This window comes from Liolophura sinensis, chromosome 9 (assembly GCF_032854445.1).
Source record: "Liolophura sinensis isolate JHLJ2023 chromosome 9, CUHK_Ljap_v2, whole genome shotgun sequence".
Classification (NCBI taxonomy): Eukaryota; Metazoa; Mollusca; class Polyplacophora; order Chitonida; family Chitonidae; genus Liolophura; species Liolophura sinensis.
Genome location: NC_088303.1, coordinates 25,296,299 through 25,368,387, shown reverse-complemented (window position 1 = coordinate 25,368,387; position 72,089 = coordinate 25,296,299). Strand labels below are relative to the sequence as shown.

At 40.1% G+C, this 72,089-nt stretch overlaps 4 protein-coding genes across 4 annotated transcripts; 2 read left to right on the top strand and 2 right to left on the bottom strand.

Annotated features, from left to right (window-relative positions):
* Positions 1-19,997: 19,997 nt before the first annotated feature.
* On the bottom strand, positions 19,998-31,303 carry LOC135475336 (uncharacterized). Its single transcript, XM_064755192.1, has 9 exons — positions 31,058-31,303; positions 29,646-29,790; positions 29,110-29,200; positions 28,229-28,404; positions 24,653-24,775; positions 23,419-23,583; positions 22,193-22,306; positions 21,499-21,579; positions 19,998-20,269 (listed from the first exon to the last, which is right to left on the bottom strand). Exons 2-9 carry the CDS (start codon positions 29,757-29,759, stop codon positions 20,033-20,035), a joined length of 1,101 nt encoding a protein of 366 aa, XP_064611262.1. The 5' UTR covers positions 29,760-29,790; positions 31,058-31,303; the 3' UTR covers positions 19,998-20,032.
* Positions 31,304-33,720: 2,417 nt separating this feature from the next.
* LOC135475733 (uncharacterized) lies at positions 33,721-34,761 on the top strand. The gene has a single exon (XM_064755668.1). The coding sequence runs from the start codon at positions 33,721-33,723 to the stop codon at positions 34,759-34,761; it is 1,041 nt and encodes a 346-aa protein (XP_064611738.1).
* An 8,691-nt stretch (positions 34,762-43,452) lies between these two features.
* Positions 43,453-55,504, bottom strand: LOC135474805 (eukaryotic translation initiation factor 5A-1-like). The gene is made up of 5 exons (XM_064754404.1): positions 55,464-55,504; positions 52,679-52,870; positions 48,823-48,927; positions 48,104-48,235; positions 43,453-46,379 (listed from the first exon to the last, which is right to left on the bottom strand). The coding sequence occupies exons 2-5, from the start codon at positions 52,838-52,840 to the stop codon at positions 46,314-46,316; spliced, it is 465 nt and encodes a 154-aa protein (XP_064610474.1). The 5' UTR covers positions 52,841-52,870; positions 55,464-55,504; the 3' UTR covers positions 43,453-46,313.
* Positions 55,505-60,803: 5,299 nt separating this feature from the next.
* Positions 60,804-69,870, top strand: LOC135475020 (Y-box factor homolog). Its single transcript, XM_064754751.1, has 7 exons — positions 60,804-60,961; positions 61,219-61,282; positions 66,384-66,417; positions 66,575-66,664; positions 67,147-67,290; positions 67,601-67,972; positions 69,063-69,870. The coding sequence occupies exons 1-7, from the start codon at positions 60,901-60,903 to the stop codon at positions 69,183-69,185; spliced, it is 888 nt and encodes a 295-aa protein (XP_064610821.1). The 5' UTR covers positions 60,804-60,900; the 3' UTR covers positions 69,186-69,870.
* The last annotated feature ends 2,219 nt before the right edge of the window (positions 69,871-72,089 follow it).

Below are 72,089 nucleotides of genomic sequence, written 5' to 3'. Positions count from 1 at the left end.
AACCGGGACAATGAAAAAGGGAAACCGAAAGAGCCATGGGGAAATAATTACTCCTAACTACGCCAGGTGCCTGACTAGCTACTTAATAAAATGAACATGTAGTTTTGGTCTCGCTGAGTTGGTTAGCGCAGCGTTATGACCCAGTAGCCTCTCACCAATGCGGTCAGTGTGAGTTCAAGTCCAGCTCATGCTGGCTTCCTCTCCGGCCGAAAGTGGGAAGGTCTGTCAGCAACCTGCTGACGGTCATGGGCTTCCCCCGAGCTGTAAATCTGTAAAAGATAGTTGCAGCGTTGTATCAATAATATTTCCAAACATGCAAGTTAAAACGGTGTTCTGCATTTCTGGTATAAGAGGGCACTTAACACTGATCAAGGGCTTTAATGCCCTTACGAACCCATGAAAGTAGTCCTAGAAGCAGAGTCTACGTTGCTTATATCTGAGAGTAATTATCACTTGGACCTCACATTCTCTTGGTGAGAGCTCAACGAAGAGAAACTCGAGATATAACCTAGTACTTGTTGAGATGGTGACATATTTTTTTTTCATTCGTCTTATATCCACCTCTGGAGAGGACTAAATTGGAACATTAGGCCGCCAGTGACTGTCTAATCAGGTTAAATTGTTAAATCGCGCTTTGGCATGCTGAACGCTTGCGTGTTTGTGTTTTTATGTCCTCGAACCAGAATACGAACCGTGGCTTCGTCTGGCTTTATTCGGGTTTTTTCAAAATTTATTCCTTATATGTTTAGTCTATTTTTATAATTTTGCCATTGGACAAATTTAACTGTTATTGCCAGTTGTGTTACCTTAGTTCGTTATGCATGAATATTCAGTATTCTTGTTTACATTTCCCACCCACGTCTAGATCTGACTCAAATATTTGAAATGAACGGGGGACGGACAAAAGCCCATGGACAAATCTCCCGGCGGACAAAACTACCGCCGGACATAAGCCTCTCGATTGATTGCATATGGTAAGCGACATAAGTTGTATGCTTGTTTGAGAAAACTTGAAACATTCTCCCTGTAGCTGCGTTTCAGATCGCAATACAACATTGCAATCAATAGAGCCTCTTCTTAATTGTTCAATCTCCATGTATTCTAACCGTTTTCACGACATTGGAAAGAGCTATACATCTCTCAGCGGTATACGGATAGCTCGATCTGCATCCCAAGCTAATCTGCAAAAAAGAAGAAGTCTGCAAGGATGGTAAACAATTGCAGCTTATACATACATACATACATACGTTAAGATCAGTGATTCGTTTTATATATCAAATACATCCATGTAGGGTATATGCAATAGAGAAAAATACACAGTAGCCTACAAAAATAAATTACGATTTTTATTCTTTTCAAGAATATTCAAAAATAATATTTTTCTTGTGAACTATAATATGGTTTGATCTAAATTTCTAAGTAATCAAAATTTTTAAATACATCTGTCATAGCGAACACATAAGATTGCATTAGAAACCTGTAAACCGACCCAAAATGTATACTTTACGGCAGCTGCGAGGTGATACTGTATAAGCTAATAAGTATAAGCTATAACCTGTATGCCATCCTGAACCATTAGTGTTAGAATAAACTTATATTTGCTCATAGAAAAGAATTCGATAGTAATATTAGAGGCATCAGAAACAGTCATTTCTGGCAATATGGTTTTGAAAACGTTCGTGTTCACCTTTGTGACAGGCTGAAATAAGCTTTGATGACAAATTTTTAGAAAGGAACACAAAACAAAGGAAACAAAGGCACACTATATGAATTCCTGTCAACAAATGTTTAACATCCTGTTTGTTGGAATGTCGGATATGTTTTGTCGGTTAATTGAAACGATGGGGCTTTTGTCGGCAGGGTTTTTTGTCCGCCGGGGATTTTGTCCACAGGGCTTTTATCCGCAGGGCTTCTGTCCGACTTCTGTCCAACCAATACTGATCTAGATGAGTGAATTAACCCAGAACCGTTTATGTGTGTAAGAACAGGTGCAGTAGCACCTACTCGTCCCTAATTGTCATCGTCTTTTATATCGATAAAGTTATAGTTATATAGTTCTGTTCTCCCTGACTTATCAGCTCTTTCCTTCATTCAAATTTGCAATTGTTGGATTCGCTTTCTGGTAGAAGTTGGACAAAAAATATTGGAAATAAACGTGTATGTATCTGCCCACAGAAATAAACAGAAATAAAAGAGAGGTAAAGATGTCGGTACGTTAATATGAAGGATTATATTGATGTCAGTCAGTGTGTGTATGAGTGTGTCAGTGAGTGTGTGTATGAGTGTGTCAGGGAGTGTATGAGTGAGTGGGTCAGGGAGTGTGTCAGTGAGTGTGTCAGTGATTGTGTCAGCGAGTGTGTCAGTGAGTGTGTCAGGGGGTGTATGTATGAGTGTGTCAGTGAGTGTATCAGTGAGTGTGTCAGTGAGTGTGTGTCAGTGAGTTTGTCAGGGAGTGGGTCAGGGAGTGTGTCAGTGTTAGTGAGTGTGTCTGGGAATGTGTCAGTGTGTCAGGGAGTGTGTGTATGAATGTGTGTATGAGTGTGTCAGGGAGTGCGTCAGTGAGGGCTCCCATCATGTATCTGTAACTATACTGAGTTGTTAAATTTATTATCCGTAAGCATATTTACCCTTAAGTGGAGGCATGACATTTCAATGCGCCACTGGTTTTAATTGCTATACGCAGGGGATATCTTGACAAGAACAAGTCGTACTGACGAAATGCCGTGTCATGCACAATAACTTAGCCAAGAGCTTTATTCTGAATGAGGGCGTTATTCCAGGCGGTGTACTTTGTCATGATCGATATCGTCTTAAACATATTCCGACTAACAGTGTTGACTTTTCCGATTTTAGGCAAACATCTTGTGCAATCGATTCCATAAACGAATTATTTGACAATTACGATGTCAGTCGATATCTAAATGTTTTTGGCTCAAAATACATGTTTTTCTTACAGATTTATCCAATGTTCTTCTAAAGGCTATTAAACTAGTAAAAAATCGAAGCCGGTTCCTTTTTTTCGTGCTTTATACTGTGCGTGTATCGCTGGAAGGTGAATCAGTCCCTCTTTGATCATAAAGCCAACAGGCGCTTAGCACAGACTTAACTTCACATCTGATTGCTGCGCTAAATCTGCCGCCAACCGTCGGCATATATATATTGCTGGGGTTGAAATGAGAAGATGGGAGATAATTTGTTCCGAATCAAGGTTAACGCTACTGCAAGAGTTCTCCCCCTTGTTCCAAACTTTAGCCGTTTAGAATAACGGCTGCTTCATGATATACTGGCTCTTTATAAAGTCGTTGTTGTTCATTTTAGCCCTTTAAATGTGTAAGAGTTATGCAGATTTAATAAACAAATTTCTTTCAGTATTGGTATGATGGTTAAAAGGTTGACTGGCTGTGACAATACCAGACCATTGGTCAACAAGGTCACATGTTCCATTCCAGCTGTCGCACTTTCAGACGCGAGATGATGTATTTATTTCATTGGTGTTTTACTCAAGAAAACTCAAGAATATTTCACTTATACTACGGTGACCAGGAGGAAACCGGACACAGCCCAAGGGAAACCCACGACCATCCGCAGGTTGCGGGAAAACCTTTCCACATAGGACCGGAGAGGAAGCCACCATGAGCTTGACTGGCCGAAATTTAAAGTCAGGAGGTTTGTCGGGTAGCGTGCGGAGGTAGGTAAGGGCACTTTCAGCCTAACATCAAGCTGACCGTCTCATGTAGGAGAAAAGTTCCAAAGAGCACGGCGTGAAACATAATCCAATCAATTAATCTTTGAATTTATTTATTTGTTTATTTATTTGATTGGTGTTTTATGCCGTACTCAAGAATATTTCACTTATACAAAGGCGGCCAGCATTATGGTGGGTGGAAACCGGGCAGAGCCCGAAGGGGGTGGGGGGGAACCCACGAACATCCGCAGGTTGCTGACAGACCATATAATTAGCAGCCACCCGTAACATGCCTTTGATTTACTACTTAGATTGTCTGTATCAGTCAAAAAGAAAATAGCTACATTCGGAAATCTTGCCTTTACCTACGAAGTGTGGGGCTATTACTGACTGATATGACAGAAGAATGCAGAGGACGTGTAAGAGGTAGTGAGACGCGGTTCAAGGAAGTCAGATATATATAATAGATATAAGAACGGATCGTTATCCCAAATCTAATCTACACTCGAACCTTTTAAAGGCAATCTGCCCAGCGAAAGTTTAACTATTTAGCCCACTAGCCCTGAGATAACGAGGCTGTTTTGGATTTAAGTCAGACTTGGTCTTAACAAGTGGTATTATCCATGAAGGTCTAAGACAACTCTCAGTATTCAAATCAAAACGTTTAAAGTGAGTTACAATCTAGCGCAATAAACTGTTTTGAATATAAGACTAAGTTGACTTAAATCTGAAACTGCTTCGTGATCCTGGGGCCTGAGAACTAACGAATGACTGACTGAATAATTGATTTATTTGTTGGTTGAGGGAACCTCCGTGGCTCAGTTGGTTAGCGCCCAAGCGCAGCGTAATGACCCAGGAGCCTCTCACCAACGCTGTCGCTGTGAGTTCAAGTCCAGCTCATGCTGGCTTCCTCTCCGGCCGCACGTTGGAAGGTCTTTCGGTAACCTGCGGATGGCAGTGAGTTTTCCCGAGCCCGGTTTCCTCCCACCATAATGCTGGCCGCCCTCGTATAAGTGAAATGTTCTTGAGTACGGCGTAAAACACCAATCAAATAAATAAATATATATTTGTTGGTTGATTCATCGATTGATTACTTCGTTGGTTCATTGTTGCATAACGTCATGCTCAAGAAAGTTTCACCTAGACCATGGTAGTCAGTCAGTTTCATAGGTGGGAGTAAATAAACAACAGGCCCTTTTCGGGTCACGGGCGAACTTTCCACGTGTGACGTCCACGCCATACATATTGCCAAAAGAGAAGTGGTCATCAGCGAAAGTACAACTGGGTGGATTTAATGCAGATCACTTACTTCACATGCGCAACAAACTCGCTCGAACCATATATCTTGGTATGAAATCAGGTTAAGTTCTATTGTGACATGGATATGGTTATTATACGCGTTTGAAGCCACGTTTCAGTGGCTTTATGTCAGAAAGATTATAAGACACTGTCTAGAGTGTGGTTGTGATTGTTCTGGTCTCATAAAACTGATGATCTTCATGACATTATGGTGTCATGGCATCACATAAAACCGGGTGATCATCGTGACATTATTGTTTCACGGCATCACATAAAACCAGGTGATCATCGAGCCATTATGGTGACACGGCATCACATAAAACCTGGTGATCATCGTGACATTATGGTGTCATGGCATCACATAAAACCGGGTGATCATCGTGACATTATGGTGTCATGGCATCACATAAAACCTGGTGATCATCGTGACATTATGGTGTCATGGCATCACATAAAACCGGGTGATCATCGTGACATTATTGTTTCATGGCATCACATAAAACCTGGTGATCATCATGACATTATTGTTTCATGGCATCACATAAAACCGGGTGATCATCGTGACATTATTGTTTCACGGCATCACATAAAACCAGGTGATCATCGAGCCATTATGGTGACACGGCATCACATAAAACCTGGTGATCATCGTGACATTATAGTGTCATGGCATCACATACAACCTGGTGATCATCGTGACATTATTGTTCACGGCATCACATAAAACCAGGTGATCATCGAGCCATTATTGTGACACGACCTCACATAAAACCAGGTGATCATCGAGCCATTATGGTGACACGACCTCACATAAAACCAGGTGATCATCGAGCCATTATGGTGACACAACCTCACATAAAACCTGGTGATCATCGTGACATTATGGTGCCATGGCATCACATAAATCAAGCGTCCATCATGACAATATGGTGCTATCACTATCACATATACCTAGTGATCGTCGTGACATCAAGGTGTCATGGCATCACATAAGCCTGGTGACTATAATAACATTATGGCGTCATGACATCATATAAACCTGGAGACCGCCATGGCATTATAGCATCATGATATCACATAGTTATTTATTTATTTGATTGGTGTTTTACGTCGTACTCAAGAATATTTCACTTAGACGACGGCAGCCAGCATTATGGTGGGAGGAAAACAGCCGGAGAGGAAGCCAATATGAGCTGGACTTGAACTCACAGCGACAGCACTGGGGTTCCCGGGTCATTACGCTGCGCTAGCGCGCAGACCAACTGGGCCACGGAGGCCCCTGATATCACATAAACCTGGTGACCATTGTAACATTATACCGTCATGATATCACATAAACATGGTGGCCATCATGACATTATGGCGTCATAACATCACATAAACCTGGTGACCATCATGACATTATGGCGTCATGTCATCACATAAACCTGGTGACCATCATGACATTAAGGTATCATGGTATCACATAAACCTGGGGTCCGTCATGACATTATGGCGTCATGAAATCCCACAGACCTAGTAACCAGCATACCATCTTAATCGTGACCTCATATAAACCTGGTGACCGTCATGGCATTAAAACACTATCAAAATTAATCTAGCACACCATCCAAAGTCGATGTTTCATACATCTTTTTAGTGCTGAATGAAAAAATGATTGGCCTAATCTAACGATATTGGTCTATAACATGTTTAATTAGGGCTGAGGGACTCGGTGGACGAAGTTGATTTGCATGCCAGTGCGGCGCAATGACCCAGGAAATTCTCACCAGTGTGGTCGCTGAGTCCCGGCCGCACGTAGGAGGGCCTCCAGCAACCTGCGGATGGTGGTGGGCTTCCCCGGGTTCTGCCCGCTTTCGTCCCGCCATAATGCAGGCCGCCGTCATATAAGTGATATATTTTTGAGTACGGCTCAGTGGTCCTCGTGACTTAAATTAACCGTATATTACTGCCAGCTTTCCCATTCCATCCCACGTAGGCCTACCCTTTCAACTCTATACCCTATATGGGCGAAAGTGCTTCTGTGAGTCTCAACAACAAAAAGCTTTTTAAGATAAAGCTGTTGCGCCAGGGGTTTATTTAGAGAGTACGTGGAATCTTAAATAATGAATGCCATTTTGGTCACAAGAGCCGTTCCTACAATTCACCCCAGTGGATTGTCATCACGGAGTGCTCTCTAGATTCCATCGCTCTGTGGAATCCGCTATAACATGCCCATTAATCAGGACTAGAGCTTGTTACAGACTGTCCATACTACACACTTTGTTCCAGTCTAATCCAAACACAGCCCATATCCCTAGGATTACAGGAAACACTTGAATTGAAGTGCTCGTGTTCTTTGAATGCATAAAGATAGGCCTTCTATTATCAGTTGTCCCTCGCTTCCGGATTAAATTCGTTACCGTAACACACGGAAAACAAAAAGCTTGGATCCAAGGTGTCTAAGAAAGGTAGTGTCGACGACACGAAATGTGCCCTTGACATTGATTTTGTTTTTCAGACAAACCATTCAAAGTGACATAGATGTATAGGCCTACAATGGATATACCCGGCTCCCTCCCACCATAATATTGTCCGACATCGTATATAGGTAAATATTTTTGACTGCGGCGTAAAACAGGAATCAAATAAATAAATATATACATACATTTGGCATATATACATACACTAGACCTAGATGCAGACAAAAAATAATAGCCATATGAAAGTATGTAACAGATACATGTACATGTAGGTACAGTGAACACATGTACACACACTACAAGGACGTGTCCGTGAAATGGACCTGTACATTATAATCAAGACGTACAGCACGGAGAGCATAGACTTGGCAAGTGGCGACATGTAACCGGTGAAATACGGCCTCTTGTCAATTTACCGACTTACGGTCTTATTCAAACTGTGCATGTAAATGCATAAATATATAGCAACAACCCCCACCCCGTCCCGAGCACCGTAGGTTAAGCAAAATTATATGTAAAAACAATGTAAGATGTGTACACCAGATATAGGAACCTGGAGAAGGGAGGGGGTATTCACTAGTCATCAGGCACCTGGCGAAGGACGATGGTATCCACTGGTTACCAGGCACCTGGCGAAGGTCGATAGTATCCACTGGTCACCAGGCACCTGGTGAAAGGTGATGGTATCCACTGGTCACCTGGCGAAGGGCGATAGTATCCACTGGTCACCAGACACCTGGCGAAGGGTGATGGTATCCACTGGTCACCAGGCACCTGGCGAAGGGTGATGGTATCCACTGGTCACCAGACACCTGGCGAAGAGCGATGGTATCCACTGGTCACCAGGTACCTGGCGAAGGGTGATGGTATCCACTGGTCACCATGCACCTGGGGGAGGGCGGTGGTGTCCACTGGTCACAGGGTACCTAGCGAAGGGTGATGGTATCCGCTGGTCAGCAGGCGAAGGGCGATGGTGTCCACTGGTCACCAGGAACCTGGCGAAGGGCGATGGTGTCCATTGGTTACCAGGTACCTAGCGAAGGTGATGGTATCCACTGGTCATTCCTTGTTCCCTCACCCATAAATAGGGAATGAGTGAATGTGGGGCCTTGAAAATGTCTTGTCAGTTTTGATCTATTTAGCACAAGGTTTACTACTGGTATATTATAGTGTCAAAATATGACAAACATAAACAATTTGATATTTGCCTATGCAGTCATAAATTGGCTCTCTTTAATTTGCTGTTTAATTTAGTTTCATGCGTTGGGGTTTTATATTATAAACTACATTTGTTTTGGTTTTTGTATTGTTTAATCAAGAGGTGAAAGTTGGTTTATGTCATTTTCGATTCCCAGCCTATTTTTATAATCAGGATATTCAAACCTCCAGTCCGACAACGCAGGCAGGGGCTTCAGTTGACCGACAAACGTTCGTTATCACAATGGAAACTATGTTTTTGGCTGAACACATGGAATTTTTGGATGACGTTTAGAAATTGTTCTTGTATAGATATTATAATTAGCAACTGACCGCTGTATAGGTGAATAGCTTGAGTGATGGGGCCATTGTTTTCACAAGACAAAAAGAGGGAAATAACCTAGTCAACAGAAGTCGGCTGCAGGATACGAGTATATAAACGTCCCTTCTCGTCACCGACGCTGTCCAATGAAAAGCGGAGTGTTTTGTCTGATGTGAGATAATCAAGAATATTTCACTTATATGACCGCGGCCAGCATTATGGTGGGAGGAAACCCTAGAGGTACCCACCACCATTCGCAGGTTGCTGGAAGACTTTCCCACGTACGACCAAAGAGGCGGCTGGTCTTGAACTCACAGCGCCGCTAAGTTTAATATCAACACTGTAACTAACTATGTGTGATAATTCAGATTGGTATGGTCATGTTACTGTATGACAATAAGGTACACTTTTCACCAATATGATAATGCTCTTAAGTGTGCTCTTCGTTCCCTATTGCGAACGAACGTGGGAAGGTCTACCAGCAACCTGCGGATTGTTTCCCCAGGGCTCTGCCCGGTTCTTCTCACCATAATGCCGGCCGGCCTCGTATAAGTGTAATATATCTTTGAGTACGGCGTAAAACACCAATCAAGTAACCAAATACAGCAGATGTGTTCGTGAATGCGAATGGTTAACACTACACGGATAGGTTAGACGCTCAAGCCATATATATATAATTAACATGGAAAAGCCTCGTGTGATTGCAACCACAAATTTATCAGTTTTGCTTAATACAACACTACGGTGTTGAAATAATCAGCGATCAAACGGACAAATTGTAAACAATTCTCCTCGCTGCTGGTGTTGAGGTTAGTGCTGATTTGCATAGCTGTTTACGTATGCCACACCGATTATTGGAAACATCAGTGAGACTTAAATAATGAAAGAAATATAGTTCAACTACAGTTTCCCTCTCCCCCATTCAATCCACGTATAGGTATGATGCTGCTCAGTATCGATGGTCCCATATTAGCACAATGGTAACCATTAATTGACTGACGCTACGGCCTAGCCGCACTGGTGAGCTAAGTCTATAACGCGATCCTACTCACACGCTAGACGAGGTGGTTACTTTAACACATTAATAAGCCGCCAGCGAAGATTACAGATTACAATCCTTAGCATGCAAGCGACAGGAGGTGGGCGGACCACCATCAAGCGCCGGAACAATCTGATTGGTTGAAAATAAATAGAGAAACGATGCCTAGTGGGAGAGAGAAATACTGGAATGCCAGCTGAATGATCCCTGAAAGTGTTACTCCAGAACAAGTAGAGTATCCCTCAGTTATTGTCTGAGTAAGAACACAGCAGTTAATACCAACTCCAAGCTGCTGGATTGCCAAAAGGAACAGCGCCTGGCTTGATAATTTGTTTGATTCACCTCTTCGGCTTAACTGCGGAAGTTGCTTAAAAACGGTAAGTTTTTAGTACAATGTTTGTTTTCGATTGTCATTAATTCATACCTAAAATGTCTTATTTAATAGTCCTGTATAGGTAGAAAGAAAGTAGGCATATTATTTCAAAATAATTAGAACACTCATATTCTTTACACGGCACAAGAAGTAAAAAGTTCAAAAATAAAGTTTGTGGAATATATGACCAGCCACATGACGATGAAAAATTAACTTCAAAATAACTGTTTACATATAATATCGTGTTGCAGAAATATCGTTCCTTTAATCGAATAGAACTAAGACATATGTCACTACGAACTGTTCATTTTGAGATAAGATTCAGTTAAGACCATTAGGAAACATTCCGTTCACTTAAGTTTTTTTTTTTTTTTTTTTTGATTGGTGTTTTACGCCGTACTCAAGAATATTTCACTTATACGACGGCGGCCAGCATTATGGTGGGTGGAAACCGGGCAGAACCCGGGGTAAACCCACGACCATCCGCAGGTGCTGGCAGACCTTCCCACGTACGGCCGGAGAGGAAGGCAGCATGGGCTGGTCTTGAACTCACAGCGACCCTTTCACTTAAGAATTTGTGTGTCTATTGATATAGCTAAGATTCGAGGGTTTATGCCTCAGCTCTTGAATAGTACCATTGGTCAGTGTGTTAATTGATATATATATATTATATATATAATATATATATATATATATATATATATATATATATATATATATATATATATATATATATATAATATATATATATATATATATATTGTTTAACTGTCGGGACATCAAGGTTATAAAATCTGTTGCAACGTCATCCAAAGTTGAGGCATCTATTGAGCATGCATAAACACGTCGATAGCTTCAAGCATGCATGTTGGTCATGGTTCTAGATTATCTTCATGTGTCGATCTTCATTATACAGATAGCGCTTCAAGTGTAATCGGATTTATCGTAATGACGAGAGCTGTTCAAATCACGTCTTTATGCGGTATCCCAACGGAACTTTTCACTTGCTTCACATGAAACAAGGCTTAATGTAATTAGGGCGTTTAGAATTAAAACTGAGTAGTTCACGACGAGTGGATGCAAAAAGCCTGGCACACAGGGTACCGACTGACGTATCAGTTCATCAACCGTTGACGGGAGGAATGAGCAAAACCCTGAGAGACAACCTACAGACCTGCTGGAAGTCGACATGATTGATCAGTATCAAAAAGTTGTGGAGAGGAGTAGTGTGCCTACACAATCTGTGAAGTGCAGTAGTGCGCCTGTACAAACCTGTGAAGTGCCTCAGAACGCCTACATAGGTTTTGAAGTGCCACTGTACCCCTGTACAAGGCATAGAAATATAGCAGTACGCCTGAACGACCTGTGATGTGCAACAGGACGCCTACTCAAGCTGTAAAGTGTCATTGCCGAAATGGATAGGTTTCCGTCTCGGTTAAGCCTTCTCGTGTGCCTGAGGTTCTCAGTTATGGGTGACTGACCTACCGGAGGTCCTCACTTGTAACAATGGTTGGCGTTCCTTAATGCGTTAATTAAGTAACAGCGGTAGCCAGTTGGAACAAAATCCACACAACTTTACCTTTGTCTTGAAATATCGCTACTCAAATTGGAACCGTTGTACTCACATGCTTTTCTCTACGTGCTAGATGATAAATGTAAACCATTCACACCGGTATGGATGCATAACCATGATCGGCCATTTCGTGAGATTGCCGATAGCGACCGATAATGACCGATCCACTCTCTTTAATGAGGCCTGCATATTTAGATCAGCATGTAAATACAGTCTCTCTCACAGGACAGATAATGGACTTGAGTGATACTGAAACCCGAATTAGAGGGATGTGGTGTAAGTTGAAGAGCTCCAGGGGAGCACGGACAATTGAAATTTATTATTCGAGATTAGATTTAGATACGTTGTACGAGGGTCTAATAAAAGTAAGGACTTTGTCAAAAGGCTAAGATTGTGGATAGTCAATATTTAAAGAAAGTGAAAAAGCTGTCGTCACACATATGATTCGTATAGGCATATAGGGCATCACTTCCAGTACAAATGTCATTTTCTCAATGGAATAGACAAAAAATATGCATCTTTCGTGAATACGGACAGCTAGCGAAACGATTCTAATGTATTTTAAAAAGTGTTTTTAGAATTGTACAGCTTTGGCCAACCTTTAAAACCATTCTTTGCGCAAGACAGACTAAATGACGTCAACTGAGTTTTCATGTCAGATATATACACCAGATAACTCAATCGCCCGCAAGTTGTGACAGTTTAAAAAGAGAAAGAACTAGACAGTCAGTGTAAGTCACGTCATTTCATATCAGAAGGATTTAATTCTGAGGCTCTTGATTTGCTAGCCTTTATATAGCTATCGACCATCTAACCGTGTGTATTTAGTGTTCTGCCTGGGCGTGCACGTGGGTATGGGCGTCACATGTCCATGAAATTTAAGCACCAGCATAGTTTTTCAAAAAGTTATTTTATTGGCATTCTTTGGGTTATATTGTAACCAAGATTTCTTGTTATGTTTGCGAATGTTTGCTTTTAGCTAAAAGTTTATAATTATATAGCCCCAAGATAAAACGGCAGCAACTTTCCAGTACGTCATATTGTAGTTCCAGAAGAGATTGTTATCGCATGTGTTTGAATGATACACAAAATTGTTTAATACTGATGTGTTTTATTTTTTCTTTTGTTTTAGCTTTGCTTTTTTTTATCCTCGGCAGGCGCCAATAAGCGTTTATTGTCATTTATATAAAATACGAATGAGTTTGCTTCTTGCAAATGGTGTATACAGGATTTAACTGCCCTTACATCACCAGTCCACCCTCGTCTAAGTTTTGCATCGAAGCAGTTTGCATTAAACTAACAGACTGCGGCATGTATTTGTAACTAATTAAACAGATGTTATAAAGAGTTACATTTACTAATTTAGTAAAGAATAATTTGCCTTGGAACAATTTTGGCGTATATTCATCCTCAAAAGAAAAATACAGTTATAGACACTGATCAAACACAGGTGGGTATACACCTAAATTTACGTGTACACATACAGTAATGTTAATAACTAATAATTAATTAATTGCAAACAAGTGACATCTGGTTAGACTTGTGCCTTTTGTTTTCTTCTCCCTAGGCTATTTCATCCCCCCTTGCGTGCAATCTGTCCTTTTTTGTTGATGAGTACAAGATAATAAACTTATAAATTAAATGACGTGCATGCCACTGTGAATGGGGAAAAGCCTCGATGCATGCACGGCTATATTAAGTTGCGACAAATGTGGCGTGCAGAGTGGGGTGGAAAACTGGAGCGCTGGGGAAAACTCAGCTTTAGCCAAACAAACATCCAGATGATTAATTCGTTATCTGAGGTAGCCTACACAGTTTCGTTCGCTATCATATTTTCATGGGTTGAACAGACAGATACAATCAACTAAACATAAGAAATTAGCCAAATGCAACATTTACACCCATGCGATACAAGCCTATATCATCTCGTTACGATATGGCTAACATACTGTTGATATGGGGTAGTGCCTTAATCATTCTTTCAGCGTTTTCTAATGTGTTTTATTTAATTGTGAGCCAAGTCTACAGGAACAGAATGAGCGTAGCAACCTGATGGGAGTAAGAGCGGGTCCTCCAGCTGGCCCCTCGGTCTAGCTATACACGTGTCCACTGGCACCTCAGTCTAGTTATGCAAAGAGTCCTCAGACGCCTCGGTCTAGCTATGTACCTGTCCTCTGGCACCATATTCTAGCTATATGTGTGGCCTCTGGTGCTTCAATCTACCTGTACACCGGTCCCCTGGTCCCTAAGTGACTGTTAGATCCATTGATTGAATGAATTGTGTTGAACATTCCACTCTGAAAGACCACTTTGGACAAGCCTGCGTCTACGTGGCCCAAGAATAATTGGATGAAGCCTAGCTGCGATTTTACATACATTATGATCTGTCCATTTCCTTAGGCTGGAGACATTTGCGTGAATATTTCATCTATCTCGAAAGGATGATGTCTTCGTAGAAACTGTGGTGTATTTATTCGAATCTTATAGCGGATAAAAAAAATTGTTTGGAACGACTAAAAACTTAAGATTAAAGCCATAAGTAACTTCAAGCGTCTTGGACGTAGCTACGATGCGTACTGATATAGCCTAAACAGTCAGTTCATCTCACGAGGTGATCAATGCGGACCTGCTTACAGTTATCCATTAATATAGCTGATTGAACCAAACAGCATGCCCAAGTCTTAGAGAGGATAAATGGAGTGCCATTTGCGTATTCAAGGAAGGCATTCTGGCTTTTAGACGCTAAGACAAATTTAGCTCGCCATTTTCTCTAGCTTTTAATACCTTTGGCGCGCATAATACTTGTCAAGACGTCCACAAGCTTTTTTTCACAGATTGGAGAGTTTCATTCCTAAGCGGTTTTCCCGCAGAAGAAGAGTTCTATTTCTGACGAGAGGCCGTCGAAACATTTATACAAAATGTGAAAAGGGTTACTTACAAAGGGTGGCGTTAATTTCTACCTGACAGAAAATCAATGGTTTTAAATGAATACTGTTTCAAAACAGAATATTGGAAGTCTTTATGGAAGATACCTACGTCCTAGTAAGATAACATATACTTCTAGTGTTTGTTGCTATTCACAGTATACGCCGGAATAGGTCCAGAAGACAACATCTTTACATGTCATTTTATAAATCATCACACAATAAGATTGGGGTTTGGAAGTGGGCTCATCGGACCAGTGGGCAAATGTTTGGTCCATCAATTGACAATTTTAGGCACAATTAAGCGACATAAACTCCTGTCAGACTGACAGCCAAGATCGCATTTTCTATACAAGAAGTTCCATTCGTGGGTTCGTTGTATCGTATACGGCTATTTTTGTGGACAACATAACCTCGTGTCGTCTGACTGAGCTAAGCTGCAATACATCTGTAAGTTACCTATGTCACGACAGTCACACATGTTTCGACCCAAACTGTCTGTATTAAAGAGAGATGGCTTGTTCGAAATACACGACAGTTTAGCCGCACAAAAAAGTAACCAAAACCAGCAGATTTTATTTTACAAGAATTTATTAGGTTTAACCAGAACAGATAACAAGACTTTTACAAATATTAAAGTGCCTAAGTTTAACAACAAAGGATAGCAGTATCTATACAAATACTAAAGTACTTACATGTACAACGGTGTCAAGTCCAAACGGACGCATATATTCCACAATGCGGAAAACCATGCAGGCATAAATGCTTAAATAAGAGGGAAAATCCACAGTATAACTGAGTGTATGACGAAATATACACAAAATTCCACAGACAGTGTCCGTGTACTAATAAGCACTGTGTACACAAGAGCACAAATTAAATATACAAGTTCAGACTGAACAAGTGCTCGGTGGAGATATGATATAACAAAGCTAGAGGCTATAAAGACACCAAAATTCAGCATAAAAGGCCTACTAAAGTAACACACAGCGAAAGCATCCAAAACTCTCAATAATTCTCCTTTCTCCTCTTTTGACCTGCTTTCATAGGTCTTATATAGACTGGTAGAATTGTCTAGAATAAGAAAATTCTTGAACACTTGTTGTAAACAAACAGGCCCCGAACTGATCGTATTCTGGAACATTCTAAGGTAAAGGCAGACAGCAGGCCCTGAACTCAGCATATGTAAACAGTGGCAAGCTAAATTTAGAAGCTGACGACAGTTGTGCACATAACACATAGGAAACATAAAAGACAGCGGCAACCGTCCATGACAAAGTGGTGCACCTGTGGTGCATCTTTGGAAAGGTATCTGACCAAGTTTCTCGTCTCGTCCAAAACCTATACCACATTGTTCGTTTTCATTGCTCGGCATGTCATTTTTCATTTTTCGTCAATACCAACACATTTCCCCTACCAATGAGAACAACACTTGAGAGTCTAAATGAGTTCTTCGCAAACCCACCATCAGTAATTCGTAATATAACACAGAGAGCAGATATTTTGTGGTCGTGTTTTGTCAGGTAAACATCATCATCGTGAGGACTTCAGGCGCCATGATGACCAGAGTATGGAGAGCAATTGTCACCTTACTGTGCGTCTTCTTGGCACTGTCAGTCGCCAGATTTGTGGGTAAGATCTCCTTACACACTGCGTGTACCTCACATTTATGTCGTAGATAAAGTGTACCTCCCGTGTATATAGATATAGAGCCTACATAGAGTCTACCTCACATGTCTGACGTAAATAAAGTGTATCTCACATCTATGTCGTAAATAAAATTTACTTCACGTATTTGGCATAAATTAAGCGCAGCTCACATGTTTGGCGTAAATAAAGGGTTCCTCACTTGTATGTCGGAAGTAAAATCCACCTCACCTGTATGACGTAAATAAAATGTAAATTACAACTATGTCGTCAATCAAATGTACCTCACGTGCTTGACGTAAATAAAGTGTACATGACATGTATGTCGTAAATCAAGTGTACCTCATGTGTATATCGAAAATCAAGTGTACCTGTAGTGTGTTGTGAAGAAAGTGTGCATTAAGCGAGTATGTCATTGAAAATATCCCTGAATATTTGATTATTTATTCTTCAATCCAATCCTAACGTAGAGTTATGAATCGGCATTCTTGCATTATACTTTTCAGTCTTGATCAGTATAATCGTTCTGGTCAGTTCGTTGTCGGCGCTTTGTCAATACGTTCTGATTAGATGTCGAGCCTGGTGTGTTTTGAGCAGCGTTCCAGTAGATTGTTACGTAAGATGCTGTAACGATATATCAAAATATTGTTGTGAGCGACGTTAACCCGACTAAAAAAGAACAAACGTCTTATCATTATGATCTTTTTTAACATACATGTATGTCGGGTTCATAAATTATTCCTTTTCCCCTGTTTTCTTTCAGATTATTCCGATGAAGATATTGACAGACCGTGAGTTATTTGGGAAAAATTTTTTAAGGCCTCAGGGGTCTCAGGGGTCTCAGGGGCCTACAATAGTTAGCATGCTATAGCAACACAATATAAGCCAGGGTCCTCTCACCAATGCGGTCGCTGAGAGTTCAAGTCCAGTCCTTGCTGTCTTCCTCTCTCCGGTCGTACGTGGGAAGGTGTGGCCCCATCCTGCGGATGAACCTGGGTGTCTGCCCGGTTTCCTCCCATCATGATACAATTAAATTTTAGATTTCATCATTCGCTGTGGTAAACTGCTTCGTTCCGATTTGCTACTTAAATGGCTTCAAACATCGCTTATGCCTAGTGTAAATCCAATGTCAAATAACAGCATCCTGTTCTTCTTGATATGAAATAATGTGGTTACAATATGAAAGCGAGGCTAAGACCCAAGACATGACAAGGAAAATAAAACAGGGTGTTTTCAACCATCAACCAGAAATGGCCCAGCCCTCCCATGTGTGCACGTTAGAAACTGCTGGACACAGCACAAGGACAGTGCGAACGCGCCAGTCCTTCTGTTACAAAGTACTGGCTATAACAGAGGAGTGTTGAGAAGCCAGCCCTACCGATACCAAGCATTGGCTATAACACATTTGTGGTGAGAACGCAAGTTGTTCTGATTCAAACCACTGGCTATGATATATGCACTTTGTAGTGGTTAAAAAATGTTGAATAAAAAACAGACATATCTGTTCACTGAAACAAGTGTAAATATTCAAACAAAAATCTTTCTTTCAGATACAAAAGAGATTTCTGGGGAAATTCGTTACGGATGATGGAAAGCTCTCGGAGCCCATGCGCATCACGTCGTTGTTACCGTTACCAGGACTGTTGCCATGGTTTCACTTGCACAAGGTACGAGTCCCACGAATATCTGAATTCGTTTTCCCGGGGTCCAACAGGAAGATGCAAACGGATTTATGACAGTAATTATTTCCATTTTCAGTGAAAAAAATATCTCTCGATGGAAATTCGCTTCAGCGACAATTCTGCCCATTTCTGCTCCCGTCATTGTCTGACACAAGTTTCTGATCATTTCATTGGTGTGTGTTATTATTGTCAACGAAAACTTATTACGATAAGCTTAGTTACCCTTCTTGTATTCTGGAGCAAAATGTGTTTCATTTAAGAACATCTGTAATTTCAATGTTTAATAAATGTTACGTAGATTTTACGATCTTGGCCGTTGATAAGGTAAGAATATTTAGTTTCTAAAATGTTTCAAATGTCTGTTCATGTTCTGCTATATACAACGGTATGGAACAGCTTGTATCCACGAACGTTCTTGTTATGAAAGAGATCATAGGCAATTCGCCACAAGGAACGTATCTTAAACCATTAAAAATACTGACATCGAACTGTTGATTCACGTGTGGATTCTCGATCCAGTTGGTATCTTTAGTAGTTTTGATAGATGATGATAAGGAGACGGAAATCCTTTCAAAATCGATGCATTCTCAGGCCATGTCTTTAAATAAGGTAGCGTATTTAAGAAGAATAATCAACCATTGTATAAATTTACATAATAACCGGAATTCATGGTCTTCATTCTTTGATCTGAGTTCATAAAACTTATTCTTTTTGAAGAAAAATAAACAAACTGTATTTTAATGCCATTTAAATCGGAATAATTAGAACTGATATCTTGACTGACGGATAGATTCAGACATTGATGTATTCAAATAATCGTTTACTCACTGGATCCATCCGAGTATGAGTGTTGCCTCTCGACTACATGGTTGATTGCTCAAATTGATAAATACATGTAGTACCATGTGAAATATCCGTAAAGCATACCCGATGCAAAGTCGCATGGTATAGTGCATGTGGTTTTTTTGGTGTCAAAATAATGTGAATCTTTGTAGCGTTTCGTAACTGTCAAAATAATGTGAATCTTTGTAGCGTTTCGTAACTGTCAAAATAGTGTGAATCTTTGTACGTTTCGTAACTGTCAAAATAATGTGAATCTTTGTAGCGTTTCGTAACTGTCAAAATAATGTGAATTTGTGTAGCGTTTCGTAACTGTCAAAATAATGTGAATCTTTGTAGCGTTTCGTAACTGCCAGTGTAACTGAGCATGGTGTCACTTTTAGTATCCGTATAATGTGGCTTGGTGCATGTGTTCAGTTCTGCGTCTTGTATCGTGCTTACGACTCGTTTAACTTTCCGAATCCGCAGTATGGTTCTGAGTGAATGAATGAATGAATGAATGAATGAGGTTAAACGCCATCTTGGCGGCAGTTTAGCCATATCTTGGCGAGGTTCTTGAGCCAATCATATACACAGATAATAAAGCACCGTCTGGAGCGCTCCTATCGACTAGTAATAAGCCGTCTGTATAGGATTTAAATACCTCCGAAGTCTTAGTCAAAATTCAAAAGAGAGAATGGCTGTAAAATAGATCTTATATATTTTAATGAGGCAATGTTGTGAAAGAAAAATATTTACACTTGTACGCATTGCTCCCGTATGTTTGAGGATGACTTAAGGGTGAGGCGGAGGATTGTTCTTTGCAGTCCAGCCGTGACAAAAGGCTTTCAGTGGATTGCGAGTCTATAATTTAGCAGCCATAGCAAAGCTCCCCTTCTGTAAAGCACGTCGACAATTTCCCAGCAATTCCTGGTTACAAAGGCTTTTGCTTTAATGCATTCCGAAAGGTGTCTATTTTAAATGACTGGCGCAGACGGTGACGTCCGTGATCAATTTCCAAACCTCAGCAGCGACTTAAAACCCTCCCGCAGATGGAATTTCGAGGCTCGAAGCGGTGATTCCAGACCGCTGATCCGATTGAAACTGATAACCATTCCGCTTAATCGAATAGAAAGTCGCATCTCTAGCTGCTTCATCACCCATGGTTTGCGCCGGGCATCTCTCTTGTCATACAGGAAGTAATTCCTACGTCGCTTGCAAATGTCATCTTCTTTCCATTTCCATGGCTAGGTCATCAGAAATGTAAACTTGTTATTTTTATACATATCTGTTCTATCCGTTGAGACTTATATCTTCCAGTTCAGGAAAATAATTTCCTCGGATATGAATCAACAAAAGTCTATTATTACAGAGTGGAGCAACGACATCGAAGAATACAAGCATGAAAGAAAAGAACGATTTTGAGAAAATACGATAACATAAAATAAATTAGAGTGATGAATGACTTACTGATTCCCAAAGGTAACACACCTAATTATGTTACGATAACCACTTTTCCTCAACCAAGAAAGAAAGTGTGACAGTTTAACTATTTTAATCCATCTTAGATCGAGGAAAGTACAGGTCTTCGCGATGTTAACCAAATTAACTTAACACCGTAAAATGCAAATACTCTTTATATACACCTAGGCTTTTGTCGTTTACTGATGATTTGTATTGAAAAACAACTTTGTGTATAAGCAAAATGATCAAAAGAAGACAAGGCTCTCTCTAATTAACAAAAAGTTGGATTGTTCAGAAAATCGAAGCCATGTCCAAACCAATACTTATCTCTTCATTGCACTGATATTATATGTTTTTTACACGTATGCCGTTTTGTTCGTCAACCAGTCTAATGATATATGTACATATATCACACGAGAACTGGTGTTTTGTCATCATACAAGCAATTTTTAGATTTCTCCTGTTGTAACAGTTGCGTAATAACAAGCGGTGAGCGAGGCCCGTGTGGTCGTTTCCGCAACATCATACTCGTTGAAGGCCACGCGTCTTGTATACCAATAAAATAAGCACATAAGTAAGTTTTGGGAAAGTGGGAAAGTTCATTAGTAACTTGGCTTGGATTATACTCAGTGCAGCCCGGTTTCTTTCTTTCTAGAAAGTGACTGACATTATATAAGTGACAAACTCTTCGTGATGGTGTTAAACAACAATCAAGTAAATAGAAAATTAGATGAAAAGGAAATATTGTCGAAACTGCAGTCGGAGCATAAAACCTATGTTTTTAATTTTTTTCAGCTGAGTATTTCTGCCTAAATATGACGTATTTTCTCGTTGTTAACACAACAATGTTGTTTACATTATAGCTGTATCTTCAGCCAGATAGCGATGCAAGACAATTGGCAGCCATGTTTAATTCTGACTGTAGTTCGCGTATAGATTTATCTAATGCACTCTTTGTGTGCTCGCTAAAGCGTACATCTTTGACAATATTAATTTCCTTGTCCTTTGATACCTTGACAGGAAAGCTGCAGATTAATCCACTGGGTACCCCAAGGGAACCGTCCGAGACCAAACCCATCGAAACCCAGTTGTCCTATAAGAAGACATATATTGAACATTAAATCATTTAAGCGGTAAATAACAAAGTTAATCTATCATTTATTTTTTTATTTGATTGTTGTTTTACGCCGCACTCAAGAATATTTCACTTATACGACGGCGGCCGGCATTATGGTGGGAGGAAAACGGGCAGAACCTTTGGGAAACCCAAGACCATCTGCAGGTTGCTAACAGACCTTCCCACATACGACCGGAGAGGAAGCCATTGTGAGCTGCTGAAGTTTCCTGGCAAAACCTGAATTCTGCCGAAACAATATAAATTGTCACAAAATTTTGTTGAAAATCGTAAAGACGAAAAAAGAACAAAAACAAACCAGATAAAATCTCTAGGCATATAGATAATGGGTTATATTATTATTTACGCGATCATTTTGCATTTCGAAAATTTATGCATCTTTAAAATTATTTGGAAATGGTGAAAGCAAACTGGGTAAAGCGCAGAATAACTGTACATCATAAGTATCATTTATGTGGCACCAAATCAGTAAGCTGTACATCTGTCATGCTGACAGTATAGTATTCTGCACAGTAAAATCTTTTCATCATTAACATGGTCAGACACAGATATTTACCCCTTATGCGCTTACCCTTTCGGTTCCCAGGAACCATGCTCTCAAATGATCAATTATAGCTGCCGTTACAGAAACCACACTTGTGGACCTCGTTTTGGATATGACCTCACCTCCCCGGCTTTGGACTGCCTGAAGTGAACGGGATATGTGCTTAATAGTATCTAGGTGCCTCATCATGGCGCAACACTTAACACTACAATCTGCCCCCCCCCCCCCCCCACCCCGTGTATGATTATTGACAACAAAAAATTACAAACCAATGCAAAATGCGTCTTCGCTAACACTATGGAGGCCGTTAAATCGCACGATGGTATGATGGCACGAAGCGATGACACAATAGCACGCAGCATCGTACCATAGGTGTGGTCTACTCCGGACACCCCGGTTTCCTTCACCCATAACATACAGGTTAAAATTCTTATAAAGGAAAAAGTCTGGAGTTTGGTGTATAACATATATTAAAAAAACAAATTCCGCACTATTGTGCCATAAACACAACCACTTTTTTGCATGGCTTAATTAATTGCTTGATTCCGTCGGAAATGGCACTGGCCATGGAAAAACGGTTTCTTCGTTTAGCAAAAGTTTTCCCCCAACGTCGTATGCTTACTAAGGCACCGTGCCGAAGACAACAGACAAGACAGCCGTATACTGATCACGAGTTACTCTATAGCCATTGGGCGAGCAAAGATGTTCAAACGAAGCTTCATGCACAATAAAAGAAAAATTGTCTTTATAGGTTACATATATGGTTTATGAAGTGGGTATAATTCACAATATCCATTCCCGATTTCTTACCCGAAGAATCCATTACGCATATATGTTGGCTACACATTTCATGTCTAGTCAGTCATGTAAGGCGAAATCACACTATAGAGCTAGATTTGCAGGTCATCGGGTAGACTCGTGTTCACGTGTCATTTCTATCATTTTGAATTAAATTCACGTTGAGAAGCGGAATTTCGCATTACATGAACTATATTCCCACAATGTGTACACACATGCAATCCTGACCTGTGAAGACCTATATATGTTAATCTTATGGGGAACCTTTCCCGCCAAAATTGGGCCACGGCTATGTGATTTGTTGCCCATTCCTGCCTTCAGGGTGACGATTTGTGGGAAAGCATATTAACCATGGAATGTAGGAGAACAACAGATAGTACAGAATGGACCTTAGTCGCGTCAAAAGCCACCCCATTGGTTTACCTACGGCTAATAGAAATTCTGATTATTCTTACCTTTTGTATCATCCACTCTTCATCTTCGGATATTTTAAGTTCTAAGTCTTGTTTGCATTCAGCTTCCTTCGGCGTCACTAAACATACGGCTACATTGTCTGAGTGGTTTCCCAAAATACCGACTTTAGTGACAGCCCCTGATTTCAGTGGAGCTCGACTTCTCATCTTAAATAAAGCAATGTGTAAATCACTGTGTAAATCAATAAAACATTGTGTAAATCACTGTGTAAATCATTAAAACATTGTGTAAATCACTGTGTAATTCATTAAAACATTGTGTAAATCACTGTGTAAATCAATAAAACATTGTGTAAATCACTGTGTAAATCAATAAAATATTGTGTAAATCACCGTGTAAATCAATAAAACATTGCTCAGAACTATATTTTCAAGCTATAATGGAAATACTTATTATATAACTATATCAATAATCATATCGTTTATTTCGAGGAAGGTGCGCTGAATTTTTGCATATTATCCACCTCCATTTTAAAATTAGCTTGTGTCGCCGATATATTACCGTCCTTGGCGGCCTTATCATTAATGTTTTACAGGTCAGTTGGACATAAGAACATTTCACTTATGCGACGGTGGCCAGCATTATGGTGGGAGGAAACCGGGAAGAGCCCAGGTTAACCTACGTCCATGCGGGGGTTATTCTCAGACCTTCCCGCAATCGGCCAGAGAGGAAGCCAGCATGAGCTGGACTCACAGCGGCCGTCTTGGCGAGAGGCTACTGGGTCACTGCGCTGCGCTAGCACGCTAATCGTTTCGACCACGGAGGCCCTCAGTGGTATATCGATATACATTTTTACAAATTATACATTTTGAACATATGAATTGGTTTTAGATTCTTACCTGGATGTTTTGGTGTGTTTTTATTACCGCATTGGTTGTTTACTGGTTTAAACGTGTTCTCGCCACAATATGGCTACATCATTGCCGAAGTGGCGTAAAGCCATAATCATTCATTCATGAGTGGATTCAGCACGATGTGGAAAAAGAGAAAGGTCAGCACAGGTGCAATGCTTGGGTTTGAAAGGGAAGGGAAAATAGTGATAGCTGTCAGAAGTAGAAGACATTTATAAGATCAATTCACTTATTAAATTGTACATTCTAATCTTTATCGTAGGATTAAGACCAGCCCAAGGACACATTTCAGTCGGCGACAAACACGTTTGCATAATATAGGTACAGTGCTTGTCGGCATATCAGGTTATGTAACGTCCCATACCTGATACAGAGCTCGATTGTGGTCCACTTGTGTAAGGCATGTGAACCCAGAAGAGACCAAAGATGGCGCTGCTAGACGGCATACGTGCGTCATCGTGTTACAAGGGTTTGTCACAACAAGAACCTGCCAGAAAAACAGGCTTTGTTGTCATCAAAACAGAGCGAATATGTCAGGAATGATAAATTCAAAAATCCTATTATAACTTTTGAATAAAAGTTCTTACAGTTTTGTGCAAAACAGCCGAATAGGTTATTGCCTCTCTATTATCTAAAGCAGGCCCTCTGAATTTGTTTGGCAGTATGCCGTTTTACAGAATTAACATTATCTGACATGGAATGTCAGAGTATAGTCCGAATGATGATACCGGAATTAGCTGGGTCCAACTCTGGTCCTAAACAGTGAAATATTCTTGAGTACCTCCTAAAACACAACTTAAAAATATAAATAAATCTGTTCCTAAACCAGCAGCCTGGTCAGGTACCAAATGGTAAACAATATATGTGGCCTAGTCAGGTACCAAATGGATAGCAATACATGTGGCCTAGTCAGGTACCAAATGGTCATCAATATATGTGGCCTAGTCAGGTACCAAATGGTCAACAATATATGTGGCCTGGTCAGGTACCAAATGGTCAACAATATATGTGGCGTGGTCAGGTACCAAATGGTCAGCAATATATGTGGCCTAGTCAGGTACCAAATGGTCAACAATATATGTCGCCTAGTCAGGTACCAAATGGTCATCAATATATGTGGCCTAGTCAGGTACCAAATGGTCAACAATATATGTGGCCTAGTCAGGTACCAAATGGTCAACAATATATGTGGCGTGGTCAGGTACCAAATGGTCAGCAATATATGTGTCCTAGTCAGGTACCAAATGGTCAACAATATATGTGGCCTAGTCAGGTACCAAATGGTCAGCATTACATGTGGCCTGGTCAGGTACCAAATGGTCAACAATATATGTGGCGTGGTCAGGTACCAAATGGTTACCAATACATGTGGCCTAGTCAGGTACCAAATGGTCAGCAATACATGTGGCGTGGTCAGGTACCAAATGGTCAGCAATACATGTGACCTGGTCAGGTACCAAATGGTCAGCAATACATGTGGCCCAGTCAGGTACCAAATGGTCATCAATACATGCGACCTAGTCAGGTACCACATGGTCAACAATATATGTAGCCTGGTCAGGTACCAAATGGTCAGCAATACATGTGACCTAGTCAGGTACCAAATGGTCAACAATATATGTGGCCTGGTCAGGTACCAAATGGTCAGCAATATATGTCGCCTAGGCAGGTACCTAATGGTCAACAGTACATGTGGCCTGGCCAGGTACCAAATGGTTAGCAATACATGTGGATTGGTCAGGTACCAAATGGTTACCAATACATGTGGCCTAGTCAGGTACCAAATGGTCAGCAATACATGTGGCCTGGTCAGGCACCAAATGGTTACCAATACATGTGGCCTAGTCAGGTACCAAATGGTCAGCAATACATGTGGCCTGGTCAGGTACCAAATGGTCATCAATACATGTGGTCTGGTCAGGTACCAAATGGTCAGCAATACATGTGGCCTGGTCAGGTACCAAATGGTCAACAATATATGTGGCCTAGTCAGGTACCAAATGGTCAGCAATACATGTGGCCTAGTCAGGTACCAAATGGTCATCAATACATGTGGCCTGATCAGGTACCAAATGGTCATCAATACATGTGGCGCGGTCAGGTACCAAATGGTTACCAATACATGTGGCGTGGTCAGGTACCAAATGGTCAGCAATACATGTGGCGTGGTCAGGTACCAAATGGTTACCAATACATGTGGCCTAGTCAGGTGCCAAATGGTCAGCAATACATGTGGCCTGATCAGGTACCAAATGGTCAACAATATATGTGGCCTGGTCAGGTACCAAATGGTCATCAATACATGTGGCCTGGTCAGGTACCAAATGGTCATCAATACATGTGGCCTGGTCAGGTACCACATGGTCATCAATACATGTGGCCTGGCCAGGTACCAAATGGTCATCAATATATGTCGCCTGGTCAGGTACCAAATGGTCAGCAATATATGTGGCCTGGTCAGGTACCAAATGGTCATCAATACATGTGGCCTGGTCAGGTATCAAATGGTCAACAATATATGTGGCCTGGTCAGGTACCAAATGGTTAGCAATACATGTGGCCTGGTCAGGTACCAAATGGTCAACAATATATGTGGCGTGGTCAGGTACCAAATGGTCAGCAAAACATGTGGCCTGGTCAGGTACCAAATGGTCATCAATACATGTGGCCTGGTCAGGTACCAAATGGTCAGCAATACATGTGGCCTAGTCAGGTACCAAATGGTTAGCAATATATGTGACCTGGTCAGGTACCAAATGGTCAGCAAAACATGTGGCCTGATCAGGTACCAAATGGTTAGCAATGCATGTGACCTGGTCAGGTACCAAATGGTCAGCAATCCATGTGGCCTGGTCAGGTACCAAATGGTCAGCAATACATGTGACCTGGTCAGGTACCAAATGGTCAACGATCATCAACAATTAAAATATTCTTTGCAAACGGCGTTCAAGGACAAACATAGTAAGGTAATAGTCATGGAAGTTAAAGCCCTGGGTTGTTATAAGAAACAATTTTTTATTTATGCAGCTAATTAAATGATGTGTATGTAAGCAATAGGCACCAGTGTAACATCCAGACAATAAAGGGGAATTGGTTGTCCATAGCACTTTACTGTATGTGTTAATTGTGCATGAATGCAGTGTCACTAATATCACTAAAATGAAGTACTGTTTCAGCCTAGAATCACATATTTTTTAAAAATCTCGAATCTTCGGTTTTAGAAAACCCCATGGTGCACCATTCTGATCAAGCACTCTTTCCGTTCGTTCCGTTTCCAGGTTAAATTAGTGACTGTCATTGCCTACATGATATAACCAGGAAGTGGCAATTGTCCAAACACGTTTTAGAACTTAAGTCCAGTGTTTACGATAGACCAGACTAAAGTTTCATTTGCATTGTTAGAGGATGAAACTAGAGCTTAATATTCGAGCTCAAATGGCTCCAGAAACACGTCCTTGCTGCTGAGAACTTCATTTTCATTTGGCAATCTCTTTAAACTTGTTCATGGTAATTATTAATGGTTAGTGATCAGTTATTAGGCGCACTCATGGGCTCTGATGAATTATTCCTCATTTTTCATTTCTTTAGCTTAAAACCTTTTGGCAAACTAGACAGAAACAGCAATCCCACTGTGATGAAATCTAATGTGGGTTTGCGTATATGGTTTACTTTGAACTTAAAATGACGTGATGGTTTCTCTCGAAAATAGGTCTTTCCGGGTTTAACCGCCGGTATTCTATATCATTTTGTTGGGTTGCTTTGGCCTTAAAATTGTCAAATGCCGACATGCGATGAGCTGCCTTACTGAAACACCATACATGACGCCTGAGTGGATTCCAGAACAATCCTGTAAAATGTAAGGGATGTCTAACATCGGGATTGACACCAGAAAACGTCACCGACAGTCTCACCTTTTGGGTGAAACAAAAGGTAACCTCACCTTGGCCGATGGCTTCGCGTAGCGTTGCAATGCTTTACCATGACTATGAATTATTGGTACATTCAGGGCTAATAAATCTCTCCGTATCTTCGCCTCGCCTCGCCCAACAGACGCTAACAAAATGGCGACGTCGATGTCAGTAAAGGCTTCCGCGACGCTCAGAGTGGCCAACGTTCCTGAAATATAGGTGGTGTGTGTGAAACAACCAAAACATTATACAATTAATCACTTCCCATAAAGTATAACTCATTGAAAATAGATATCAAATAACGAAATTCTGAGGCTGAATGAACCGTCCAGAAGGAAGTTGGAGTATTGAAGACCATCTTTATGCAGCCAATAAATAGGGTCATAAGTCAGTTGCTGGCAGTTTGATGAAGCCAGATGCACATCATCTGTGCCATTAGAAGATCATCCACATGACCATTGAGTGGATTGTTAAACCTCCCATTGTCTCATGTCGCAGGAAACACGCCTGTACACGTAGGCCTATTCTCAATTGGCCCTCTGCCTTCAAGACTTAATTACATGTAATATTTACGTCAGGTTACTACGTCAGAAAATCTTCAGCCCCAGATCTCAGGAACTAAAAAGACTGAACGTTGCTAATGAAAAGCTAAATGTGGAACTCGCATGATAGTTCTTCCGTGCTTTTGAAAAATCGGTCAAAAGCTACGTATCCTTTTGTTCATTTCTGCACTACGTCACACGATTGGGTGCAGGTGTGCTAAAAGAAAAAAAATTAAGCAGCCTTTTTGACTGTAATCTGGATCTCTTCAGATCTCGTTAGCCGGCACATGTATAAGTAGTCCATGGCCAAAGTCATCCATGGTCTGTGCGTAAAATTTTAGCCGCGGAGTACTACGCTTGTTCTCGGTTACCATGATGTAAGGGGAAAATACAGTCCTCAATTTCCATGACCAATCCCTGAAGCCCATTTGGATTTCTGCTCAGCAAGTGCAAGATGATTGGCTGAAATTTTCAGAACAATCAATAATTATATGACTAGGATACTAACAAATGCAGACTGAGTAGAAAAAATGTTGAAAGCTTGCAGCCTCCACTTAAACTTGATTAATACATTTGTAGAAATACAAAGCAAAATGTAGAATAAAACGTCAAAACGTTATGTTCTCCGTGAGAAGGTCTTCCAGCAACCTGTGGATGGTCGTAGGTTTCCTCGGGGCTCTCACGGTTGCCTCCCACCATAATGCTGGCCGCCATTCTATAAGCGACATATCACGTAAAACATCAAACAAATTAATAAATAAATAAAATAAGAAGTTATAATGATCTCTTAACTTCCTTACAGAAAGTCACGGTCTTTTTAGAGGCAACTGATTCGATCAGAGAATAACTTGTTGTTTGAGCACTCACAAATTACAGCCATTTTGAGTAATAAATATATTGGGTATACCTGGTCTCGTCCAAACGCTGAGCCTGAAAGTAAGTGTGGTACAAGGTTGTAAGCGATCTTTCCATTGGCTCCAGTCACAAGCACTTTAATTGGGGTTCGCAGATTCATTTCCATGCTACTCTATAATTATACGTCTGTGGTGAGCCTACAAAACGCAAAGAACATACAAACAAAAAATCGTGTTTCATCTGACTTACTTCATTTTAGTGGGACTTTTTGTGCCCGTGACATTTCTTACGTGAAAAACACACTCACAAACACACACGCACACAAGCGCACGCACATATATCTTCAGTTTACTTAGATATTGTTCCTCCCACCATAATGCTGGCCGCCGTCGTATAAGTGAAATATTCTTGAGTACGACGTAAAACATCAACCAAATAAATAAATGAATACTTAGGAATTTGCAGAACACGAAATTTATCCATCAGTTTCTATTCTTCAATGGCCTTTAGTCTGATAAGTACTGACCTCTATTATTTAGGTCACAAGGTTTTTTGTTAAGTACATGAGAGCCGCTAACAGATATTTAAACAGTTCACTATGAATATCTTAGTGTTGTTAACCCTGTGGATTTACCAAGTAATATTTTGATCAAACAGATATCCTTACCTCTCTTCTTTCTAAGCTAAAGCAGCATCACACCCCTCAGACACCCATTTTATCTTCTAAACTAGTTATCAATGTGACAAAAGCTAAAGTAGCTCTCCTACTAGGCAGATTTATCTCAAGACTAGTGGCCGACTTAGTCGTGACAAAAATCTGGAAAACTCCTGTTGTTGTCGTGTATAGTCCTACTGCAGTCCTGTTTAATCGGGGGTTAGCCTTGGTTGGTCGGGGATAAAAGAGAACCTAGGTACGAGCAAAGTAAGAGTGTAGTAGAATAGGAACGACCTGTACGACTGCTCCACGAGTAGTAGGCCCTGAACATTTTCACTTGCACTTTATTTCTTTTATTTCTTCTGCGGAAATTCCCCTTCCTTCTTAGAGCCATTTTTAAGACTGAATGATAAATTCAGTTCACTCCCCTTTTAAAGGTAAACGTCTGATTACGTGATAAAGAGATTTTATGACCGACACACGAGTAACGTACAACAACAGTAGGACATGAGGACGACAACAATACGACTAATCCATCAGTATTAAACGAGTATACAGGAGTGGTACAGCTTTACTACAACAATGTCACGACTGTTCTAGGACTAACTTACGAGTCTAAAGCAAGCTTCCACCGATCGAGAAACGATTTCGACAATACGACTGTACTACGACAACAGTAGAACTGCGGCACGACTTGTACCACAGAGTCCCGAAAACAACGACTGCTTTACGATTACACCACGATATATTTAACACTTTGCACGAGCACTGAAAATTTTCAATATGTTCAAAAGAAAAAGCCGACTCACCAGGATTGGGCCAGATCAGAACGACTTCGCCAGAACAAAGTCAAGACAACTCCACGACCTTTCGCCGACAACGTCCGAGTCTCCCCAACATTTCGCGAATTTAACACGTGACGCACTCGGCACAAAAAAATTGGCCGAGCTCGGCTCCATGCGAGAGCCCCTTAACCTCCTTGCAGCTAGCACGCCAACACTTGCGGTGATTCACAATAGACAAATATTATTATCCTAATAGACAAAAGACCCTTGTTTTTTTCTTCTATTATAGGCCCATATGAACGATCTTATTATCGTGACAAATACCCTGGATATAATTCTACATGTGTTTGCTGAGGACACCACACGTTGTCATCATCACATGAGAAGCCAGTGTGTATATCTCATCACAAGACCCTTCTGTCTTTAGTAGGCTTTAGTGTGTGTGTGTGTGGGGGGGGGGGGGGGAGCTGAAAACACAGAACGGCAATCATAACTATCTCCTCAACGCATACTGGATGTAAGGCTCAGCTCATGGGTGTTGTTTCACGCTATCTATGTGTATGTGAGACACACTGGACGTAAAGCTCAAATGATGAGTGTTGTGTCACGTTTTCTATGTATGTGTGAGACACATTGGATATAAGACTTAACTGATGAGCGTTGTGTCAAGTTGTCAATGTATGTGTGAGACATATTGGATGTAAGGCTTAACTGATGAGTGTTGTGTCACGTTATCAATGTATGTGTGAGACATAGTGGATGTAAGGCTTAACTGGTGACTGTTGTGTCACGTTATCTATGTATATGTGAGACACATTGTACGTAAGGCTCAACTGGTGTGTGTTGTGTCGCGTTATCTATGTATATGTGAGACACATTGGATGTAAGGCTTAACTGATGAGTGTTGTGTCACGTTATCTATGTATACGTGAGACACATTGGATGTAAGGCTTAACTGGTGAGTGTTGTGTCAATTTACTTAAGGGTGAGACATTGGATATAAAGGTCAACTGATGGGTGTTGTTTCACTTTATTTATGGGTGAGACACTGGATATAAAGGTCAACTGATAGGTGTTGCTTCACGTTATCTATGTATGTGTGAGACACATTAGATGTCTCAACTGATGAATGTTTTTTCACCTGTTGTGCAATTGTGAGACAAAGCCGAATGGCAATCATGGCCTATCTCGTCAGAGGATACTAGTATTGGATACAGGTAATTCTCAACTGATGAGTGTCGCTTGACGTTATAAATGTATGTGTGAGACAAAACAGAACGAATAGAAACATTGTTGACGTATTTGCCCCAATGAATACCTTGAACACGAAGAACGACGCGGGCATGTTCACCCGCCCCAGCACTGCTTAATATTCGTTGGCGCTTAGCTCGCTTATTTTATTTGGAGGAAGTTAGATATATATAATCACAAATCTCCATGTCTAAATCCACCCATACTTGATAAATTGCCCAGTATATTAATGTCTATGCTTTTATATGAAGAGTCCCATCAACATTTAACATACTTAATTCAAATTAATGTCAGAAACGTTCTGCGTTTCTCAATAAAATGGTGAAAGTGAAAGAAATTTTATTTTCTTTTCTCTTTTCCACATAATTTCCCATGAACTTAAAGCAGGTATATGATTTTAGAGTTAATAAAACGGAAGGATGTCTTCAGTCAAATATGTAGCCACCTACATGATGCAGCCACTACTTACACTCAGCCTGTTACATTTACACCCTTTCCTCCAACAGTAAAATAAACTCGGTCGATATATTTGTCCTGTGACATAGCCTACCCCTATTATCTATCACCTTGTTGAGCACGTGGTATATCATATATACGACCCTTTAACCTTTATCATCTGTACCTTCCCCACCCACAAAACTGATAATCTCATATTCTTATATACAAAGGACACTAACGCTTAGATACGTGTAAAACTTAAATGTATAACACATAATAAGGATTATGTCAATATTATCGAGAGATGTCGCAATTTTATTGTGATGTTAACGTACATCTATAAGTGTGTATCTGGCTAGTACCATTACCATTTGTGAAAACGTTTCACAAAATTATGTTATTGCTGATGTTGTATGGGTACAACGACACGCATGCGTATAAATGTGTACGGAATGAACATTATTATCATACTCCTTACAGCGCGCGCATCTCTCCCTATGTTCGCTCTATATCACTGCCACCACGTGTAAATTTTGTACAGAAATATGTCAGAAATGTCTAAACTTTTATTTTTATTGATTCTTTATATCCAAAGAATTTTTTTAACATGATCCTAACGATCACCTGGCACATTTATTGACGAATGCTAGTTATGCCCACCAATAGGGCACAGGCTCCAAAGGTCAAGCATCTCTAGTGGTGGCAGTGATGTAAAGCGAACGTAGGTAACCGGCACATGCTCTGTAAAGAGTAGGCATTATAATTTGGGCTAAGCACATAGGGTGTTAACTGTATAGGTTATCAGGTTCTCGAGTCAAAGTTCAGAGGAATGATATGTCTATCATGTCATACATAATGAATTAACAAAAAGAAGGGAGAGGACGTACAGGTTTACTTAGAGCTGACTGCTGTTAACCATACACTGGCATCAACATCATCCTTCTAAACAACCAAGAAATTTCTCTAGTGGTTTAAATTTACACTTTATGCAATATAACATGTCTATTAGCTACATATCACGCGAGCGTTTCCAACTGGTACGAGACGAAGACGCTCACCGTAGGGCTGCCCTGGCGATCACCAAGGCCCAGGGGTTAATCATCATGGCAGGTGCCGGACTGGGGGCAGATTCCGGGATCCCCACCTACCGGACAAACGAGGATTTCTGGATAGCACATCCGGAACTCAAGGATATCGGACGTGGAATACCGGAGATGAGTAACAGTGAGTTATTTCGGGAGGATCCTAGTTTGGCCTGGGGTTTCATAGCCACTCGACTAAAGCTATATCGTTCTTCAGCTCCTCATAAAGGATACCTTCTTCTCAGAAAATGGTCAGACGCCATGGAATGTGGCTACTTTGTCTTTACCAGTAATGTAGACCGCCATTTTATCCGTGCTGGATTCGCACCAGACAGAGTCGTAGAGAGGCATGGTAGTTTAGAGTTCCTCCAGTGCCAGGATGCAAGACAGAGCTCCGAGGTTTTGTCAACTCCGTCAGATTTTGATATTCGTTTAGATCCCGACAGCTTAAGAGCTTTCCCGCCATTCCCGTCAGTACTGGTTCAGCGTTCCACAGAAAACTGCCAACATCCCCCTCTGTTGGCGACGAAAATTGTAATAAAACATAAAAGCGATGCCACAGTGAGAAACTTTGCAGAATGTCAACATTGCGTTTCCACAACCCTGCCGGCTAGACCAAACATCAGGCTGTTTAATGACGATCATTGGATAAGTGAACACATTCTAGATATGGAGGGCAAATTTCACCGATTTGTAAAAGACAATTTGGCGTGTCGGCTAAAAAAGTTTGTCGTGATTGAAATCGGAGTCGGTGTTACCGTCGACACTGTTAGACCTACTACTGACAAACTGGCTGAGAATTACAAAGATCTATGCACACTGGTAAGGATAAACCCAATTGAGCCGGAAGTACCAGATAATAGGAAACATATTTCACTACGCATGACTGCACTTGAGGCTTTGGAACAAATTGACAAATACATCAATGAAGCAAATTTAATTCCCGGTACCTCATGAGACATATGCTGAAAGAAATTACTTTATCGGTCTTTATTGCTCGTGTCATGCAGCAACTTGAAAAATATAATTACCTGCCCCGTATTATCTTGTTGAGATAACACGTATTTTCTGAGAGGACTGAATAAGTGGGTGGTTGGGTTCCAGTTGAATTTACTGTTGTTTTTGTTCCGAGTAGTTTCTTACCAGCTTGTCTACAAGACATCGTCAATAAGTCAGGAATGAACAAACACACTACACAGCTCAGGTCCGAATTACTTTAAGCAAGAAAGATTTCACATTGCTTCTTAAGAGATTGATTTTCTGCGAGCATGTGCTATACCAGAAAATTCAATTAAACGCATATGGACAAGCTTTAAGTGGAAGTACGTAAGTCCTTTTTAGTGAATTACGAAGTTCTTGCGGTGACCCAATCATTTGCATGCTGTTTATTTTCGATGAGAAAATGTGACTTTCAGGGTAACGTAATCTTGCAAGGGCATTTTGTTCTCATTAACAAAAGAGAATACATGAAGAATTTTCCGAATTGGGAATAAAAAGCGTCGTTAAAATTATGTATGTATCTACGTATGTATGTATGTATGTATGTATGTATGTATGTATGTATGTATGTATGTATGTATGTATGAGTCTTACGTTGCATGAAACAATTTTTCAGTCATGTGACGGCTATGAGTCATTCGGTTTCTGTACATATAGGCCTTCTGTGTCTTCCTGTGGCAGAGCGGAGTAGGGTTCATCAGTGTACCTCCACGCTGAGACTGCTCCACGCTGGGACTAGTTACCGCCAACATCAAACCAAATACCTGTAAATCGCTCGTTCATTATTTTTTTTATAATCCGTGGTTTATTATAAAGTGTGCCAAGCAGTTTTTGGTGTTTCTAACGCTTTTTTTAATGCTAAGGAGGTCTCTTATCAAGGTACAAGTCTTCTGCGCTGTTTCTGGCCTGTGTCTCCCAGCTGTGTATGTGTAGTGTAGACTTGACGCGCGCAGTTTGTACACAAGCTGGCAGTAGTAAAACTCTAGCTATACGCTAGTCCCCAAACACGAGCTAAGCTACAAGTGGGCCTTTTTGAGAAAAAATAAAATCTTGGAAACATGATCAATTTAACCGTGGACTACAATATTATGGAAATATGTAGTAGGCCTGTCTGTGGACGAGACGGTTTACATGCAGTAGGCCCTCCAACCGCGCATGGATATGGTTACAGCCAATATAAGTTACAAACACAAGCGAAATATTAATGTCAGTATCATAATTCACGGTGGAGAGTGATTAATGTTTACCAAACCATGAAAAGTTAGAAATTAAATATAGTAAAGTTAAAGATATAAACTCTCACAAAACCCAATTTTTGATCAGTGATCAGTTTTTTGGTACCCGGGTATCGTAAACATCATTAAAAAAAAAACAAATACTTAACCTACCTACCGTTAATGTTCAGCTCATTATGTATATGTGTTATTATATTAAGCCGATATGCTTCCCTTCGGCTGCTGAAATTTTTCCTGCAGTTCCTTTTCTGTGTTAGATAGAGTATGCATGATATATATGAAGACTAAGGTTTCTATGAAAGGGTTGGTTTTTATTTCTTATTATGCGGTTTAGTTTGTGTACTTTAAGATATTAAAGTACAAAAAAAGCGACGCAGCTTTGCTCTTGGGACGTTTCGGACGCTTAAATTACAGTTTTCTAAATTGCCCAAGGGTCAGTCCATAAATAAAGTAATCTGCAGTGGTCATGTGAACAGTGATAACTTTCAAACAAATGTGTGTGGAAAAGAGCCCGAATTAAGGGTGGGGGTGAAATAGAGGGATGGTTAAAAAAAACATTAAATATGCCTCAAAAAAAGATTTTCTTTTAAATTGTTTTTGGTATAACTGTTCCCTTACAGCCATATTTTCCGTTTTGGAGTTCTCTTTCATGTATCCTTTGACAATGTTAAATTCGCCATACAATAATAATGCAGCATATGATGGACGGTATTTCAATTCAGCTCATCACTGTAACAAGCTTAATATATCCTGAATTGCTGTTGGTAATTAAATTTGCGTTTAAAAATTATTCAGCATGGAGGACATTGGCTTTATATCCGTTTATATTCGTCCAAGCTGGCTTCTTCTCCGATCGTACGTGGGAATGTGTGTTAGCAACCTGCGGATGGCCCTGGGTTTCCGCCGGGCTTTTCCCGCTGTCCTCACACCTTTAGTGAAAAATTCTTGAGTACGCCATAAAACACCAATGAAATAAATCAAATAATAATATGTAATAAATTCAGTTTTATTCTGTCGACAAAAGTTTTCTCAAAATATCCTCTACTCTCAATGTGTCACTTACACAATGGCGACCAGCATTGTGGTGGGAGGAAACCACGCAGAGCCCAGGGGAAACACACAACCATCCGCAGGTTGCTGCCAGACGTAGTCTACGGCCGGAGGAATCCAACATGGGCTCGACTTGAACTCACAGCGACCATATTTGTGAGAGGATGTTGTGTTCCATATAATAATCTGAAGGGAAAACACCGTGTTGAAAGTTAGTTCTTCTCTTTATTGGGCAGTCCAGTTTGTGAGTAAAGTGTTCAGTGCTGGCTGTCCTTATAAAGACACAGAACAGTTGTCAACCACGTCGTGTCCCTTCAGGTTACGCTTGTGTTTTGTTCCCTTTGGTGACCTAATCTCTAATCACCGTCTGATTAGACATGGTAACCACAGGACTACTGATTATATACATGTAATACCTAACTGATACCACAATTTCCCATGTTCCTATGAATATAGAATCATACAATAATTCTTTACGTCAATATTTTTATGTAATACCTTACCGATACTGATATGTGCATGCACACTTATTTCATATGTGCATATGGATTTAAAATCATACAATAATTCTTTACATTAATATAAGAATATAATTCACATGGGCACACTCCGATAACAATTGTCCTTATATGCATGTACAATACAACATTACCTCCTCTGCTAAAGTAATTTGCTCCTTCAAATTAACAAGGCAATCAATACGTACATGAAAAAAATATGCCTAGAGCCATGTAAGATTTAACTGATTTGGAATATTAAGAAGCTTAGCTGACATGTGGGATAGTGTCTGATTGCTTACAAATGTCAAAACTGGGGGAGGGAGGAGGGGGAACATTTGAGTACCGAGAGGTGACGTTAACCCAGCATGGGATAAAAGGAAACGTTCACATGGCATTTGTGCTTTATTTCCTAGTTTTTTGTAGATGTCATTCCTGCGGAAAGACTAAATTTGGATACCAGTAAACCAATGACGATGAGCAGCATACGAACAACACCAAATATTCCACGAAAGAAAAAGGAAAAACGGGTCAAGGCATGTAAAATGGGCTAGGGAAAGTAATATACACCATAAAGGATGATCGGTCCTGAGAGCACTGCGACACAATGTGTCGAGTGGTGTATGTTACGGAGTGTCGGAGCGATAGTGACAAGGGGATTATAAGACATCCATGAACTGATTTATCATTGAATGATTACGCAGGCTTCCAAATAATTACATGAAGTATTTTAGCCTGTCAGGCCGACGCCTCTGACGATTTTGACACATGAAATTCTTGCCTAAAGGGATTTTGCTACCCGGTGGTTCCATGTAGGGTTTGAGCCGTTGAGCATTAATTAATGACTTGATAAGAGAATCATCACAACATTTCCGTAACTGGTATGTGTGATTCGGGAATGCTTTAGTAATGTTGCCAATTTTTGATGTTCTTCGATTTTGTGAAATGCGCAGTATTGACCGAACATTTCAAGCCAGTTTTTAGCACATTGTGATCCATCGCCACGAAATCTATTCAAAGAAATACAAGCTCCTGGCATTCTGCGTTGTCGTCGCGCTTCTGGAGCTGGTTGCTGATTTAATCCATGTCGTTGTTGCACAATTTTGTTGTTCCGTACCACTATAGGACCGAAGTTCAGAGGTGTAATTCCTTGTTTTGACGTCAGAGGTCCAGATATTTTAGGGTTCTCCACCAGTGGTTGTGTTCCATATAATAATCCGAAGGGAAAACACCGTGTTGAAAGTTAGTTCTTCTCTTTATTGGGCAGTCCAGTTTGTGAGTAAAGTGTTCAGTGCTGGCTGTCCTTATAAAGACACAGAACAGTTGTCAACCACGTCGTGTCCCTTCAGGTTACGCTTGTGTTTTGTTCCCTTTGGTGACCTAGTCTCTAATCACCGTCTGATTAGACATGGTAACCACAGGACTACTGATTATTAAACAAACCCAAATTAAGGCGAGTCCTGCAGGCTTGAACTGATTTCAACAATGTACCTAATAAATCAATATTAATAAGTCTTACGCATTTAGCATGAATAATAAAATAATACACACTTATTACTACATCTTAACTGTTAAAAATAAGACCGTATTGGTATATAAAAATACACAATTAATTCATATGTGTACACCCACTTAATACGCATATGAACATACAATAATTCTTTACTTTAATATATTCATGTAATACCTAACTGATACCACAATTTAATCACATGTTCCTATGAATATAGAATCATACAATAATTCTTTACGTCAATATTTTTATGTAATACCTTACCGATAACGATATGTGCATGCACACTTATTTCATATGTGCATATGGATTTAAAATCATACAATTATTCTTTACATTAATATAAATATATAATACATAATTGGTATTCACATGGACACACCCCGATAACAATTGTCCTTATATACATGTACAATACAACAAGGCTCCTGGGTTATTGCGCCCCGCTGACTGAAAGACTTCCATCGGACGCTCTTTATCCCTGGCCATTTATGCCACTCATGTTGATTCTAATCCAACTCTGGATGGTTTGATCTTGGCTTCACCTCGGTTTCCATATGGGTCTCTCTACGATTTTTTGTGCCTCTAAGAATGCTAGATCCCTTCAGAGGTAACATTTTGGCTTTTTTTCACATTTTTATTCTCAATTTTATTATCATTCCTCTCGCTTAAAGATGCTTAATCAAAATTTAAATTATATAAATATCTTAAATTTGACAAAATTGTGAACCAAGGTCGTAGTGTTTTCTGGGCTGCCACTGATTGGGAAGATACTTCCTGCTAAGATTTGTCTATAAACTGAATACAACTACTTGTGAAGATAGCCCAAAGCTAAGCTGAACTATCATACAGACTTCCACGTGCACAATTTCAATACAAAAATACTATCCACCGATTCCATAAAACGCCCGAAGTGTAACGTGTCAAAGCCAGCATTGGTAAACCATCTTTCAACAATAATCCAGCCATTTAAACTTTGAATCAGACAATTCAAATCAACGTCTGCTATGTTTAGAATTGTTTTTTTTTTTCTTTTCAACTTCGGGCAAGGTCATGGGCCGCGAAAATTTTATCCCACCCAACATTCTGCTTACAGGGAATGCACCTCTTAAAAGAGAATGCTGGGCAGAATAAAATTGGTGGACAGCAAAAAAAAGTAAGGGTTTGAGCCGGGGATTTTAGAGAAATTGTCCGCTTGGAAGTTTATATGATCAAAACTCGGCGTTACGGCACTAACGTGCAGCGAAGACCTCGAAGGCAGTGTGGACCATTTTTACAGTGTATACATATGTTACCTGGAACAGCAGCCTTCATCACCCACCACAGTGCCATTGATCAGAACTTTTCAGATTTACCAACTATCTACGCTTTTATGGAGCGTTATATTTTTCTTTCAAAATTTTAGACAATTAAATGTATATTAGTCTAATTCCAGTTTGACTGCAGGCGGGGCAATTCTTGATTGAAAATAGTTGGCAAACAGATCATTTATGAAGAACAACCAGCCCCAGTTTGCAGATAGCTTGCGGGTATATATAGGCTATAAGAAAGACCAACATGTATTTTTAGAGACTTGTCCCAGTTAGGTTTTAGAGATTTGCTTTCTAGCGGTATATGTTTCAGGCATCATAGGAGCAACTGTAACATTGAATACATAATTAATGACCTATAAACGATTGCTTACTTGTTTAAGCAAAATTTAATGCATAAATACACAACAGTGTATTTTGGTTTGATGTTGGCGACAACCAGTCCCAACGTGGAGCAGTCTTAGCGTGGAGCAGTCCCAACATGGAGGTGCACTGATGGGTACTGTTCGCAAGGGCGAGTCCATGCCACCAAAGTGCTGTCAGCACTGAACTGTCAGCCGCAAGACACCAGACAGGACATCCCACCGAGTCATATTATATACTGTCTAACCTCTCATCAGTGCCAAGCACCAAGAGAGGCACAAAAAGTACACATTTTAAAATTCTTTGGTATGACCTGACCCGAGTCCAAACTCAGGTCTCAGGACTATAAGCACACGCTCCAAGCAACCATTTAACCATCGTGGTGGTGTCATTAAAATTATGAACCTCTAACGAGATGATGTTCTAAACTTTGCAGGTTTGCAAACCACTGAGTGTATACATGTACATGGAAATGGCATTTGTTCTTTACCTTCTGTTTTTCTTATTCCTTCCTATCGCTCTGAATGCTTTGTTTGGTTCCGAAATGATAAAACTGTATCTTACTGAAGTAATTTTAGTAAAAGTTTAAAACGCTGTACACGATCCCTGTGATATACAATTCCGACGTATTGGCTATCACTATGACTGATAACTGGTCAAGAGCGGAGAAAATGCCCTGGGGATCATGAAGTTTTATAGAGCTAATGATTACTTTTTTTATTTAATTGATATTTTTCCAAATATATTACAGCGGTACAACATAGGAGAAGGAATAGTGAAGGGAGCCGGAGTGCCATTGTCCTTCGCAAGGTATGTGACAATCATCTTACATAAAGCCACGAGAGCCCAATTCAAACGCATGAATTCATCGGTCAAGAGCTCCAAAGTAGCAGCGAGCCAGGGGCTGATTCCTCAAAGCCCGCCCTGATTAAAGTCAGAGTTTACAAACGGTGAGTTAGTGTGTGGATTAGTGTTAATAATAACAGAATGCACCATGGTGTAAATATGCATGCGTGTGCAGTCCAGCTAATTATGCCTTTCTACTTTTGCCAAATAAAAAAAAAACAAAAACAAAAACAAACAAAAAAAAACAGAGAATGTTTCCGTTTCAATAAAAATGGTAATTTTAATAAGTGTTTGGAGGGGGGAGGGGGGCTGTCTCTTTGACACTGAATGGCTTGCATTCATTTCAGCGACATTGCTTTTCTTTTCGAATTGAAGTTTATTTTAAGAGCTGCCTCACTCACGCCGTCGGAGCGTACAACACGACACTCACACTATTATACCGCCAAGAGTATAACCCTACACAAGCTTCGTGTGCTATCTGTCAATCCATGCAAACTCAGTGGACATCGAAGGGGGTCGGGAAAGGCCTCGACAACTCGTCAACCTCGTTGGAGTGTGAATGGCCGCACCATCTACTTGAACAGTAGAAGAACCATCCATAGCTGAACAATGATCAACCATCAGAGCGGCAGGTGTATTATCTTCCGCTGAAAGGCTAAAGAGCCTGCCTCCGACCATGCCGTCAGATACTGTGATGCGTCAGCCAACAGCTAGAACCACCAAATACGGGAACGGTAGAACCGTTGAAGCGTCAGAACGGTAGAGGTAACAGCCACTGCGCAAGGGTGGAAGCACCAGTGGTCGGCACGCTAGAATCACCAGCCATGTGAACGGTAGAAGTACCAGCCATGGCGGAACGCCCTCTGCGTGTGAGATTTTAATGCTGAACTCCAAGATATATTTTTCAGTTACCACGTTGACTGGATTGAGAATTACATGAAGCTAAGCCTGTCCGAGAAATCTGAAAACGACGTTTGTCATACCTTGCGGTCTGCATAAGCGTGTTTTATCACCACTTTCGTGGGGTTTTCACTGTCATCTCCGCATTCGTATTTTCGATCCGCGAGTCACTAGGCCGAGAATGTGATAAACAGCTCGGTATACACGAGAGCTTGAAACGCGACTAAACTCAAGTTGCAGAGTTGGTCCCAGTCACTGATGTCCATACGTGTTTCACAGTAACAAGCATACACGTGAAGACTGGTTCCAGGTGAGTTGTGCCCTTATTTCACAACCAGAGGCAACAGTCGTGTATTACGAGCTTTAGTCAAATCTCGCGATCTTTATTATCTCGAGAAGAGGAAGAGGTTGAGCGTGAGGCAGATAGAACAAGCCACCATTTCTATCACCAAATCATGCTGCGTCGATAGTGAGCGTATCGGTAAACAGTAAAGGGACAATATACACCCTGTCCCACTAAATATCGTAGGGTTGAGAAGCCAAGGTTGCAAAAAGTGCAATCCCTTGATTACACCCCAACAGACTTTTTTAACAGATGCCGCATTTTAAAATACAAAAATGTTTAAACCCGGTGACTATTTGTAGAGTGCATTTCATAAGCGTCTTTTCATCAAAACTGTGACCTTCTTGCCTTCATTCTGATATTACATGCCGGAGTAAAACCGGTTTGCCTTTGGGGTCAACAGAAGCCATATATATATACGGGTTTCCAAGGCATACGTTTCATCTCCACATTAAAAGCGTGTCAGAGTTACTCTATAATACACTTATAACACTGCATATATTTACTATGCAGTCCAGACATCACCCAATAACACGAATTAAATTTACAGCAGGAAATAAAAATTAAAAAGTGAAACAAAGAAGCCGTACCATAGAATGAAATTATATTTATTCTCCGTGCGACTCCATACAAGGTAGTTAACTGAAATAGGCCTGTCCTAAATTTCCCAGTTTTCTTTAAGGGGTACTCACAGTACTATACGATGAAACAGAATACAAAGGTGGGAATTAACTACAAGGTGACATGTTCCGAGAATTACGACCGCAGTTGGGATTATGGGTTGTGGAAACCAGAAATTTTCGGGGAAAACAACCGGACATAACCGACAACAGCCGATATGCTAGCGGCCAGGTACGTTTATACATTAGAAGACCTGCATGGAATACACAAAAGAATGACAGTATAGCGAGTATAGGACTTTCTTCTATCGATGTACATACTACATTTGCATTTGAAAACAGAGACTTTCCGAAGCTGCAAGTTATGGATATGATATCCACGGATTCCTGGCCTTCTTGGCATTGGCCAAAGCAATACGCTTTGATGACTGCGGCCCCCAGGGCCAGGTTGCAACCACTGGTGTCACCGTTGCTCTTCCCGAATGTAATGTCAAGCTACGAGAAAAGACGAAGTGTTAATAAACGCACCGGATTTGTTGATGACTTTCTAAAATTAGGTTAAACCTAGGTTACTGCTTCCAATAATCGCACAACCCTTATAACCTACACCTTTCGATTTTGTTTCAAAAACCTTAGAAGAAGGCGATTGTCTTCAGATAAATGGTATCGTCAAAGTCCCAACGAAATCTGAAGCGCAACCACAAAATCCAGTGGGCAACCAGACAAAATCTAATCCACAACCACAGACGAATGATTAATGAAAAAAATCTCTAAATTTGGGGTTTTGATACGAGTTTTAAGATGGTTTCGATATGAGCCGTACGTGAAACAGTGGAATTTTGGTGTCATACTTCAGGCGTGTCACAGTGCGCGTGTTGTCCAAGACACCCTGAAAACGCCTGTTAAAGATTGTAACTGCACTAGATTGTACAGATCCTAACATTTGTGGAAATTTGTAATCTCAAAGCATAGACTTTCCAATATCCAGTTCAAAAGATATGAAGAGAATACCCCGCCATTTCAGTACCTCCCTGAAAATCCAAATCCTTCCTGGGCATTACGGGCTCTCAAAGAATCTTAGTCAAAACGGTCGGAGTACCCGAATAAGAACCATGAGTTGGCCTGGCCTGGCCTAGCCTGGCTTAATGACTGGCACTACTTCTCAAAACTCATTGAATCCGAGGACATCAAACGGACAGTCAGATTTTACAATTTCGGACACCAAATGGATCGAATCTGTTCTTGGCACGAACTACATGTAAGGAAGATAGAAAAAGTGACCCACCAAGAAGTAGATGTAAGAACGTCCATTCTTCTCGGCAGAAGTCACTCCGTCATGTAAAAATTAGGCTACCGCCGAACGGAAAGTCTTTTCCACATAACTTTCCTTCTGTGGTACACTTGCAAATCTACATTATACAAGTCCATTTAGGGGTACGATTTTTCTCTCGATCCGTCTACATCCCCATACATTATATTGCGATATTAACAGCAAATAAAATGTAACTACATAAAATAATAAGACAAAATATAACACATATATGTTGCATAATACCTGTGATGATAAATATTAGAAGTGAGAGTCATTAACAAAGCCAAATCCAATTGAATTTTTGTTTCGTCTTCGAACGCCCAAACTACATAGCTAAGTCAATTATAGGTTTCAAAATGCAGATGCAAAAATGTACTTAAAAAAAAACAAAAACTACAGGTTGTTAAATGATAACTACAAACAGCAACTGACAGTTCTACTTTTGAAATTAGCAAGTTTCCTTCAGGTCACATGCCGAGGACTCCAACTATTCATAACTTACTTGTACTTTTATATCCCATGGACAAAATTGACAACTAACCAGTGGAATGACCACACAAAATGGCGTTACTAGTATTTAATAATCAGCTTAATCTTAAAAAAAGGCTTAACCCCCTTACAGGCAAAAATTTACCCCAGCCCAATGATTTGTTATCTACACCCACTATTTGGACATACATACTACCCCCCACCCCCACCCCTTAATAACCCACCACCCACACACCACCCTGGTCCTTGTAGTGTGCCCTGACTTTATGGACTTGCACACTCCTGCCACCAATCTTACACAAGTTTTCTGACCCCTCACCATGCCATCTTACATGTTCTTGCTATCCAGTGTTATTCACCCCTAACCAACCCACAATCTCCCTCCTCCCCTGCCCTAATAGCGCCCTATACCCTCCCCCACAACAGCCTTAATTACAGATGGTCAGAAAATACAGAAAACTCAGCACCATGTCAAGAAAGGCAAATGAAATACAATACACTAAGAGAAAATAACACATATATATTATACATCAACTGTCAAAACATCCGAGAACACTTGTGTAAACGTACTCCACTCAAAAATTCACTTCAGAATTCAATCATCGTGAAAATGATAGTACAAGATTTTGAGTTTTATTCAACAGAATGTGGTACTGAACCTTGCAAAAGTCCATGGCATCAAACTGATGTGAAAGGATAGAGACAGGTTGAAACAAAGCACTCTCCAAGATGTGGGCATACATAACAGCGGTCATCACCATAGCAGAAGAAAAAAAAAAAGGAAAAAAATTTATAATAAAATTCAACAAAACCAGAGAAATGATTATATGGCATGTATATTCCCCTGCGAATGAGCTCATATGCCAAACAAATTTTATGGAAATCTTCGCCATGAAAAGCTGTGGATCAGTAATGTACACTGTTCGCTTATTTTCCGCTACAGGTTTGGTCACAGTCAGAGTATGGGTGTTAGCACAGGTATCCAAGTCCAGACATCTGGTAGAGCACATCCAGTGGTCATCCCTGTCGGGCTTAACCCTTTGTCATAGCCTTAGTGGCCACAGCAGCCTCTAACCCCATTGATTCAACGACAGTAATCTGTAACCAAGACAAATCATAGCATTTTACAATTCAATAACTAAATGAATATTGCAATCAAAAAGGGAAAACAACCTTTTAAAGTCTTGGTAAGTTTCGTAAGGCTTAATCCACTGAATATCAAATCTATATGCAGGACTCGTTTTGCGGACGCTAATCAGACACTTCAGGGGAGACAACCACACCACAAATTTGAGTTATGTGCCCTTGTTTCCGCAGTCTACTGAAGATGCAAACTGTCTAGTGGAATTCTGTTGAAGTCAATGACGGCATCTGACTAATTTTTACGTCCACTGAAAGACTACCATTCCAAGTATCCCAAACAGGCATTAAATATTTTTTTCCATTTTTTTTAACCCAATTAAGTTTTTGTGACACTTTGTCTCGACACAGCTTCAGCACATCTCCATTCTAGTGGGCAAGGTAACGTCACGTTTACTCTAGCTCTCTGACGTCGAATGTATTTTCCTAACAATAGTCCAATTAGTAGCCTATGCCAGATAAAAGTTGTGGAATTCCGCGATGAAAGCGCAAGTGATAAATAGCTTTTTCGGAAATTAGACATGCTGTATATAAGGATATTTCTTCCACTGCTAGAACTGTTGATACAGTTGGCCCAGTATTCTGTAAGACGAGTTGGAAGCTGGAGGTCACATGACCACCCTTTTGTGTCAAAAACGAAATGGCCGCTTTATGTTCAAACACTGAGAAAAAGGTCGCTTTTTGCCACTTCGCTAGCGGCCATTGACATCTGTGAACTTGCTGAATTTGACTAGTCTAATGACCCATTGCCCGAAGTGAACACCTCTGCATATAGATTTCATTTGACATGTAATTGTCCCAGCAACAACTATTTACATGGCCTTACTCGGGCTTTAATTTTCGTCATTTTTTTCTCTGAAGCACAATGAACTCCCAGAGATTCGCTTTACACCAATCCACCAGTCCAATTTACTACCATATAGCTTTTAATCTGAGTGAAGGCATTAACACATACAGAAGAAACAGATCTTGTGGATTTAATGTTAATGGGCTTAACTTTAACATACGAAACACATCCACATGTTTGTAGGAGGAACGATTGTTATGAATTAGAAATTTGAGATCTTCTGTTCATTTCTGGAAAGTTATCCAAGGGAATTTATGGAAATTTGAAAGGATTCCAAGGATGGGATTTTCAGATTTCTGTGGAAAGCTTAGCCTTGACACATTGTTGCTCCTGTCGTCGGCTCAGATTTATACCCTATATGCCCACACTTGTGATTTATTCTCCGAGCAAAATGTAATTAACCCATCCTCTTCTTTACAAAATGAGATTGTCAAAAATTGAAAATAACTTAATACTTTTTACTACTGTTAGCTCTGTGACATCACTGTCAGGAATATGACCGATTGGTCCATTCTTGAGGTCACTGCTGCCAACCAAATTTTCACTGCATGCCACGAACAATAATTTCAACTGCTCACATAAGTTGTAACTATGCATGTAACTGCTTGCAGCCAATCAATAAGGGGAAGTAAATCTTGTAAACCATGAAACATAGTACTGAATTATATTACTGTGCATTATTAACAGATGAGCGGTATCTCTCGAGTCCCAATTCTAGAATACACAATGATCCCATTTCAGTTTGCAGAAGTTGAGACAATTACTACGTGTCACATGACACAGCCAAACTCTTACACCAGCTTACTCTTGAAAGGAAGCCATCGAGAGTACTTACTAAGATTTGCTCATCATTCTCATATTTTTCCTTAATTTCCTTTCCCAAGTCGTCTTCTGGCAGTTTGAGGTCTTCTCGCGTTTCTCCATTATCATCCATTAATGACATATATCCATCGTTTATATCTACTAACTGCAACCATACAAAATTGAAAATCAACTTTATCAAGCTAAAATTGAAACAAAACATGTAACAAAACGAATCTCTTCAGCTCTTATTCATTAACCACTAATATTCACACAGGGGAAAAGGCCAATCTCATCATGGACTTGGTCAGTTAGTAGAAAAGATTGTAACCATTGACAACAGTACAAAACAGTTTTTGCAATCTCACCATCATACTGGTTTGACGAATTCACACATTTACATCATATATCACTTGTGCCCTATATAACCTCTGCATTCACGCCATCTTTAATTTCTCATCTCACTGACCAGTCAGAATATTCATGCAATGTGAAAGTACAGTTAGTATTAATACAACCATAAAAGTCAGAATAAAAACTTTAATAGAAATGCCAAGATCACTTTCTTCCATAACACAAAGCTGAATGTTACTGCATCAAAATGCAATTTCTATCACTGGTGTCACATGGTTTTCAGTGGGAGAACACAGGCTATATAATTATACGTTCCAGCTAACCTCAGTGTACAGACTGTAATTTATAGGTCTCTCAACATTCTGTAGCATTTGACCTTAGAAGACAAGTACAACTCACCTGTAAATCCTTGCGTTTGATAATAGGTACTTCCAGATTGTGAGTTGAGGGGCAAATATCTTCATACTTTTTACTATTAAATATATCGAGCCCAACCAGATGAACCTGTAATAACATAAATATGACTGGCTTAAGAACATGCACGATAGTCCATATGTATAGTATGTATGCAAGTTTCCCATGTCTGATGCAGACAATATATAGAACTTTATACATATATAACTTTATACATATAGAACTCTGCCATGGCATTTAGCTTACAAGCGTGCCAGAGCTACTCACTTTGCCGGATTATGAGAGTTCTGTTGATCATAGAAAGGTTTACTTGGGCGGTATTTATTTGATTCGTGATCAATGACGTACTCAATAATATTTCACTTATACAGATGGTGGGAGGAAACCAGGCCGAGCCTGGAGGGAAACCTATGACCATCTGCAGGTTGCTGGAAAAACTCACAGCAACCCCATTGGTGGGATGCTCTCGGGTGATTATGCCACTCTGGCGTGCTGATAACAGCTTTGGAGGACGCTATTTTCTGCTTGCCCCTTTAAAAATGCATTTGACAAACGAATATTCTAAAGCAATAAAAATAGTCTACTCAGCACTCAACTATGCATTTTTATACTGTAATACTTCTTATCTTCACAAAGGTGAAGACATATATATGCTGTTCCTTGGATATACTTACCATGTGCGAATATCTATCCCTGTTACGATTATAGTGCATACTGGTTAAAAAGAGCAGACAAGATGTCCCAAAAAAATAGAAGAACTGCAATACCACTTTAAGAGATTATCCTAAATGGACAAACAAATAATTTATAAATAAGTACTGATCATAACGGGCGTCTTACATAGAGCCTTGAAAAAATAAACAGCTTTACTTTTGATTTTAAATTAGTTAGAGATGTTACATGTGGTTGTATTTGACTAAATTGTAAGATAACTTTGGCATGGCTGGCATGAAAACAGAAATCAGATGGATTAATATAAAAACATGATCCATTTGAGTAAAATTTCCTCTTTCACTTAACTACGTATTCCTTTATTATGTCGTATCTGGTCTCTGACTCGAAAACAAGAATTTATAAGTATGAGTGTTTTCACAACGAAAAAGTGAATCAAAACAAACAAAACAGGGACTGAGTGCAGATGGTCTTTCCGCAAGTTTTGCAGACTTTAAACAATTCGATTTATTTATTTATTTATTTGATTGGTGTTTTACGCCGTACTCAAGAATATTTCACTTATACGACGGCGGCCAGCATTATAGTGGGTGGAAACCCATGACCATCCGCAGGTTGCTGACAGACCTTCCCACGTACAACCGGAGGGGTAGCCAGCATGAGCTGGACTTCAACCCACAGCGACCGCATTGGTGAGAGACTCTGGGGTCATTACGCAGCGCTAGCACACTAACCGAGCCACGAAGGCCCCTAAACAATTCAACAAATCAAGAATACTCCAACTTGCCTGACAATAACACGATCGTTTTATTATCAGACTTGGTATCAAGTTGACAGACTCCCCTGGCCACTTGGAAAAATGAAAGTAATGAAACGAGGCTGTGATAGGTACATTTCTAGCGCATTTACCCATTGGTCCGATTGAGGAATCCAATAGGTATCAGTGGACTTCATCCCTCAAACTTAAAGCGCACATGTAGTCGGTGAACTGAACAAGTGTTATATCAGCGGATTTTCAGTCAAAAGTATCCACCATAATGGTTTGATAGATATAATTAGAATCGCAATGCTTAATTCAAGGCAATTGCACCTATGGGCAAACCCGTTAGAAAAGCATCCATCACAGCCTCATTTTCATGACTTTAGTTTTTCCAGACTGCCGGTCGAGTCCGTCAAATTGGTCCGGTCAGATAATGAAATGTTCGTAGGCTCATTGTTTAAAATTCAACTAGAACAGACTGCAGATTACCATATACCATTAACAATAGGCATGTTAGAGTATTTTTGAATTGTTTTAGCTCAGGTGTTTTACAGCTGAAAGATCAACCGGACCCTGTTGGGCCAGTGCCCGTTTTGTTTTGATTAATTTTTTCGTTGTGAAAACACTCATGCTTATAAATTATTGCTGTTTCTAAACCAGAGACCTGATACGAACTTAACACTGGAATACACAGTTTTGTGAAACAGGAAATTTTCCTCCATCTGATTTCCGTTTTCACGCTAGCTGGAATTCCCTCTTGGATTTGAATGGGTGAAAAACCAGGCATAATAGATTTTTATTAACTTAACGGTGTTTTTATTAAACAATAAGTCTAGAAATATGAGTTTTCATATATTTTAGTAAATGTTTTCCACTATCGCAGTGTCTCCAATAACCAAATTCTAAAGGTCAAAGTGTCCCTCTTAAATAATAAGGGTTGCCTTTATTTTTATAACAAATTTAAGCTTGTATGGAGTATGCATACACACACAGAGCAAACACACATAATATTTTATTAAAGATTTCAACCCGAAGTTATCTTTTTAAGTCACATACCACAACTAGCATCTGTAACTAAAGTCTGCAATTTAACATCAGAAGTTAAGCTGTTTTTATAAGTTATTTTTTCAAGGCTCCAAGACTGTAATGATCAGTAGTTTATAAATTATTGGTTTGTCCATTTAGGATAATCTCCTAACCCAAGGAACACTAGCTGCGAGTGAGCGAGTGCTTGGGGTTTAACGTCGTACTTAATTTTACAGTCATATGATGACGACACTTGCTGTGAACACACACTTTGCAAGTGTTTTATTTTTTGAGACTTCGTGCCTGCTCTTTTTAACCAGTACACACTGTAATTGTGACAGGGATAAATATTTTTTCCCCACAGGGATAGTACATCCAATGAACAACATATGAATTTCTTTACTTTTCTGAAAAATTGAGAATGCAATTTCCTGTTTTTAACCACTTCCAATTACTAGGATTACAGGGACCAAATGCACAACTGACTGTTAAGTTGGCTAGTTTTACTATTCTAAATATCTTTAGAATATTTATTTGGGCCATTTCAAGCTGTTATTTGTGCTAAGAAGTGCCAATTTTCATAAAATGCCACCCAGCCCCTTTTGTTTGAAGCTAGGGGTCTGCTATAACCACATTCTCCATGACTGCCAGGGGTGATACATGCACATTTGCTATTATCTACAGCATCCGAAAACTGGTACGTCATGGAGGATGTTATTGAGATTTCAGTACTTTTTCCCCCATACCTGTTGCACTGTGTGCGAGTATGGCATATCCGAGTCTGACATTTTTAGTCTGATGTCACATAACTAATTAGGAACATACGAAATACTGTCTTCCCCAAACAGAAGGTATGGTCACTGGCTGTCAAAATTTAGTACGCTGTTTTGCTAATTTGCCAAGATATGATTTATATGCAGCCAGTGATTGGTAGGTTCAATTTTTTTTCCAGGTACAGGCAAAAATCACCTGTCATGACAGGTAAACGCATGAAAACTTTTTTTTCTGCCAGTCATGCAAACCTATTCAGGTCAAGTTTTGCCCTTCAAAATATAAAATCACTTGTAGCTGTAGCTAAATTCAAGTGTCAAGCGCTAACTGTCAAAATTTTTTGATATGACCCGTCTGGCATTTCAATCCAAGGGGGACCTGTAAAATGCCCGGCTACAGGACCTTGATGTCATTTTTTAAATCAAACATTCCTTTTCCAGCTCATCATAATGATGTCAAATCAATTTATTTATTCATTTGGTTGGTGTTTTACGTCGTACTCAAGAACATTTCACTTATTCAAAGGCCGCACGCATTATGGTGGGAGACCCAATAGGCCTCAAAATTCAAGGCTTCACTTTACAAGAAGCACCTTGTATGAATCCTAAATACCTTAGCATGACCGTGTTTCCCAGTTTTTGATGTAGACATCTCCACAATCTTGCATGGGCGTCCCTTCATGACAACATGGCCCCCTTTGCGTAGAGAAGAGCACTGGGCAGGATAGGTGTTTGATGCACCAGACTCAACGGTATCAAAGTTCTCATCTGCCATGTTCTAGACTGCCTTGTTGGTTAACAGCAACTGAAAGAAAACGTATTGGTATAAATAAGTGTAAATCATGTAAGTGATCTAATCACTTTGCTCTTTGAGTTAGTTTGTTGCATCAATCATGCTGCATATCCAGATCAATACAGATCAACAAGTTCCAAACTGGAAATTTTTACCTTGCTGCCACTCAACACTATGCCAAAGACTGGCAACACACCTCCCTCACTCTGTCACTTGATGCTATCACTGGGCCGACCAATTCTGATTTTACATACTTTGGTATCACAACTAGGGATTGAACGCTGATCTCCTACCTGTAGGGCTGTCACTTTACCCACTACACCAGAGGAAGCAGTGCAAGTGAGAAGGATCAAACTATTGTAACTGTCAACCAAAAGCATAAACACCAACCCTCACTTGCACCAGAGTATGTGACCAAACAGATGTTGGAACCAGTGCTGGTCCCATTCAATATCATATTAGTCATTTATCTACTGATCCTTGAAACAGGTTGGTCCCAATACAACCATATTTACAGTATGTACGCTTATGTATGCTTGGGGTTTTATGCCATACTTAATTTTTCAGTCATAAGACAAGGAGGAGTACACATATACTGTGTCTTCTTGCGGCAGGGTGAGTTCACACCGCCAAAGTCCTGCAGCCACTGAAGTATCATGCTGGAGCCACCAGACAGGACACAACACCCAGTCACATACTGACACCAGGCTAACCAGTTCTGTTTCCTTACTCTAACCTCTCAGTGCTGAGCTCCTATCAAAACAGTAGCCTTTAGTATAACTCGGCTCAGCTTTAACCCAGGCCTCTCGACTTTGAGGCAGATTTTTAAACCATTAGGCCACCGATGTGATCCATATTTACAGTGCTGCCTCACTGGAATATAATGTCAGACACCAGTCAGGACACCCAATTCGTCAAATGTAGACAAACATCTTGTGGATCCATACAATTACATGATATATACCCTTTGAACAAAACACTAAGCCATGAATAAGCAATGGCAAATTCCCTAGAGCCACAACATCTAGTTTGATTTATGTATTTATCTGATTGGTGTTATACACTGCACTCCAGAATATTTCACTTATATGACGGATTATGGTGGGAGGAAACACACCACATCCGCAGTTGCTGCTGTGCTGAGCTGGACATGAACTCGCAGTGACTGCATTGGTGAGAGACGCCTCGGTTATTATGCTGCTCTAGCGCGTTAACCAAGTGGGCAAGGAAGGCCCCACATCTAGTACAATGTCTGAAAATGTGCAACTACTTGTCACTATCAGTTCTACAAGAACATATGCATGGAACACTGTACAATGGACACTTTTCAAAAATAATTTCATTTGGTTTGTTAATGTCTTTCACGTTATTGTTTCTGATGTATTAAGCCTACTATCATGATCTAATGATGCAAATGTCAACACGTGAATTTATAAGCTGTCTCACATCCATAGAAAGGATATTCCATACAGCTTTTATGATGGAACAATTTCTTACAGCTTACATGGCATCACACTTGCATGGGGAGAGATCATTCATTTCACTTCAAGTTGTGTACAAGTTCGAAGACTTCGTTCATGAAAATATTGTTCGAAGTGAACTTACTTGTACCACACAAAGAATGTGGACAAGGATAGAATGAATGTGTATGGAATGTAGGTAAAACAAAAAGATAAGGTGCATAATTTAGCATTTGAAAACTAACAATCACGCTGCCAGGCTTCTCAAAATAACAAATTCGGACTACCTCTCCGAATTTTGCAGCAGGACTAACCTGGAAGGATAGAGATTCAGACAATGTTTAATCGTCACATAATTACAGCAAAAATAATGACTATCTACGAAGTTGGTAAATGTCATGTTTTTCTCACAATAGGTTTCATTTTGTATTTTTGTCAGAATTTTTTTTCAATGTTGGATTAGTTTAGTAACAGACTATTGTAGCACCTTAACAATAGTGTTGTCAGTAGTCATCCACGTGGGACGAGAAACGTGCAGATGACGTCATGTAGTAAATGGGTGTTAAATAGACAAGCCCAAATCTAATTTCCAGAATACCTATACAGGTTATAGATGACAGATTGATACTAAACCAGTAACTGTCGACATCTTTTTCCGCAATAAGAGAACCTCTCGTGAAAATCTTACATTTTATGTCGACAGAAAGTCTACTCCCATTTACATTTAACAGATTTACGATTTAACACCTGGTACCAAGTGGAACTTCAACGTGACAAATTCTTCTCGAACTTTCACTGTGAAAGCACACATTCAGGCCTAACACTGTTCTTGCAACAACAACAGTGAACCCTCTGCTGCCAAATGACCACTTTTCCAGAGAGTCCAACTCAGAGTAAAACAAGGCGAGGTTCTTGGGGTTTTCTGCCTCTGTACAGTTTTGCGTACATCATCTAAGATGGCGGGCACCTGTAAATTTGTAAAATGTGGCCTAACCGGTATCAACAAAGAGACTATTCGTGTGATCGTTCAGACATTATTTGCGTCGATTTCTGTCACTTTCCCTTGATTTACTGATACTTTAAACTTTCATGTAACCCTTCACATATTGTCAAATTTCGTTACATTCTTTCCTTCGGTTACTCACGTGTTTTACCCTATCCTGGGTCCTTGTAGAGGCTGAGTTGCGCACGCGCACCACGTTACTTGACAATTACCCAGAGGAGGGGTACGGCAATTGCTCCACGTTGTCTAACAAACCCATATTTTTAAGAGGCCATGTTACATACTGTAAAGTAGAAAATATTTTCACATAAAACCATGTTCTTTGAACTATTAAATGATCCTTAAGACAACTATCTAAAGAAAGATTTGCAATGTCGCATTGCTTTCCTTTCTCCTCACTTTTTATTCCCACGATGAAATAATGGACTGTGACTAGCAGCAGAGTTTTTTTGTTGCACAACTGACGCGGGGTTTGACGAATGTGCTATTTATAGCCTTGCGATGGCCTTGCCATTTGTTCACCTAAAAGGAGCAAGGCTGTATACGCATCTTGAAATAAGCGGGAAATGAACGTGCGCGAAAAAGCGAAAGTTGTATCTTAAATAAATCTAATTAATTGTAAGAACATGTCTATTGCCGGCGTTTTAATATTAAGGTACGATACATGAAATTTTTTAACCTGGCTGTCTTTTATAAAATGAAAGACGAACTGCTAATTTGTAAAGTTCTTCATACTTACTTTAACACCAGTAAATTATTCCTGCATATCGACCTGTATGAGTTGCTACATAATCATGCAAAGAAGAAGAAACTGGCCTCTCTGTCACCCACAGATAATTAGCAAAAGCTTTGTACATGGGGGCCTACATGTACATGTATCAATAGGCCTAGACAAGTTTTCCATACAGAGCTAAGTAGGCCTTCAATTAGCCGAAGCCTTTAGACATCTGTATATATTTACTTGTAGGCCCACGATATACAAAATATGTGGACAAATGTCCAGTTATGTAAAATTAGAGTATAAATACCGAAAAGACTTGCCCTAACCCACGCGTAGGCCTATATTAACAGGCCGTAGGGGCCTACGGATCGATCCTAATAAATCAACGTATTTTTTATGCCGCAGCACTACTTACTACTTAACGTTATGTTATTTTAATATCACACACAGTATTTAAATATATATATATGAGGGAAGGATGTTTATATTTGTTTATTTTTATTCGTGCATTTTTCCTTTCATTTCTTTCGTTTTAGGTGTCAAGTATCCATGCTAAAAACGACACATTCATCCATGCATCAACCGTGTATGCTGTACCCAAGAGTGACCCCTCTTCCCCTTTAAGTATCATGCCGAATTCTTCAGACATGACATCGAGCATCCACCCAGTAACATTATTTCGACACCAGGCGAAACAGGCCTGTTTTCTTGCTCTAGCATGTCATGTAGTGCTGACCGACCAAGCGAGGCAACAACAAGTACCATTTTTAAAGTCTTTGGTATGAACCGACCTGGGTTTAATCCAGGGTCTCCCGAATACGCTATAATCATTAAGCAATCTCTCCATGGGATCAATATAGCACACTCAAATATATGCAAATATCATATATGTTTAATTGCACACAAATAGCTGAACACCAGCAAATGTGCTATCTTGCCAGAAAATGGTGTGCATATCAAACAGATATCCCCCAGCTCTGAGAACAAGTAATATCGTATTACATTGCTTAAAATTAAGACAGAAAAAGTATGTATTTACCAAGAATAATGTAGGCCTATACATTGAAATTTGAAAGTTAAAATTATTGTTCTCGTTAATTATAGATGTGAGCTGACGTTGGCTTCCTTGGGTGCATGGGAAGGTTTCCCGCAACATGCGGATGGACGTGCCTGGGTTTCCAACGGACTCTGTCCAGCTTCTTCCCACCATAATGCTGGTTGCCGTAGTATAAATAAGTGGAATAATTATATTATTGAGTATACGCCATAAACATCATATAATTACGTAATTCTTCTAAAAATTCACATTCATAATACAAAAAGTGCACTGAATAAGTTTGGAGACATCACACAGTGTGCATGAGATAGGTCATTTGTGCGTGAACCCTAGTCTAAATCGTGGCATTTCCTGATATGCAACGCCGACCTACAATCGGCTTTTCTTATCTCACAAGTTCTTATCTCACGGTGTCCTTTAGTCATATATATATATATATATATATATATATATATATATATATATATATATATATATATGTGTGTGTGTGTGTGTGTGTGTGTGTGTGTGTGTGTGTAAGCATGTTGTCATCGGTATATACTTTAATGTTTGAGGAGTATGGGTTTGTCGGTGACTCTCTAAGTACATGTATATAGGCTACGTCTGAGGAATATGAGTCTGTCAGTGACTTATTAGCAATTTTTCATTCGCATGACAACGAGGAGTGACTATACGTTTGTGAATGTACGTGCATACTGTGTGTTCTTGTGGTAGGGCGAATCTACACCGCCAAAAAGCTGCTGCAACTATTTATTTATTTATTTGGTGTTTTACGCCGTACTCAGAATGTTTCACTTATACGACGGCGGCAAGCATTATGGCGAGAGGAATTAAACGTGATAGAGCCCGGGAGAAACACACGACCATCTGCAGATTGCTGACAGAGCTTCCCACTTACGGCCCGGGAGGAAAGCCAGCATGAGCTAGACTTGAACTCACAGTGACCACATTGATGAGAGGCTCCTTGGTCATTGCGCCCTACTGGCGTGCTACCCCATTCAGTCACGGAGGTCCCACATGCAATAAGGTGAGTGAGTGAGTGCTTTGGGGTTTAACGTCGTACTCAACAATTTTTCAGTCATATGACGACGAAGGAATCATTAGGGTGCATGCACGTGTAATGTGCCTCCTTGTTGCAGGACGGATTTCCACCGCTCTTTTATTTAGTGCTGCATCACTGAGACGACTTACCGAAGGCAAGTAAGCCGCCCCGCCCGAGCCATTATACTGATACGGGTCAACCAGTCGTTGCACTATCCCCTTCATGCTGAACGCCAAGCGAGGAAGTTACAACTTCCTCTTTTAAAGTCTTAGGTGTGACTCGACCAAGGATTGATCCTGGATCTACCGGTCTCGAAGCGGACGCTCTACCAACTGTGCTATCCGGGCCGGTCACATGCAATAAGGATGCGACGTGAGTTCGAAACCAGCTCTCGCTCGTTTGACTGCGGATTTTAGATTATATAAATGCGTTTAAATATATATGATTGTCTGCTGTACCTGCATATATAGGCAGGGGTTTTCTCCGCTCATCCAACATTGTTCACCTTACTAAACAAACAAGGCAATCCCTGCACGATGTTGTCTTTTGGTACAGTAGTGCCTCCCCCGTTCCCGATTCACCGAGACAATGACCCCCCTCCTACCCAACCCCCGAGAAAGAAATTTCATTTTAATTCCTCCCCGTCAAACAAATAAAATTATATTTCTCGCATCCCAAAATATATTGACCACTGCCATACATGTATTTAGGTGAAATATTTTTAGAAGAAAAAAAGCTAAATTCATTCCAATACAAATAATAAATATTTTGGAGATGCATGTATACATACATATCGTTGGGATGATATACATATGATGGGACTAAGCTAAATAAAAGGTAAGACCTATGTACCTGAAGGAGTCTTTGTTTGGACAGATTTAGCACATAAAACAAAGATCATCAAGAGTAACTAATAGTTAATCAAGCTTCAGAATTTGAAATAAAGTAAACATATAATCGTGTTGAACACCACACTACTTTGTTTTAGCGCTTATGCGAGAGTGGGTGGGGCGGAGGGGCAAAACTTTTTTGTTGTGAACTTGATTGGAACCACATTTTAATTATGACCTGCACCTGTGAAAAATGCATATCTGAAATATGTTTAGGACTTCACACCGTTCTGTTGGGGTTATATATATATTAACTTCCATATTTGAACATGTTATGGTTTACAATGATGCCTTACAATTTTTCAGTTTATCAGAACAAAAAAAAAGAAAGAAAACATTATGAGAACAACTAAAGCGGCGAGGTGAAAGTCTGTGAGGCGTGATTTATACATGAGGGATCTAATAAAAAAAGTTTTCTTTGTACATTGTGCATGCACAAAATACATTTTTCACAAAATGAACACTATCATGACTCAGTCTGTGTACAAGGACAGCAGGGAGGTTATTTCTAATTATTTTAAATTGTTTTTGCAAATAAACTTACACAAATACACACAGCCTTTTTCCCCCTCCTTTTGATGAGCAATCCCAAGCACCGTGACAAAGAATAACTTTGGACAGTTTAATTTTATCCGCACGGAAAGGTTCAGAATGCATCTCCAGTCTTATATTGGACCATGTAGGACCATTATTATATAAAAGCATATATGATAACTTTGCTGTGCCATGTGTTCTATTTCCATCTACTTAATAAATGCGATTCTTAATGTGCCAGTTAAAGAGTTGAATTACTATTTAAACCTTAACCAAATGGGCGTATCTCAACAACAGCTTTACATTTGTGGAAATTTTTTGTAGGCCTAGACATGCAGAAATCTGTTAGCAGTTCAGCAAAGAATAACTTGGGCCATTATACAGTTTCAATGCAAACAAAACCCTTAAAGTATACGTATGTCAAAAGTTAACTGCAACGGAATTTAAAATAGGCCTAGATCTATTTATTTATATATTTACTTATTTGATAGATGTACAAAAGAATATTTCACTTAATTAGGCCTATATGACAAGCTCAGTGCGATATTCACATTATGAATGCATCGTAATTTCCACTATGGCACCATTAAATCTTTGCAAAATTAAGTCTTGCATATATAGGCCTATAGGATGTACAGTAAAGTGCTTACAAAAATTTTGGAGAACACACCCACCTCCGATCCACAAACCCACCTCCACCCCTTCAACATCCTTCTGACCTTATTTATTAAATAAATTGAGTAAATTAAAAAAATTGTTTCACTTTAAATATGTTGATCTCTATTTCACATATATTGAGAAAACTTGTTAATTTTTTATTTATTTATTATTTATTTATTTATTTACTTGTTTATTGTACTAACATGTTATCTATGTGCAATGCACATGTAACCGCACTGGTACCACTGTCGTGGAAAATGTAAATGCATGTATTATAAATATAGCCGTTCAAGGTACTCAATATTGGGGTTACATTACGAAGTGCCTTTGGTGTTTTGCGCTTAAATTTCAATGCTTCTTGCTGTAGTTTCTTTCCCTTTGGCTTCAGTTTCATCTTAATTTACCGACTTCTTTGTGTTATGTGGAAGATGCAAACAAAAAGCCTTTCAAGTCAAGACTCGTCTTCCAACTTTGGTCTGGAGCAAAAACTGGGCGACCAATGAAAAGCCTTCGAAAAGTGACGTCATTTTACGTTAGCCAATGGAAACGCAGCCATGCTGCGTTCTTTAGCAGGCATGAGGAGGCCATCTTAGCAGAGGAAGAACAAAGAGCGAGAGAGGCGAGTCCAGTGACAGCAGGACAGTGTGGTAACACCACTCTTTGTAACATCAAGCCATGTCCGACTCCGAGAAACAACCGGAGACAAAGCCGGCCGTAGCCGAAAAAAAGATTCTGGGTGAGCTATCTAATGTTGTGTTCGTAAAACTTACCGTAGATTTGAACTACGTGCGGAATGGGGTCAGCCCCTTTTGAAGCTCCCACGTTTTCTCCCTGCACCAGGGAAGTTTCTAGCCTTCGAGTTCAAATTTTGCTTGTGTTTCAAGTCAAGTTTTTCACCAGAATGTGAAGAAAAAGAGCTAAATTTTCAGACGAATCTCAGAGTTAATGTTATTAATCCTTTTCTTGTACTAAACACAGCGTTTTATGTTTTAGCTGAAAAGGTCACCGGCACGGTGAAGTGGTTCAACGTGAAGAACGGATATGGCTTCATAAATAGGTGAGTAACAAAAAGTATGACAAATACCTAGCTGCCGCGCCCAGTTTGCCTTTTTGGTCTATTCTTTGTTGTGTATTGAAATGGCGAAAGATATGATAGGACTTGGGTTAAATTGCAATGAAATGCAAGAGTTCTGAGCGTTTCTTTGTGCAGAGCATGCCTCGCCGGTTAACACCACGTGGTTTAGGCCTCACAATGGAAATCGAATATCGTACATGTGTATCGTAGCACACGTGCGTGCACGGCATGAATAAAGCGAAATGTCGGTCACAGGTGTTGCAGTGCGGTATACTGAAGACTGGTTTTGTCAGGCAGGCTTCGGTGAAGTAGTGTTCATGTCGCATTATGTGCTGGTCTCCATACATTTGTCTGATACGAAGTCGATATGAGCAGGAATCTTGGGTATAAATCGAGTACTGAATTCATTATGTGGTTTAAACTATAGATGTTAACTTACATAGAACATTTTATACAAAAATTTGTTATGCACTCTATGGGCAGTTAAAAATACGAGATCCAACTGAAATTGCAAGTTTCAGGTTATTCGGTTTATGTAGAGACGTAGCCCATTGTGCAAGCATTGACTTGCCCTGCACTTCTGTCCTGCTGTCCTAAGCCAAATGAATTAAATGTATGCTAATGATACATCTAACAGAGGGCCCTTCGCAAAACGCTGGGAATTTTTCCGTCCGCACCTTAGTTGCTTTTCCTACTTGACATTTTCGCTATCAGCATTACCTTGCTGAGGGAATCGCACTGTTGTTGGACCAAAACCTTTCTCATTTTTAGTCCCAAAACCAGCCAGTTTTGAACAGTCAGCTATGTTTGCCTTCTCAATGCTTTGCCATGTATTCTAAACGATGGAAACCTCATCATGCAGATGGCAGCTTTTCACAGGTGAAAATCGTCTGCTGTGCTTGGCTTGGAGAATAGTCCGCTCTGCACCACGCTCATGTGCGCAAAGGTTAGAAATGTCGAACATCGCTGTCTTTATGAAGTTTTTGCTGGGTTGTGAACTAAAAATGCTTGATCGTAATTGGAGCCCATTGTGATCCAGTAAAAGTGTGATCCCTTTTGTTAAAGATCGGTGATGCAAAAATGTCAGGAAGTGCTACGGGGGTTATAAGTGCAGATACGAAAATGCCCAGCCTTTTGGGAGGGTCTTCAGACGTTTCGTTAGCATACGTCTGATTCATTAGGCTATGCTGTCCTAATCATACTTGTGTATGATGTGGTTGTCCGTAATCCCTATCCATTTATGCATCTGATTTGTCAGTTTAGCGATATTCTTTGACTTGCAAACGAGCGTTAGACCAAAACTTCTGTGTACTTGACCTACAAGCATGTCATTCATGCACCATGTTTGAAATTTAGACTTAATCATTTGGGGATACTTGGCTGACATGATAAAATCCGAAGACGTGCAAATGTGACGATGGTCAATTGGTTTTGGCTGTGGAATGCTGCCGTTTCTCAAACAGCCCTGGCATGCTTGAAGGCCTCATCTTGGAAGTATGAACAAGAAGCCTGCCTTTGACTTGCCGGCCATTTTAAATTTGTAGAAGCTTGGTTTCTCTTTGTACACATTCCTGGTCTATATCTGGCGTAATCTTACTCCTAGCCATGTCTAGGAGTGTAGCCCAATTACATCTGGGCAGGCGTGAAGAGCAGAATAAGAGCAGACAAGTATAAAGACCAAATTTGAGAGGCTGCGGCGACTATGCATAAGTGACCTTAATACAGAAACTATGTGGACATCTATCCCCTCGACAGGCTCAAAAACATTTCAAGCTATCCAGAAATACACAGTATGGGGCGATTTAGTCTAATTTCAGGCCTATTCCACAGATCTGACGAAAGAAAACGTGAATGCAGGAAGAGGAAGCCATTTTTAACGTTTCTTACATTGTGGAGGGAGATAATGAACCAGGTCCAGAGCCACTTAGATGTGAAGACGTTCTAAAAAAAAAACAAAAAAAACAGGGGAACAAGACTTGGGTATTTAAGCAGATTAGGTTGCCCAGATTTCTGTGGTTTATTTCCTGGCAAATATCAGAAAATGTAATGTCACAATGTATAACATTTAGTTCAGATCAAAAAACTTTGCAGTTCTCTTTTCTCTCTTTGAGAGCCACACCAAAACAGTCAGCACAAGCTCTATGTAAACCTTCACCATTCTCAACAAGTCAAATAAGAAAATCTAGGTTAAATAAAGTATTCTGAATAGGTGGAGGCAGGTGAATGGATTGGATGGAATTTAATTTGTGTGGCTACATTGATATCCTAGTCAGTGGCTGTGCTATATGATTGACGGTGAATTCAGGCATATTTGAAGGTAGTATTGTAAACTTTGCAAGTACGAAGATCAGTGTCTCAAAGTTTGTACAGTAGGCTTGTTGACAATGTCTGGTAAAATTGAAACTTTTGCTGAACCTCTAGTTGATTACACAGCCCATCATCTCCAGTGAAATCAAGGATGATCAAAAAAGTTATTTGTGCATGCCTATTTACTTTTCTAAACCCAAACAAGGAAATTAAAATGTATTGATGTATCTTTCCATCCTACTCGTGATGCACAGAAGAAAAGGCTTGCATTCTCTGGCACCAAATGCACACAGTATTTTGTACAGTTTGTAGCCAACGATGTTCAGGGAATATTAAGGAAATACGGTGTTAAAAATAAATGCTTCATATAATGTACTGATATTTGGTTGCTTTGCACCTGCAATAGTTACCTCCCATTGTATGCTTTGCTGTGCCTAGTGACCTATTTGTAGGTCAGATCTTGACACGAATACCTTCCCACTTTTGAGGTAAAATAAAGCACTGCAATCATGGGACGTCATTAAAAATTGTTGGACACAAGAGGATGATCCTTCCAGAAAAGGCAGTAAAGTGTTTTTCTTTAAATCTGAACAAAATCATATGGGTGGTATCTGAAGTACTACCTCATGTACATGTACTTACGCACACATGTAGAGAACAACAACATGAGAGGGTTGATCCATAGTTCATTCACTGTGCGTGTTAAATACCATAAATTACAAACTTCATGACTTGGTGTATTGTGTATTTGAACCAATGTTAAACAAAATGTAAGAGTGGGCAAGGGTCAAATCGTAGAAATAACTGCTGACATGGGATTATGAAATTTTTGCCGAACTTGCAGATTTTGGGAAAAGTTTGGCAGGCCAGGTAAATTAAGACAGCAGAATTAGAAATAAGGTTTTGGATACTTATACAGACTTACTCCATGGTAGGTAATTGTGGTAAGAGTTCAGTCTTTAGTTCTGTCAGTGTTCAGTATGAAGGTGAAAGGAAAGTAGATACCATCACATGCTGCCAGGTTTCCAAACATTGTCACTGTGATGCACACCATCTTATTGGCCTGTGGGCCAATGAGTGAGCTTCTAATAAAGTGTACAAGAACACAATGGTCAGACAGGTGCGGTAGTGGTAGCGATTTCTGACAGACTATAGAACAAGTGAAACTAAAATCATCAAATCAATGAGATGTGTCAAAATAGAGCTACAAGTCTGAACAGGGGTGAATTTTTTTGTATGTTTTGGGGGCTATTGAAAGAACATATTTATACACCTTTGACCTTAAATGAAGCTATGCCACCATTTTAACAGATTACATACAGGTTTCAACACCTAGGGTGGTATCTTGAAAAGTACTGTATGTAATGCGCTCAATTTTTGCACACATTTAGTTTACACCAGCAGGAGGGGAATGTTCCATCGTTGATTCGCTGCATGGGTATTAATTACCACAAAAACTACAAATTCTAACACATCTGCCAAATGCTTACTACAGAGAATAGACAACAGCTTCATATATCTGACCGTATATGCAGTGAATTTTTTCACGCGACCAACACTGTTGTCGAAGAGTAACGTCATAGCATTCAGCAGGGTTGTTCCAACTGCAGAGAGGATCGGTTGGTACGACATACAGTTTAAACATGACAACAAACGGACGTCAGCTGTGCAATCTACATATAGGTCAACATGTTTAACTTGAGGGCGGATTAGTTACACTTGCTGACAGATCTGTATACCCTTGGCAGCTACGAAGTACAAAACGAAAAGCAACAGCTAAATTTTATGTACACCTCTTTTTCCGATGTTTTGTCTGACATACTGGGCGCGCGAATGTCTGGTGACTGTCAAGTGTCGGAAATTTCAAAAAATGCAGGCCTTCATCCCAGGATCCATGTTGTCAGTGAGGGCACAAAGCAGCTGAGATAGCGGAGTCTGTAACTAGTAACATCCTCCGAACGGTTTACCGAGTGCATTCACTACTGCTGACTGCAGTAGCTTGTGTAGCACTGTCACCTTCCTAGCGAAACATCCCGTTCATGATTGCCGTCTGTCAAAAGATTTTAGGAATGTCTGAAACTCGCCCAACAACCAGCGTGGACCTATCACACATGAAAAGCGGTATTCTCATTTGTTCTATACATGTGAACCCTGTAGTTCTTTAAAGTGAATTCTTCCAAGGAGCAGTCGACGCAAGAGAAGTGTAATCAAAATAAAGTTGGGAATAGGTATCGGTTTGAAAATCGATAGGGAATAAAAACTGAAAGATAGTGTAAAATAAGTGTGAACAGGGGATGTGTTAGAATAGAAGTAATGGCTTGATTCACTGCATATACGCTGTGATATCTGTACTAAAACGGAAGTGTCCATTGTTTTTGGATGAGGACGTAAAACAATGGACACTTTTTTTCCTGCAGTTATCACAGCCTATACGCAGTGAATTAAGCCATTATTTGTTAAATTCAAGGCTTATTGTATTGTGTATCAGAATGATTAAGCATAATGTACATGCATGTAAAGTACAATGGCACGAGGATGTTCACTGCTCTGTGCATATGAATTACCAAGTTCGCCTCAGTATTTTATGTATTGAGGGGAAGTTTTGTTTTCATGTGTTTTACATGCAAGCTCCTTGGTTGTTTCTTATTGAGTTGGGATATCCCTAACAAAGAATTCAAGAATGGCCTTTAGTAATGCTGTCAAATTTGCGCAGTAGACGGCATATCCATGATTAATAGCATTATATTCACCTATAAATTCCTTTTTCTTTTTGCAGAGAAGACACCAAAGATGACGTGTTTGTCCATCAGGTAGGGATTCTGCTTTACATGGATCAGTTTGGTAAATGTATCTAATCAGATGTCTAAATGCTTTAAAAATTGCTATTTCCTATTTCTTGGATAAATATTGTCAACTTGTTTGGTTTATATTTGTTGTTTCATATGAGTGGTATGATTTGATTTTCAGACTGCCATCATCAAGAACAATCCTAGAAAATATCTGAGGAGTCTGGGTGATGGTGAAACGGTCGAATTTGACGTTGTTGAAGGCGAAAAGGTGGGTAACTATCTTATTAACAAATTGTGGATGCTTTAAACAAAGTTTTATCATGACTAAAGATACCAATCATTTTGTAATGTGAATTAACTTTGCTTACATGTTGCAAATAGTCAGTATAAATTTAGATTTGTAACCCCTATGATGTCACTACAGATTATGTAGCTGCATGAGTGTTATGTTTGTATATTGTTTTTGTTGAGCAGTACCAAGTTTTTCATCAGCCACCTACCTTCAGATTTTGCATTTTTGAAGGCCATTCAAATGATTGTCCAACAGGAAAATGTTCAAAGCTTTATGACTTTGCAGATTTTAGAATTGAACAGTATTGAAGACCCTAAACTTCAGTGCCTATTGAAACCTGGTCTATTTATTACAAGAGCATAACTTAACTGACTAACATAGAAGTGTGATATTCTTTTGACAACATTCAAATTAGTATCAGCTTTAGAATTGACTGAAAGTTGTTATCTTGTTACCAGGGAAATGAAGCCGCCAACGTCACGGGACCGGAGGGTGCCAATGTTCAAGGTAGCAAGTATGCGGCGGATCGGCGTCGGTTCAGGAGGCGCTGGTACCCAAGGGGAGGCCGGGGTGGAGGTCGTGGAGGCCGCAGCAGTGGACAGGTGAGCACTCATTTTAGTCAACAGCTGTTCTTAGTATGAACACCTGGTCAACACCTATCAAGGATGAAATTGACTGGTATGTTGCCTGTGTTTTTTGCAATATTGTCAGTTTCGATAAGTTGTGTATATAGTATAGTTATAGTATATAGACTAGTAATCCCAGAGGAATACTTTGTTCACTTTATTAATACACCCAAGCTAATCTTGCGTGCAGAGATTGGTACAATTTTTAGGAACAAAACGAGCTAATTCCATCTGTATGATAAACATTTTTTCTTTTTTTAATGTCGAAAGCTTAAATTCCTTTCAGAGTGAGGAAGAGGAGGATGAGAAAGATGAGGCTGCAGGTGACAATGAGCAGAGAGCCCCACGACGTCGGCCATATTGGCGTAACCGTGGTTACTACCGGGGCCCACCTCGCAGAGGCCCTCCGCGGGGAAATCGGGACAGCCAAGGGGAAGAAGGGGATGATCAGCAGGTTCAGGGTCAAGACCAAGGTCCTCCTCGTCGAGGTGGAAGACGCCGCCCTAATTATCAACGGTACTACGGCCGTCCAAGGCGCTTCCAAGGTGGTGGAGGCTACCAAAACCAGGGCAACTACAGTGGCCCACCACGGGGAGGCGGACAGGATGGGGGACCTCCCAGACGACGAAGACCTCGCAACTACAATCGTAAGCGAAAGGTAAGCAGATGTCTTAGTTAGGAGCACTAGATTAGTGTATCATAGCATTTAAAGCCCGTTTTTCAAAAACTGTTAAAGGGCTACTCCAGCCAAAGATTTCATAAATCCACTAAAAACTGATGTAATTTACACTTTAGTAATAAGGAAGTAAAAAAAAAAATTTCAAAATTCACTGGTTTGGTGCAGTAGAAATGCATTTTAAAGTCTGGACTCCCGTCGAGCATGCCCAAAGACATCTGCAGTGGTGGTGTATGAAGTGCGTGACGTCACAAGTAGATCCTCACTGTAGGTAAAATGGCGGATAACGGAGACAGTGATAGAATTTTAACCGGAAGAATTGGATGAGTGATGTCGCTTTGTTAGACATTGGTGATTGCATTGCTAAAGGGCACAGCCAAAAGATTACATGTCTGCAAATTCTATGCAGTCAAGGAGTAATCTTGTAGTTAAATCAGCATAAGAATCGCAAAACAGCTGTTCAGCTCAAAGGTGATAGTCTCTGGATTCAACAGCAGAAATGCATCTAAAACTACGCATTGGTAGCAAGCAGCATGTTCATAGCAGCATGCCAATTTCTGTAGTGGTTATATTCAAAAGTAACAAATAATGTGATACCGTCAGCTTCGGGGAGCCCCCCCCCCCCACCTCCCCTCCAATATTGGATGTATGGTAACTCTTGGCAAGGAGACATTTCTTACACAGCCTGGCTTACAACATTACTCAAGCTCTAAAAATAGACTGGGAGAGAATATATACTTTCTTGCTAGCTTATCCTGATGAGTAGTCTTATGTGACATAACATATGCATCCACGAAAATTACTAAGAGCAAAACCCTAAAGTTGACAAAAAAAAAAGAAACCCACTTAAAACATTAAATTTGGAGAAAGTCAACTTTTTAATCTACTCAACTTAAAACAATATACCAAACTTTCTTTTGGAGGACATGTAAGTTTGCTGGACTAGGATTTTAAGTAACTAAAAGAAAAGGAAATTTCTACACTGGCTACAACTGCTCCAGCTTTGCTATGGAATCGTAGTGTAGCTCAAATGCGACAAGGGATATAAAGCCATTTTTATAATTTATTTTAGGATGGTGAAAATGAAGATGGTGAGAAGAAAGACAACACCTCGCAGGATGGAGGTGAAACCAAAGCAGAAAAAGTCCCAGCCGAGTCTGCTCCAGCTGCTGAGAACACTTCAACAGAAGATTAATTTAAATTTTAGCCTGTCTCCCCAGTTTCCCATCCAATAAGTTGTTGGCCTGGCCCCCTTGGACAGCCCTGTTACAAACTGATGAAACACCAATGTACATTAATAGACTGTGAGGTTGATTTTGAAGATCTTTTTTGGCTATGTCCCAGACTAAAATTTCAAATAACATCCTAGCATTGGCCCCTGGTGGAATGACTGGACAAATGAACGAACTGACGGACGTGCAGATACATGTCTTTATAAACTATGCATTCTGGACTAGACGTACATCGGTCAGTCCACGTTCCACGTACTGCCACTAAAAAAAAGCAAAACAAAAAAGAGTAAATTTTCATGAAGTATGTCACAAGTATTTGTCCAATGCTGCTTATTTTTGCACTACTGCCTCTACTTTATTTTTGCAGTTTAAATGTAATGTGGCAATTTTTAAATCTTTGTAAGCAACACCCAGTTTTTTGCCTAATTGGTTTTTAGAGTTTTGTGTGAACTCTAAGATTCTTTCAGTTGCTGGCGATGGAATCGAAGCTGGAAGAGTTTTTGTAGAACATTTTGGCATGCCCTTTTATGTTTTCACCAGTACAAACTTTGGTAAAGTTGAACTGCTGTGCAAAAGAGCAATGTTCCAGCTCAGATTATCAACAATTTGTTTGAGCATTTGCATTGAATAAACCATCTTGACAATCTTGTTGTTTTGTTAAGTGTTCTTTAAAGGAGCTTTTGTTCTTTATTGTCTGATAACTTGTATGGACTTAGTGATATAAATGAAACGTTACTGTCGGTGGTTGTTTTCCTGGCAGTGGTGTGCCATGAAAATGTGCATGATAGAAGTACGATTGGGATCTCCAACTCAAGAACGTCAAGGAAACAGACGCCGTGCACCGAAATATGTACAAAGTGAATTTTTTTTGTGGATTCCAAAATTAAAATGAGCAGAAACTACATGCCTGGGTCATTTGTCACTGTAGCCATTCTTGTTGAAGAACGTGGCGAATACGGGTGCCGAAATATTATACCCCGCAGGGGAAAATAATAAACTCAGCTTGAGGGCGTGTGCGACCGTCCGCTGTCGATTGGACTGTTAAAAGTTGGGGTCGGCGGTTATACCCTCGCGGAGTCCACAGTGTAGAATACATCGGAGTTGACGTTGCGATTGTCGACAGCTCCAGATGGAGTACCAGGCACCCGCTGTTTTATGCGATAGTAAAATTCGACAAACGTGGCTGAAGAGACTTGCACTGCTTTCATTTCACTTGTCAAGTCAAATAGGAACGTGTTAACGATTCAAAGTGATAATGGCACATTTTGCAGCTCGTTTCACGGAAGTACTTTTTTTGTTCTGATGGAAGAATAAGTTTCTTCCAAAAGAGCTTGCTTCGCAGTTGTGGTTGCAATGCTTATGTTAAGCAAGTTGGCATTTTTATTGTGAATGTGCGCGATCTGTATAGTAATGATATTCAGAAAGGGCCTGTGTATTCCTTGCATTAGGCCTACATCTATGACCCGTAAAAACGTACCGTAAGGTTTTGAACTAGTTTTCTCAATGACTAGGTGTCATTGAACAATAGCGTGTGGTTTTGTTCCATGTTTACGCGTTAGGGCCTAAGCTCTACATGGACTGTTGGCGTCGAGATGGCGAGTGGCCTTTGTTGGCTTCCATATGTTTTCGGTATAAAGTTTGTAAATCACGTTCATGCTAGAAAAGTTAATTCTGAAAATAGAATTGTTGAATTTCTGTTATCTCTGGTATGTGGTGTATGTGTGGTTTGGTTTGTAAATGAACATTTGGTTGATCTCGCGATCACCAAATGAACTTTTCTAGTTTGAGCGGGGAACACTTGATTTCGTTTCCATCGTGGGATAATGAAGAGACCGCATACAGATGTTATCCGCGTGTTGAAGGTATGTGGGGATTTAAACCCTAAATGTAAAATTTTAACAGTCGCAAGAGTTAAAATTTCACACCCAGGGGTTGAATTCCCATATACCCTTAACGATTTTGTCCCTACAGTATTTACCAAATAGATAGCCATCCTTGAGTATATCGAAAGCTGAGCTAAGAAATATCATGCAGGCCAGATCGAACGAAGATAGCGCTGCGTGATGGCGTGACGTCACAATGACATGCCATGGATTCGTAATGCTCATTTACACCACAACGACGCGCCTTGGAATCAAGCGACACAAAGAAAATGGACGTCAACCGAACGCGCCATACAGTGCTAAAACACCTACATATCCATCGGACAGCGATTTTGTCTCCAAATGCCATTATGAAGGGAACTTTGATTTTGTATAGATTATCTATGTACCATTTTGGGTTCATTTCCAGTAAGCTTTATCCGTGATCAAGTCTAATGTGTGTGAACATCTGTCGTGTAAGCACGCTTTTATCAGACTGCCAATCATTCTATTACTGAATTAAATCCAATTTAATCCGGCAATCTATATATAACGCATGCGATGTCAACTAGAAATTTAACGAGTGAAAATGCCAAAGCAAAAGACTCCACTTGATGAACCTTATGAATTTAATGAGAAAATCCGAGATCTATTCATCTTTGTAAGTATTAATTAAGTACGTCCTTAACACATTCGGGTGGTTCTAGAGGTAAGGCGACTGCTCGGCGAACAACGGCTTTAATGTCCGGGTGATCATATATATGTATACTTTCGAAAAAGCTCGAAATGAACTTTTTCAACGTCTGATGAGCAACGTTCATTTCGATGACTCTGCTGAAAAGTGACCTGTAATAAATTATGATAGATCACCGCTCACCAGACGCACCCCACCCTTCTTGGTTATCTACCAGAGCGCACACTGGGTGGCCTCCCCAAGACATCAAAATTGGACGTCGGCGAAACGAGATATTTTGATGAATAAAAGTAGGCGAAACGAGATGTCAA

Bases quoted from the DNA above. Each gene is read 5' to 3' on its own strand.
- LOC135475336 (XM_064755192.1), bottom strand. From the start codon at position 29,759: ATGGAAATGAATCTGCGAACCCCAATTAAAGTGCTTGTGACTGGAGCC. The intron at 23,584-24,652 runs GTATGGGACGTT...GCTTTATTTAAG, and splicing joins ACAATCGAGCTCTGTATCAG to ATGAGAAGTCGAGCTCCACT. The intron at 20,270-21,498 runs GTATCAAAGGAC...CTGATGACCTAG, and splicing joins TCTGCAGCTTTCCTGTCAAG to CCATGGAAATGGAAAGAAGA.
- LOC135475733 (XM_064755668.1), top strand. From the start codon at position 33,721: ATGTCTATTAGCTACATATCACGCGAGCGTTTCCAACTGGTACGAGAC.
- LOC135474805 (XM_064754404.1), bottom strand. From the start codon at position 52,840: ATGGCAGATGAGAACTTTGATACCGTTGAGTCTGGTGCATCAAACACC. The intron at 48,928-52,678 runs GTATTTAGGATT...ATGTTATTACAG, and splicing joins GGAAACACGGTCATGCTAAG to GTTCATCTGGTTGGGCTCGA. The intron at 46,380-48,103 runs GTAAGTACTCTC...TCTTGGTTACAG, and splicing joins AGAATGATGAGCAAATCTTA to ATTACTGTCGTTGAATCAAT.
- LOC135475020 (XM_064754751.1), top strand. From the start codon at position 60,901: ATGTCCGACTCCGAGAAACAACCGGAGACAAAGCCGGCCGTAGCCGAA. The intron at 60,962-61,218 runs GTGAGCTATCTA...TTTATGTTTTAG, and splicing joins AGCCGAAAAAAAGATTCTGG to CTGAAAAGGTCACCGGCACG. The intron at 67,291-67,600 runs GTGAGCACTCAT...AATTCCTTTCAG, and splicing joins GAGGCCGCAGCAGTGGACAG to AGTGAGGAAGAGGAGGATGA.